This window comes from Oryctolagus cuniculus, chromosome X (genome assembly GCF_964237555.1).
Source record: "Oryctolagus cuniculus chromosome X, mOryCun1.1, whole genome shotgun sequence".
Taxonomy (NCBI): domain Eukaryota; kingdom Metazoa; phylum Chordata; class Mammalia; order Lagomorpha; family Leporidae; genus Oryctolagus; species Oryctolagus cuniculus.
In genome coordinates, this window is record NC_091453.1 from 103,526,297 (window position 1) to 103,598,385 (window position 72,089).

The window sequence follows — 72,089 nt, forward strand, 5'->3', positions numbered from 1 at the left end:
TAGGCTCAGTAACAATGTGTGCGTTTATTTCCATGTTAATCCCTTTTCTGTCAAAATCACAGTTAACAGAATATCTGATTTGTCTTTTATTATGTAATTTACTAATTTCTTTCATTAAAGACCTTTTCATATATAACAGACTTTTTTAAAATTGCAGTTACTGATGATTAGAGTTTTACAGTTTGGTCATTTAACAGGAAGATATGTTTCAGTAGGTAATATTTAGATTATAAAATTTTAATACCACTTGGTATAGAGAATGATTTATTAATATATACTATTTATTAAATTATGCATTGATAGATTTTTACTGTTGTTAGATGACTCCATTCGCCATTACAGTCATAAAACTGAGTCATTTCAAGTAATTTTCATCTAATCATATGGCTGCTTCCTTATGTGTATTCTGCATTTAATGTCAAATTATGGTTCCCCTGTTTATAAATTGAAATATAAAAGGTCATATTTTCTTTGTTCTCAAATAAAACTCAACCCATACTTATTTAAATAAGGTGGCATATTTTTCAATTAACTATTGACTTAGGACTGACCAACACATACTTGTTCATACTCTCCCAATCATAACTAGCCACTTCTTTCTGAACACTATCATAATGGATATTCTTCATACTCTTTCAACATTCATGCTTATTGATTTCTCTCTCAAGACTGTAAACTTCTCAAAAACAGATATATTTGTAATCTATGGTTCATTAATATCTAGAATAGAGTTATCATATTTTGTCTTTAACATTATTTTTCTGAATATGAGTACAATTTCATTCTAGATTCTACATCCCCATATACTTGCCATGTGATCATTACCTCAGAATTCTTACTAGTTCCTCAGTATAACCTAGTACTTCAGGTAGAAAAGAAAATGCTTAGTAAAAAAATACAATTATAACATATGGAAACTAGTCTGAAAGATGAGTGATTAATTTTTAGCAAATGAGTTGGGAATTTATCATGTGTCAAGTTCTATGCTAAATTTTGCAAATACAAAGCATAATTTTATTCATTCCCTATCCTCAAGCAGTTAATTGTCTAGTATGGAAACATATAAGAAGACAGTAATGAAAGCTATAACAGTAGTACCATTTGTATTCTGAAGTACACAAATCTATGAACTAAGATTCATTTCACATAATTTTGAATCATTTAATATATTTTCTTATGAGTTGGCTGTCTGGGAAAAATGTTTCATGGGAGCAAGGAATGATAATACACTGATAGTCTCATAACTACAGTAATGAATTCTAGTATAGAGAGCAATTTGGTTGAGAAACATTGGATTTACTGGAAACTTAGTGGATTTAGAAGTTGAAAGCGTGAGTTCCAGTCCAGTTCTACTCTCTTCAATTAACTGACATCTTATGATTTGATTATTGTTTGTAGCCTTTGTCTATATTCCTGTGGAACAGTGATCTTTCTACTGTGTACTTTTTGAACATTATGATTAATGGTGAATTAAGTCTGTGATTATAAATTTAAAGTATGTTATTGCAAAAATTAAAAAGAAAAAAGAAAGAAAGGAGGGGGTTTCATGGAGGGAGGGAGAAAGTATGGTTATCTTCTTAGAATTGTCTATGAAATCTGTTCTCTTTATAGTAATAAAATTTCCAAATTAAAATAAAAAATTGATTATGTGCTACACTGAGCATATTATGAGTATATTCTCTTATAATGATGAAATGCTTTTCTTTTCATGTCTTCATGAGTGTTAAATAAAATGCATTTGTGAAAGTACATAGTGAGTGCTTACAAACATCCTTCTTTTGAAGATTATTCATTTAATGCAATTAGCTGATAACTTGGCAAAGATTCATGAGACAGCTAAAGATGTTCAAAGAACCATTAGCCCTGAATTTGAATGCCTACAGATAAGGTTTTAGCTTAACAACATCTTCCCTAAATACATATATACTATTCAGTGTTCTGTTTTAGCCACCCAGTGTTAAACTTCTCCTGATTTCAAGGTGAGTACTTTTTGTGGTAGAATTCTGAGATTATCCTTTAGATTCTTGTCTTTAAAATTCCATGTATGACACCCTCCCTCGAGTTTGCAAAAACACAATGAACTTTACTCTTGTGATTAGATCATGTTACTGAAAACAAAGAAGATGAAGATATTTTGCTTATGTAATTAATGCCCAAATCAGTTGATTTTGAGTTAATCGCAAGATTTTTCTGAGCAGACCTAATTTAATGATGTGAAACTATGCAAGGAACTTTGGCCCTTCTTGAAAGTAGAGATTTGAGGGGCCAGTATTGTGGTGCAGACAGCAACATCAGTAATCCCATGTGAGTCCTGGCTGATCCACTTCCAGTCCAACTCTCTGCTAATGCACTTAAGAAAAGGGTGGATGATGGGCCAAGTGCTTGGGCCCCTGCCACTCACATGGAAGCCCCAGATGGAGTTCCTGGCTCCTGATTATGGCCCCAGCAGTTGCAGCCATTTGGGGAATAAACCAATGAATGAAAGATCATTGTCTCTCCCTTTCCCTCTATCACTCTGCCTTTCAAATAAACAAATACATCTTTTGAAAAAAGTAAAGATTATGTCTAGTGAAATAAGCCAATCCCCAAAAGACAAATATTATATGTTTTCCCTGATATGTTTTAACTAATATAAAGAGTGCAAAAAATGTAATGTATATGAGTGAAATAGACATTTTGGGATTTGATTATTGTTTATAGATCTTGTCTATACTCAAGGAACAGTAGTTTTTCTTTTTTTAATTTCATTTATTTTTTAAGGAATACAAATTTCATAAGTACAACTTTAAGAATATAGTTATTCTTCCCACTATATCAGCCCTCCCACTGACACGCCCACCTTTCCCCCTCCTTCCTCTCCCATTCCCAGTCCCATTCTCCATCAAGAGTCATTTTCAATTAACTTCGCATACAGAAGACCAACTCTATATTAAGTAAAGATTTCAACAATTTACACACACAAACAAACAAAAAAAACTGTTTGAGAACTGGTTTTATAGTTAAGTCTCACTATAACTCATTGAGGACATAGGTCCTGCATGTGGTTTTAGTGCACAGTGACTCTTGTTAACAATGAGCTGCCTATGCTATAGAAGCCTTTTGAGTCCACAAACTCCGTCAGTATTTGCACAAGGCCATAGGCAAAGTGAAAGTTCTCTCCTCCCTTTAGGGAAAAGTGCATCCTTCTTTGACAGCCACTTCTTTCCCCTGGGGACTCACTCCTAGAAATCCTTCATGTAGAACTTTTTTTTTTTTTTTTTTTGGCCACAGTGTCTTGGATTTCCACGCCTGAAATGCTCTCACGGGCCTTGGTTTTTCTACTTACTACTTGTTGAATTCTTTATTTAGTGGAGGGTTAAGCTAGTGATTTGAAGGTAAATTTAAGGTATGTCCTTGCAAAAAAAAAATGAAAGAAAAATAAGGAAGGAGGAGGGAGGCTGGGAGTTAGGGAAGGTGAGAAGTATCATTATGCTCTTAGAATTGTATATATTAAATACCAGACATTGATTCTCTTTATATAAATCTCAAAAAAAGTTAAAAAAAAAACTCTTCTTCTGGCTTGAAAGAAACAAACTGCCATGTTGTGAAGAGATGCATACGGCAGAGAATGGTGCCTAAAGAAAATTAGAAAAACACTTAGCTGACAGTCAACAAGAAAGTGTTATTTTTAGCCCAACAATGTTAAGGAATTGAATTCTGACAAAAGCCATGTAAGATTTGAAGAGGACCTCAAGCTTAAGATGGAATTGTAGCCCCTTTCCAAAACCTCGATTTCAGCCTAGTTTTGGCAGGGTTAATCTAGCTAATCCAGAATCCTGATTTACAGTATTTATAAAATAAACTTGTGCTGTTTTAAGCCAATATGTGTGTGATACTGTATTATACAGCAATAGAGAATGATACATTTACCTAATATGATGAGATACGTTGATCCAGGTTGTTAACTGATAACAAGAGTTTCCTGTTACTCCTTCTAAATAATATACCTTAAGCCAAGATGGATCAATTCGTGGGAATTACAGTTCTAAAGGAAGGTATAAAAGGATGAAGGAGAAAACCTCTGTGCTAATCATTATTTGGGAAATTTATACACAAAATACTAAGTGAATCCTTGAATTGCAAATAGTTCTTGTTTCATTGTTGAATGTTTTATATAATATAAGCATCAAAAGTAGAAAGGAGACTTACAAATATGTAAAGATACAGGAAAATAGAAAGGCAGTATGACATGGCAGACTGAGAAGTATGAGATTCAGGTTTGAGATAGGATACTGGCTTTACGTAGCTAGTAATTTTAAAAGATCTATGAAATTTAGCATCTTTACTGATAAACCCAATGAATGGAGCTATGTGATACATATATCTCTTTGTAGTGGAAAATGCAGTGACTCTTATGAATGTTGATACCTGTAGCAGGATAGATTTGATTGAATAACAAGAAAAGCTTTGCAGGGGATAGGAACTTGGAAGAATATGAGGGATGTTACATAGGTATAAATTGCAGTGAAAATAGTTTTATTTTATTTAGAAAATATATTTTATTTTATTTAGAAAATATGTTTGAGATATATAATGTATAACATATGTATGAATGCATGTGTAATATAACATCAATAATAATATCAAAAAGATGTTATACACTGAAGAATTTAAAAGCAGCAGTACTTATAACCACCTCCAAGAGTCCCTTGCCTATGTGTTTTAACTATCATAAGTATATATGTTCTGAGATTCTGTAATGTATAATTTTTTAATTGAAACAAGATTGTCTGATTCGGCAAGAGAAATTGAGAGCAGTAAAAATCCTGTATATTCTCCAAAATGCCTTATAACCTGACCACCGCTATGAGATGATGGTCTTTTTCCACGCAGTTACTATTTGCTAGTCTCCTGGTATTTAAAGAGTTAAATCAAAAGTATGGTGGCAGTTTTTGCAGGGACATAATCTAGTTCTTATTAGAGCAAAATGAGAACAAAACGATGCTTTTCAGCAGAAACAGGAAAGTACAATAAGACCTGAAACTGGAAACAATATTCAGTTTACTAAATAAGGTCTCATTACTGAGGTTTCAATGACTGATTTATAAATATGCTTGAGATAACCATGCATCATTTTTTTTATTTCACACTGCTCTAATTTTCAACATCTAGTCAGTTATCTTAATGATAATTAACGTACTAAAAGCACATTTTTTTTTATTTTTATTTTTTGACAGGCAGAGTGGACAGTGAGAGAGAGAGAGACAGAGAGAAAGGTCTTCCTTTGCCGCTGGTTCACCCTCCAATGGCCGCCATGGCCGGCGCGCTGCGGCCGGCGCACCGCGCTGATCCGATGGCAGGAGCCAGGAACCAGGTGCTTTTCCTGGTCTCCCATGGGGTGCAGGGCCCAAGCACCTGGGCCATCCTCCACTGCACTCCCTGGCCACAGCAGAGGGCTGGCCTGGAAGAGGGGCAACCGGGACAGAATCCGGCGCCCCAACCGGGACTAGAACCCGGTGTGCCGGCGCCGCTAGGCGGAGGATTAGCCTACTGAGCCGTGGCGCCGGCCTAAAAGCACATTTAACATGACATTATAATAGTAACAAATCAGTGAAAGCAAAGAAATTCAAAAATAAAGCTAATACTTCATTCTTTAACTGTGTTAGTTGAAATTTAACTCGTGCAGGGATTAGAACTTTAGAACTGGAAACTTCCAATTAGGTCAAAAAGGCCTTTTCTTCAAACAGAAAAAGTAGTAAATGGTGGAATACCATCTGCTATACTAATATATAAGAGGAAACAAATTAATTTTTCAAGGTTACTTCAAAATATTGTATTCTAAAGCATGCTCTGGGTTTTGGTTAAGGTTCTGAAGATTGAAAACCAAACACAATTTAAAAGATTTTATAGCCTAAAAATATTGCCAGCTGTACCTCATCTCTAAAGCACGGTTTCAAGAAAAATTATGAAATAACCTGAACTGTCCACTCTACCAGCTTTTGCCTTCCTTCTTTCAGTAGTCTACCTAAGGTCCCTAACTGCCAAGCAGTTTTTCCAGGTATGCTCAATTGTCCAAGTTTTGAGAACAGAGAAAAATACTTATTTTTGTGTCTGTGTATAAGAAAGGCATTGCACACACCTTGGTGTATGGCACCTTTACTTTAACTAGTTTGAATGGATTCCTGGACAGAGGATATGCAAATCTGGAAAACCGAGTAATTTAGATAGTTTCATTGGTTTCTCAGACTATCTTCAAGAACAGCACGAGGCATGGGCTAAGAATGTGCTTCTGACTAATCAAAACTGACAATAGTGATTTGCTAGAAGTTTGCTAATTGTAACTTAAATGTTTTCATCTTGAGGGAAAAGGATGTATATATGAGACATAGTTTTAAAAGAAAGAAATACTTTGAAAATAATATTCTTGAATTTTGTAATTTTAGAAGCATAATTTTATGTTCATAATAATATCACCCAATAGGATCATTTCATATATTTACTTTATTAACAAAAATATGCATAAGAGTAAGTAAACTTAGATCTGGAGAGGAAACAGTGTACAACAGAATGGGCATTCAATTTTGAGTAAAAAGAAAATCACTTAGAATGCATACAGAATATTGTTTCACTCAACAAAAGATTCCATTGAGTTTAGATTTTTATATGAATATATTTGAAATGTAATATGATGCAATCTGGGTAACGTTGGTTCCTTGTTTTTTATTATTAAATTTTCAAAATATTATTTTTTAAATGGAGCTAAAAATCCAATGTCATTATAAATAGACAGTAGCTTCAAAGTGGAGAGGGAGAAAGCTACTGAATAATGTACCAGTTACAGAAATTTTCAATGGGCTGTTCACTACCCATAAGGAATACAGACCGATGATAAATAAATGACTCCTGGATGCAACTGCTGTCTTTACTTAGTGGTGCAAAAAGTAAATTTACCCTGACTCTCTCCAATGAAGGGGACTGAAAGCACTGTTATATGCCTTATATTATTAGAAAAATGCACCTGGTCAGTGCAAATATTCCAGAGAGGGGAGGCTGTTTTGATTAGTTTTTATCATGCTTGTCAAAGAATATTATTAGAAAAGATGTATTGGTGGCATAGCTATTAGCAGGATATAAGTTAAAAAGGGTAAATATCATCTGCTTTCTAATTTTATTTATGGTTTGAGGTAATTGACCCAATAAACGTGACTCATTTAGGGAAATTTTCTCATATCAGGTATACAGCATGTTTACTCCATTGCTTTTAAGATGATTGTGTATGTATATTTACTATTACTTGCTCTCTGGAGCATTATTAGCCACCACCAGTACCCTGCAGTTCCAATGAGAGAAATCTCCTTCAAGTTTCGCAATAATAACAATTAGCATTGTGAAAGAAAGATGATGATAGATAGGGCCAATCTCTAAAGTAAGTTAAGAATTTTAATGACCACATTCAGTTTTCATTCTTCCTGATCCATACACCTGTTATGGAAGAGCATGTGGAAGTTGGCAAAAATATGGGTTCCTGGAAAGCAAAGAATGTATGGAACTATTGGGTCACTAAAGACAAAGTTTTTATTGTTTGTATTTTTACTTTGATTTGTTTCCAGTCTTTCTTTCTTGTGGAGTGGAAAACGCTTTTTGGGAAAAATCAATTTTCTAATTTGAAGAAACTCTTAGGGAGAAGTGTCAGAAAATTTCTGACCTAACATTTCCAGCTGGTCTTGGGGTGCTGTGGAAGGAAGTTATAAGGCAAACTGTTCTCAGCCTGTTGTTTGGTAAGGCTTCCAACAACCTATTCCTCTTGTGATCTTGGGCCTGTGGCTATAACTTTTATTCAGAACCAGCAGAATACCTGCTTTCAGATTGACTTCAGTTTACAAAACAGTCTCCAAGTGTCCCGAGGACATCCAAAATTGCAATCTGAGCAGAGATACAAAGACATGGGATATAACAATGGTAAAGTTATTTTCTGAATTATGTATAAGTTGGAAGCAAAGTCTGGCAAAAATCCCAGGACTATTTTTATTATCGCTTTGTTCAGGAAAAGAAAAATCTGTCAAAAGATATGAGCAAGGAAGCATGAAGCTCAACAACCCACCGAGCCACATATATAGATCTGGAAGACATCATTAAAATCAAAAGATAAGGAGGTATAGTAACTAGTAGCTGGTTTGAAGAGTCCAATATCATGTTGCAAATCCTATTTGGGTCTTCTGATGGAAGAACTGTCTGAGTCAGGGGTTAAATGAGGGACAACCTCCCAGAAGATGACATTAAATAAAATACAGAATAACTTTTCATGTAGGGTATTACATAATTATGGACATAGGGGCGTACTCTGGTTTTTAATGCATACTTGTGCAGGCGCCGCGGCTCACTAGGCTAATCCTCCGCCTGTGGCTCTGGCACCCTGGGTTCTAGTCCCAGTCGGGGCGCCTAATTCTGTCCCGGTTGCTCCTCTTCCAGTCCAGCTCTCTGCTGTGGCCCAGGAGCGCAGTGGAGGATGGCCCAGATCTTTGGGCCCTGCACCCGCATGGGAGACCAGGAGGAAGCACCTGGCTCTTAGCTTCGGATCGGCGCAGCACGCTGGCCGCAACACGCCAAGTCGTAAAGGCCACTTGGGGGGTGAACCAACAGAAAAGGAAGACCTTTCTCTCTGTCTCTCTCTTTCACTGTCCACTCTGCCTGTCAGAAAAAAATAGATTTATTTTATTTATTTGAAAAATAGAAAGAGATCTTTCACTCATTGGTTCACTTCTCAAATGGCTGCAAAAACGGGCTGGGCAAGGCCAAAGCCAGGAGCCCAAAATTCCATCAGGGTTTCCCACATGGTTGGCAGGGACCAAGTACTTGGAGTAGTCTTTTGCTGCTTTTTCTGGCACAACAGCAGGGAGCTGGATGGGAATCAGAGTTAGCAAGTCTTGAAATAGCGCTCTGTTATGGGGTGCCAGTGTCATAGTAGTAGCTTAACCCATAGTGAAATTATCAGTAATATTTACCTTTTTGATATTTCCAATTTTATATATGTTGAATATATCTCACATCACTAAAAGAAAAATAAAAATGGTTTTGAAATAAATTTGTAATAAAGTTGTGTTTCAAAAATGCCATATTTTGAGGAAGAAGGAAGAGAAGTGAGTTGAGGGAAATAAAAAAAAAAAAAAGGTAAATCAGGAACAATAAGAAAGGATGATCCTGTGGAAGAAGAGAGAAGACAAAAAACTCATGCAAAATGGAGGAAATTAAAAAAAGATAAGGGTTACCAAATGCTAAGTTCTCTACTAATCTTTCCAGGGCAAAAGTATTAAGGATCATTACCAAAACTATAGTGATGTTATGTGAAATACAATGATTCTTCCTCTTTAAGGACTTCTATTCAGTTTATGACATACAGTTTAGACTGCACAGTCATAACTAAAGACTTATAAAACAACTTATCACTTTTTGCCCAGAAGAATACAGTATAGAGTAGACGGAAATTGAGAGGATTGACAGAGAAGGTGTAAAGAATGACTACAGGACTAGAATAGACAGATTTTTAAGGGAGGAACACATACAGATTAGTAGAGATAAAGAGTGGTGGAAATTCAACTGGATAATAGAACAAATGTACAAAGTTAGGAATAATTCCATATTGGACAATTGAAGATTCTGTGCATGTTAATGGTAAAGACACAGACCCTACGATTTCAATGGTAGTGATTTCAATCAAAGATGTTCCGCATTTCTTCACACATTAATTCATTTAGAAGCATTCATTGTCAATTGTTTTATGAAAAACAGTATTGTATTCACTGAGGTTGTAAGAATTAATAAAACAGAAAAAGAAATCTCAGCCCTATTTTGCTCATTTTCTAATGAATGGAAATAAGCTAATATATGATCGAACTACAGAGTACATCAAATGTTTTCAGCATCTTGGAAAATAGACACATTATCATTCTATGGAACATTATATAATACACTAGGTATTGACCCTGTTGTTTAATATCCATCAAAAGAGATTTTAGTAAATGATGCTATGTGTGGCATTGCCTTAGAATATTGAGTCTTAGTGGCATGAATTATTATAAAACAAGAAACACTCTGCTACCAAAATGATCTGTTGCTAATTGGGATAATGAGCTCTACAAATATCTATTTTTGTTTGTCAAAACAAAGACAGCAATATGATGTCAGAGATGTCACAACAGCCAGACAGTATTTATTCTTATTTGCTTCACATCCTTGGCTTGTGGAAATTAAGCTTTATGAAATTATAGAAATGAATACAATTAATCTATAGACTTGCACCCCTCCCAGGAACATGGTTAAAGTGCTTGATAGCAGGTGTGGAGGAGGGCAACATAGTGACACAGGGAAGTATGAAGTTAGTCTGCTAGCATTAGCATTTCCACATAATTCTATGCACACATCTAGATAGGAATCTCTCTCTGAGGCTATACTTAGAAATGACTTACTATATGCTGGGAAGTACATGACTCTCCTATGTAACTTACAAAATAAATCAATTTTCATTAACAACAGGCCTGGTGTGCAATAGGGAATGTGAAATTACTATGTGGAAAGATTTTTTTAAAACTTATTTCTATATTTTTAAGATAGAACAAGAAGAAGCATCACTAGTATGATGGAAAGGAGAGGTACAAAAACTAAGACAAAAATGTCAACCTAATTTTTTTTTATTTTTCAAAAAAAAAAGCATAAAAACACTGAAGCAGCCCTTAGGCAGATTATCCAAGCAGATCTTGACAGTGAAAAAAAAAATGGGGATTTATATTGACAAAGAATGGACTGGTTTTGAACAATTCTCCCTATGTTCTGAATTAGGATCAAGAGTATATTTTCTTAAATATTGCCTACCATATTATCTTTTTTTTCTAGCTTATTAATTTTGGAAATAGAGAGATATCCTCAGATACCAAAGCAAAGAATGCTTCTGTGTTTTGAAAGTACTTGGGGGTACTCACTAGGCTGCTGAAGGAGAATTTAACTGAACAACTCAATGACACATTTTGTTTACTCCATCAACTCCCCAGACAGCACATTTGCATTTAGAAAAGTTTTTATCTGTTCACTCTTTCCCCAAAATTTTGATTACCCTCCATTTTTTGTTTTTAAAGATTTGTTTTATTTGTTTGAAAGGCAGAGTGACAGTGAAAAGAGGGAGGAAGGGAGAGAGGAAGAGAGAAAGAGGAGAGAGAGAGGGAGAGAGGGAGAGAGGAAGAGGAGAGAGAGGGAGAGGGAGAGAGAGAGAGAATCTTCCATTTACTGGTTCGCTCCCCAAATGGCCTCAATGGTCAGGGCTGGGGCAGGCTAAACCAGGAATCAGAAACTCCATCCAAGTCTCCCATGTGGGTGGCAGGCTCTCAATTACTTGGGCCATCTTCCAGTGTTTTCCCAAGCTCATCAGCTGGTGAGCTGAATTGGAAGTGAAGCAGCGGGGACTTGAATCAGCACCCTAATACAGAATGTTATCTTCCCAAGAAGCAGTTTAACACACTGCGCTCAAATGCTGGCCTACTATCCTTCATTTTTAAAAAAGATTATTTGAAAGGCAGAGTCTCTCTCTCTCTCTCTCTCTCTCTCTCTCTCTCTCTCTTTCTGTGTGTGTGTGTGTGAGAGAGAGAGAGAGAGAATGTTGAGAGATTCTATCGAGATTCTATATGCTAATTCATTCCCCAAATTCCTGCAAGAGTGCGACCTGACCTGGGCCAGGCCAAAGTCAGTAGCCTGGAATTCCAACTGGTTCTCCTACATGGTTGACAAGAACACAAGTACTTGGGCCATTATCTGTTACCACCCAGGCACATGAACAGTAAGCTGGATGGAAGGTAGAAGTAGCAAAGGCTCCAACCAGGCTGAAACTTTAAAAATATCTCGTACTTGAATCTGTTTTAGTGTTCCAGTTCAGGATACATTCTATGTCTTCATTGCACATTGTACAGGTCATAAGCTAGTTGCAAACTATATTTAATGCTAAAAATTTGCTGGTCTATTTCAATAAAAATTAACAATGCATGGATGTGACTGATTGGTACACCCTATGCATTCAAATTATATATGTTAAAGAAAGTGCAAATTCATGAAAATAAATTCAAAATATTATTACTAAACAATAGCTATTTGAAATCACTATTCATGCAGCAGATATTTCTAAGCACAGTTGCTAAGGAAAGTTTCTCTGCTTATTATGCAATGTGTTATAGTGTAATTACAAGATGAAACAAATTTATAGTAGAGAAAATGCCAGTTTCTTATTTGTGACTTTTATGTAGAAGGCTTTTTTTCTTCAATGTATTTTCATTCTACATCATGATTTACTTAAGAGACTAATAATTTTATTCACTGGAATAAGCAATATTTGATTTCCCATTCATTGGTTTATTAATTTTATTAGGCAGCTACTATGAACAGGGTCTTTCATGGGTGCTGAGGATGCAATATGAATGAAACAGTTTGTGTGCTCATGATACATTCCAGCTGAGGTGACAGATACGAAAATGAAGATAATAAAAAACGTGATAATTGATAGGATTGAGGTATATGTCCTACTTCTCCCTCTCTCAATAAATAGGTCATGGTATGCAAAGGCTTCATTCTCTTTAGATGGAGGGAAGTTGAGAAAGTTTTTCAGAAGTCAAATTTATATAAACTTTACCTTCAAGAATAAATACACTTGTGAGTTGGAAAAGAATTTGAAGTGATATGGAAAATATTGCAAGTAGAGGGATAAAAATAGAAATATGAAAATGAATAGAGCATTCAAACAATGGAGAGGAATGTGAGAGAAATTGTGTGATATAATAGCCTGACAGCTGCAGAAGAGACCAGAAAGAAATCTTTTTCTTTGAGAATGCACAAGAATATATTTGAATCTTTGCATGTGTGTCTACATGAATGTTGCAGTTGTGGGTCTTCATGGATAAGCAGAGGATGAGACATATATAACGTGTACCTATTTCATATGTTTTGTATCACAGAACTGTCCAGGTTTTTCTGTTGTGTACTGAAGTTATGCTCAGATGGAAGACAGGAAATGCTAGCAATTATAATTTTATTTTTATATGAAATGAAGCAGTTAATAAAGGCACTGTTGGGTATTCTAGAAATAGAACAATGATGGTTATTTTATGCAGGGATTCAATGGAAAACTATTCATGCTGTTTATCTTTTACTTTTAAAAATGATCTACCAAACAATATTTTCTAAAGTGCTTTGGAAAAGTGAAAGTTAATTCATTTATTCTTACAAAATTCTGATACTTGGTTAGGCAATACAAATTTAAACATGATTTCTGATGAGGACAATGAGGGTGAATATCATTGATTTGAAGAATGATCCTCCTCCTACTGTTTTCACGTCACCTCTGAAATGTACTTCAGTCCTCAAACAGAAAGGCAGCATTTTACACTTAATAAGCTGTATACTGAAAAATTCAGGCTGTGACACTTGTAATGATGTCACTAATGTCCCAGAATGATATCCTGGATTCCTTTCACCCATGATCCCAACTGTTTGCAAGAATTGGGCCTAAATAATGTTTCCTCCTAAGTCAATTATTTGAAAATAGAACCCATAATGTGAGATTTACTATGATACTCTTAACTTTGTAGTGAATTGAAGTGTTTGTAGCATCTGTAAAATTGACTGATAGTTTCTCATACCGCCAGCAGTTCTACAGAGAATAAGACTTTTATGTTCGGAAAAGCTGCAAGGTCAAACAACTACAAAAGGTGGGCTGGAAATGTTGCTTCTGATTTTGTAGAAATACTGAAAGTAGCTTATACAAATGCTTTGCTTCAAGGAAGCAAATATGTGGGGAGAAGCAAAATGTTTACAGAAGAGAAGAAGATAAGGAAAGCAGATCCATGGGGCCTTGGTTTGAAAAATAAATAGATGCAAATTGGTTCAGATAATCTTGTTAATGCATTTTAATATTTTATTTGGGGGATGAGTGCATTGCTTTATATGCTCCATTTTGGCAGGTGCAAAAATATACTACCATATATTAAAAAGCAATCTTACAAGCCCATACTAGTCTGGGGGGGGGGTGTGTGGATAATTTAATATTCTTTGCATCTGATTAGTATGTTCCTTCATTCTAAAGAACTGAAACTAAGTTGTCAAATTTGCATAAGGAAGTACTTCATGTGAGGATTGGAAAGTAAGTTTTTCTTCCACCACCACATATAAATGACTTAGTAAAGTTCATCATTCCTGCCTGGAAGAATCAAATACTAAACTCTGTTATGCGTTTCTTTCTCCCCACACAAATATATTTGCTACGGTATTAACCCAGTATTAATATGCAGCACAATTATTTCATATGAACCTACTACTTCTTTGAAAATATTGGAATTCATTACCGGCAGCATGTTCTTTTATAAATCATTTCCCTCTTCCTCTCTGTAGTTTTCAAGAGACCTGAGGTTAAGCAGTAACTGCTTACTAATATCCTCACTCAATCTTATCAAGTAGTCACCAGCTATATGGTATGCTATAATTTCTGACAGACAAATTTGTCCATTTGCTTGGTTCTGATTCTCACGATACTCCAATAATTGCATTGCACATTAGTAGGATTCTAGCCAGGCCTGTGGGGCTCCTCTACAGAGTGTCTTAATTAAACTTGTTCTAAATTAAAACAACCTTTGCTGAGACACTTGTCAGACCATCTTTACAGGCTTGCTTGGGACACAGGAGGCAGTGCCATGATCAGCAAAAGCGTGACAGGGATCAGGGCTTAAGTAGTAAACTGGATGATTCACCAAGAGGTAATATATTATACCCACTAGACCCACAATGTATTGGACAAGCAGGGAGGCAAGAGGATTAGGGAAGATATAATATTGGCTCAGAAAATAAAAGTGATGTAATCTCATAATGCTGTTTAACCACATATTCAGAAGTCTGAAGGTATCAGGCCTAGTTTCTCATTTTCTCATGTATTAAGCTACTTAAAAGGTTTATAGAAAGCATACCAAAAAGATGTTTATTTTGTTGCAAATATTTTTTGAAATCTGTGCATCGACAGTGTCCCAACCCATGAACTCTATGAAGACCTCTCATACACATAAATTTCAAAATTTGTTGCACAAAAATAAACATGCTTTAAGTTATTTTTTGTGAATTTGTTGAATTGTCCTCACATAGAGGTTCTATGGACTGAATTATTTCTACCTCAGCTCCATATATTGCCCTAACCCTCTGATGTGAACGCATTTGAAGACAGCATCCTTAGGAGGTAATTAAAATTAAGGAATGCCATAAGGATATGGGCTCTATGCAATAGTTCTAGTGGCCTTATGAAAAGAAAAAAATAAATCTCTGCTCCCCTCCCCCACTTATCCACTCACTCCATATCCTCAGTGTACAGAAGAAAAGCTATATGAGGACAAAGGAAGAAGAAAGTTGTCTAGAAGCCAGGGAGAGAGCCTTCACGAGGAATTGAATTGATCAGTACCTTGATCTTGGATTTTGTAGCCTCTGAAAGTGAGAAAATAAACTTCCATTGCTTAAAATTGACCAGTATATAACACTTTCTTGTGGCAGCCTGAGCTGAACAAGATAGTGGGGTAGGCTGCAAGTCTTTAAAAAATGCCACACACAGAGCCAGCGCTGCTGTACAGTGAGCTAAGCTGCCACATGCAACACCTGCATCCCATATCGGGGTGCCAGTTCAAGTATCAGTTGCTCTATTTTGCATGCTGCTCCCTGCTAATGCGCCTGAGAAAGAAGTAAAAGAGGCTAAATGCTTGGGCCACTGCCACCAACATAGGACACTCAGATGAAGTTCCAGGTTCCTGGCTTCAGCCTGGCCCACCTTTGGCGCCTGCAGCCATTTGAGGAGTAAAACAGAAGATAGAAGATAATTATCTCTCTCTCATAAATAAATACATAAATAAATAAATAAATTTTAAAATCTTTTTTAATAATCCACACAGAATAGTTTACAACATGGTAAGAGATAAATATCTCTTGGTGATTTCTTGGTGCATCATTAGTAGATTCTTTTTTAAAAATATTTATTTATTTTATTTTAAAGTCAGATTTACAGAGAGAGAAGGAGAGGCAGAGAGAGAGAGAGAGAGAGATAGAGAGAGAGAGAGAGAGAGAGAGAGAGAGAAGTGTTCCATTTGCTGGTTCACTCCCCAGTTGGCCACAACATCCGGAGCTGTGCCGATCCGAAGCCAGGTGCCAGGAGCTTATTCCGGGTCTCCCATGAGGGTGCCGGGGCCCAAGGTGTTGGACCATCTTCTACTGCTTTCCCATGTCTTAGCAGAGAGCTGGATGGGAAGTAGAGCAGTCGGGACTCAAACCTGTGCCCATATGGGATGCCGGCACTGCAGGCGGCGGCTTTATCTGCTATACCACAGCACCGGCCCCCATTAGTAGATTCTAAATATATACTTGAGCCTGAAGCAATTACCCAATCTCTTCCCTCCCCCATTCCTCCATCCTTCCCAGATTCTGGTGATCAATATTTCAAATTTTGATCACGTCTGTGTATCTATCCATATCTATACAGATATAGATATACCTATGTATAGATATAACAACTCTATTTAGGTATAAATATGAATAGATATTAACATATACATATAACAGAAAATGTAACATTTTTATTTTAGTGTCTGGATTATTTCACTTAATTCTCTGGTATCCAGTTCCATCTTTTTTGCTACTAATGTCAGAGTCTCATTCTTTTTTATGAAAGAATAATAATCAATCATAGACATATATTGCATTTTCATTCTTATTTCATCCATGGATGGATACCTAGGTCAATTCCCTTTCTTGCTATTGTGAATAGTGCTACAGTGAACATGGGAGTGTGAGTGTCTCATGTGCTGAATTAGTTTCCTTCAGATTTATGCTCTGAAGAGGAATAGCTGGGTTATATGGTAGATCTATTTTTAGATTCTTGAGGAAACTCCACACTGTACTCCATAATAGTTGTACTAATTTGCAACTAGTGTATAAGGTTTCCTTTTGCTCCACATCCTAACCAGAATTTGTTTTTGTCTTTTAACGATAGACTTTCAAACTAGAAGTGAGATGATACCTCATTGTGGTTTTGATTTGCAGTTCTATGATGGCTAGTGATACTGTTTTTTCATGTACTGGTTCCCCAAATGGACAACCAGTACATGTAAAAAACACTCCCATGTTCACTGTAGCACTATTCACAATAGTAAAATAGGGAATCAACCTAGGTAGCCATCTGTGGATGAAATAATAAAGAAAATATAATATATGTCTATGATTGATTATTATTCTTTCATAAAAAAGAATGAGACTCTGACATTGGTAGCAAAAAAGATGGAACTGGATACCAGAGAATTAAGTGAAATAATGGAACTAGAGACCAGTGAATTAAGTGAAATAATATATATATGTGTGTGTGTGTATATATATATATATGTATAACTTGAGTGGTAGAATCAGTTTCAGTCTTAATTTTTCAGCCTAGAAAACAATTTACCAATTTTATTTTTGTTAACTATTTCTGACCAATGTCTCACAGCCTGTACGAAAGATTAGATTGCTAATTTCAATGTAATCCAAGTTACATTGGGTTTGCATATCTTGAGATAACATTAATAAATTTTCCAGTAACAATATACTTTTCTTTCTTGAGATTATGTTACTCCTGTGGTGCACAAGAGGTTTCCTATAGAGGATCACTTCTATGTAATTGTAATCTGCTTCTTGAAGTATTGGGCTAAAACAGATCATGAGGCTTCATCTTAACTCAGAGGAAATAAACACTGATTGATGACAGTTGTTTACAATGGAATAAGGTAGGGTAACAACAGTATACTTGCTATTTATTGACAGTGGGTTATACTAATGTCAGGAAGAGAGTCTCCATATAGAAAAATATTCAGACCAACACATGACATTTAGTTAAGCTTCTGTAAATTTCCTAGATATGAAGGAAGCATTGCATATTCTTCTGTCTTCCAGAAGAATAAACTAATTTGTCATGAATGGTTCTGTTATTCATGAAAATCACTTGATGGAACTTTATGGTCATCCTGGATTGTTGAAGGAAGTTTTTCCCTCACAGTTCTATTTGAATCAGATAATCAGGGTCTTTATTCAAACAGAGACAAAATTCTCCATGATAGATGCTCAAAATTTGCTTACTTTCTCTATTTTCACTGCTGCTGCATTTTGCTTCTTTTCATGCAACTTATTTATTTCATATATCATCTAATCAGATAAAAAAGAATCCATTCCAAGAGCCCCAAGGGATTCTCACAAGTAGCAAGTCTTTATCAGAGGTCTTTGATATTGTCTGATCAATTAATGACTCTTAGTGGGAATTGTATTCACTGGAAGACGGTGACTAAAAAGATAGCTATTTGGGGCAAATCAATCATACTTGATGTATTTATAGAGACAGCTGTGCCTGCCTGACTGATTTCTTGAAGGATTCTTAGGAAATAGTTCTATATTTATCTTCTTAATATCATAATCAGTTGCCATACTGGTAACTTGTTCATAAATTGCTTAGAGATCTCATATAGTGCTATAATTTCTGTGATTATTATTTATAAATCCGACTCAACCAGGGACTTGTGTTGTAGTGCAGTGTGTTGCCACTTCCTGCAAAACAGGCACCAGTTCCTGTCCTGGGTGTTGCACTTCCAATCCTGCTCCCTGCCAATGTGACTGGGAAAGCAACAAAATATGGCCCAAGTATTTGGGTCCCTGCCACCCACATGGGAGACCTGGATGGGTTTTCAGGTTCTGACTTATACCTGGCTCAGCCTCAACCATTGTGGCCATTTGAAGAGTAAACCATCAGATGGAAGATCTCTTTCTCTCTGTCTCTGCCTCTCTCCCTCTCTCTCTAATGCTGCCTTTCAAATAAATAAAATAAGCCCCCCCTTTAAAAATATTTATTTGAAAGGCAGCATTACAGAGAGGGAAGGAGGGAGGGAGAGAAGGAAGGAGAGAGAGAGAGACAGAGGACACAGAGAAGAGAGAGAGAGAGGAGAGAAAACTTCCATCCGCTGGTTCACTACTCAAATAACTGCAATGGCCAAAGCTGGGCCAGGGCGAAGCTGGGAGCTTGGAATTTATCTGGGTCTCCCAGGTGGGTGCAGACGGCCAAGCACTTGGGCCATCCTCTGCTGCTTTTCCCAGGCATATTAGCAAGGAGCTGGATTAGAAGTGAAGTGGCTGGGACTAGAACCGGTGTCCATATGGGATGCTGGCACTGCAGGAAGCGGTTCAACCCACTGCACTGCACCATAGCATTGGCCACCAATACCTCCATCACCATTTTTTAAGGCCTAACAAAAGTTATGAAATAGAATGTTTACTCGGCTAGCAATTATTATTGTTACTTAAATCAATAGTTTTAAAACTATTCTCTACATCAAGAGTAATGTATACAAAATAGAGAATGTGGAGCAAGGAAGGAAAACAAAGATTTGAATAACACAGAGGGATAAAAAGTGCAGGAAAATCAAATAATTGTCTAGCTTTTTTACTTTTCTGTTTTTTTCAAAGTCACATTTTTAGATAAAAGTAAATAAACTGCCTAATTAATTTGCACATAGTAGGCACTCAGTGCATTTAAAACATTCCCAGAAAACACTACAATTTATATAAAACAGTGTCATTTTGTTTGACAATCTGACACTGAAAATGAGTCTCACTGACATTTAAACTAAAACAACAACATATAACCAGGCCTTTATAACACTCTACTATCAAGCATATCATTACATTACAATTATTACTGCATGTATCTTTCTACCCTACAGACTATGATGTCTTTGTGGGTGAAGGTTATGTTTTCATGATATCTTTGTGACAAACTGCTTCTTGTACAGAGTAGGAACTCAGCAAATACGTGCTGAATAAAAGGTTGGTAATGACAACCTTCCATTTTTATGAAGGTGAAGGTTGAAACTTACAATCATCCATCCTTCAGCAACCACAAAAGATGAAAATAGAGCTGCCATCCTTTATTAACCTGATTATATATACATCAAGCAGCACAATATTTTTATTTTGTCATTAAAATGCATATAATTAGTTTCAAGATTGCACATGTCTAATAAGATGATTGTGCTATTTAGGGGACTTTTAACTCTGCCCGAATGTCATGAAATATATGCATGCATGTTCTTTCCAGATCATTTCAATAACAAACTATAATTAATGCTTCCCTCATAATTGGAAAAAGCATCTAAGTATAGTGCCTATTAAGTTTAATATTCAAATTTACAAATGTTTCAATTTTTATTGTAAATGAGACTTTAAAAATCATATAAAATAAAGCCACAAAAAGAAATTTGTAATCATGTTACAAGGTGCATACACGGTAGAAAATCAAACTGACATTCTATCACCTATGTATGATAATTATTAGGCCTAAAATCCAAATTACATTATTCTGTTTGCCTTTTTTTCTAAAATTTCTAGTTTATATAAGCATTTGTGTTTGTTCACATCATAGCACATAATTTAAGTGCTCCACTTACTTTGATAAATAAACTTCTGTATTTATTTTTGCAAGCATGAATAATTACATTGAGAGTCACAATGATTGTACAACTGAGCACTAGAAGGACTAATACACATAAATTATAATCACTTTAGAACTGGCCTTTGGCATAATTGTAGCATCAAAATTGGTGAGAGTAAGCTATGATAGGCCTCCAATATAATTTATATGAACAAGTGCTGCATGTAAAAATGGTAATATCTTTTAGCCTATTTTCAATGATTGTACTACTTTCCAAGAAACCCTTGCACAATTGCTAATATTATTTCTTAGGAGTGAATGGGCAATACTGAAAATGCTCAATAATGTCAACAAATATATAGTTTTGACTGAAGAATCAAAGCGTATACTGGAAATGAGAGTATTATTTAAAAGCATGGAATATTTCACATTCAAGTTGTTACAATAAAAACTGTCCAAACTACTCATTTTCTTCTCAAACTTGAGAGGGACTCATGCAATAATAATTGTGAACATTTTATAGAATATAATACTGTAATGTAGTAAAATAACTTAAAGAAATAATGTCATATTATTTGTTCTACACTGAAAATAAATAAAGGGGCAGGAGTTTGGCATAGCTGATACCACTTGAGATGCCAACACCCCATGTCAGAGTGCCTGCGTTTGAGTCCCACTTTCACTTTTCATTCCAGATTCCTGAAATTGTGCACCCTAGGAAGCAGCAGATGATAGCTTTAGCATTTGGGTTCTGCCACCCGCAAGGGAGACCCAGATTGAATTTTGGCTCCTGGCTTCTGCTTGGTCCGGGCCTGACTGTTGCAGGAAATTGGGGAGTGAACCAACAATGTGATATTTCAATTGTTATGTCTAGCTGTATCTCAGTCTGTTACTCTGTTCAAATAAATAAATAAAATGTAAATAATATACATAGGAATAGATAGGTAGATATATTGAATAATTGTAAGTATTACTATCTAATTTAGATAACCTTTATATACATACATATATATATTTAATCTGGCAAATATTTATACATACAGAAAAAGAAAACACCAAAATGGGAATTCATCCATATGATCAACATAGACATGTATAATTTGAATTTTATCTTCCTGTAGTTGCAGTTCAAAATTGCAGCTAGCTGACTTCTTTCATATTGGCTAATTAACCCTATTTTTGACATTTTTCTTTATTTAATGAAGGTCAGTGTACAAGAATTTCCTTTACTTCATATTTCGTAGCAATTATTCATAATTTATTCATGCACTATTTGCTCATAACTTAGAAATTCTTTTAATTCCAATTGCATTCCACAGGCACTTTATAAAAGCCCTGTGAGCAGGAAATGTCTGGTATGATTTGCTTGCATAAACAGTGACTTGTTGAACACTTAATAAATAAACATCTTATTAATAGCCATTAAAAACAAGTGGCTGTTGTAATTTTCCATTTATGAAAAGCTAAATGTTAACTTGCAAAGAAATCCATATATTCTTAATTTCAATGTAAACAAAATATAAATATACTAGAAATCAAGTCATTTTTATCATTGGAAGAATGATGATTTCACTGAAATTGGGTTTACTATTTTTATTAGCTAACATATTTAGTTTAGCTGTTTGAATCATAATATCAAAGTCAAGTCCAATAATAAAATAAATAGTTCCTTGATTAAAATATATTTTAAACTTAAATGACATTTAATAATTTTAATAAATATATTGCAAAATTTTTCTTCGATCACCCTCCACAGTTTATGACATCCTTTCTATAGTACATACAAAGGGTATCTTTTTTGAATGCACAATATTTTTTCATAAATACAACTTTAGGAATAAAGTAATCCTTCTCACCGTTATCTGCTCTCCCACCCACACTCCCACCCTTCTTCCTCCTCCCTTTCCTATTATCATTCTTATTTTTTACTAAGCTCTTATTTTCAATTAACTTTATAGACATATGATTAACTTATACTAAGTAAAGAGTTCCACAAATTTTATGGAAAAAAAAAAAAAACTGTCCCTCACCATTTGAGACAAGGGTTGTTCAAAGTCATTGCATCTTGATGTGTTAATTTCACTTCTATAGATTACCTTTTAGGTGTTCTATTAGTTATTACAGATCAGGGAGAATAAATGGTATTTGTCCTTTTTAGGACTGGCTTATTTCACTGAGTATTGAAAAGTTCATGGAAACTGTGTATTTAAATTATGAAATTCGTGAAGTTTGTATACCTTAAATAAAAAGTTTCTGGGGGAAAATTATGCATATCATGAATGAAGTTAACTTTATAATGCAATCAACCATCTTTTAAAATGCTTTTTAAAAGAATTTATTAATACATTAGGTTCTCATGGTCATATAAATGCATATGAGAACATATATGTGAGGTGATACATTTATAAAAAGTTTATGAAGTTGCTGCCAAAATCAAGTTATAAGTCAAAATGTGTGTGTATAATGATAGATGCTCACTTATCACTATAAAATCTTTTTGTCGCTGTGTTTTAAGAATGATGTTGTGGGCCAGTGCTGCGGCTCACTTGGCTAATCCTCTGCCTGTGGCGCTGGCACCTCGGGTTCTAGTCCCGGTTGGGGAGCCAGATTCTGTCCCGGTTGCTCCTCTTCCAGGCCAGCTCTCTGCTGTGGCCCAGGAGTGCAGTAGAGAATGGCCCAAGTCCTTGGGCCCTTCACCCACATGGGAGACCAGGAGGAAGCACCTGGCTCCTGGCTTCAGATCAGCGCAGTGCGCTGGCCGTGGCAGCCATTTGGGGAGTGAACCAATGGAAAAAGGAAGACCTTTCTGTCTCTCTGTCTCTCTCTCTCTCTCACTGTCTAACTCTGCCTGTCAAAAAAAAAAAAAAAAGGAATGATGGTGTGTTTTTAATTTTTTTTCTTTTTTGGATTTGGTTTGCATTTTTTCAAACAAAAGGCTCTTTTTTGAATAGAAGTTTGCTTTTAGTGTATGAATGTACTAGCATAAATAATTTGAGATGAATGCCTGATAGCTGACCATAAAGTGTATGGTTTGGAGAGCTTAGTAGGCCACAGACTTTGTTAGAGAAATTGCAGTTGTGGAGAAAGGGTTAGGGTCTTAGAAGTAAGTGTGTCGTTTCTATTTAGAAATGGTGTGTCCAGTGTGATAATGACAGACCATTGTAAGAACTGAACACTTGAAATGTGACTAGTCCAAACTAAGCTATGCTAACAGAGTAAAATACACACCATACTGCAAATACTTAGCATGAAAAAATAATGTAAATGTCTAATGCTTGGCACATAATAGACCATAGTAGAGACTGTACATTGTTCACTCTAGCCATTATCCCCTTTCTGTTAGAATATTTGTAAAAGCTTAGCTGAACACTTTAATACACTGCTACAGATTACACTTACCAGCTTCCTTTACAGCTAAATGGTACTATGCAGCCTGCTTCTGACCAATGAGATGTAAGTGAAAGTGACATACATAACCCCTTTTAAAAGATGTAAAATATCATCTCCTCTTCTTCCCCCTCTTCATGCTAGTTGGGATTTAGACAGGTGGTGAGAGTAGGGTAGCCATCTTAAGCTACAAAATAAAAGCTATATTTTCAGGGTGTCAGAGCAAAACGATGGAATGGTTTGAGTCAAGAAAACCATAGGATAATCATGTCGACTTCAGAAAACTTATCTTGTCTACTTAAAAATACTGCATGATTCTCCATGGTAAATATAGAATTGCCTTAGTGTATGTATCCACTTTGGGAGTAATGGGCACTCAGGTTGCATCATATCTATTTCAATAAGATGAAGTTCCCATATGGATCTGTGTGAAGATTTCTTTGGTATATTAGCCAGGAGAAATATTCCTTGTTAATGGAGTATAAATACATAACATTGTCCATGTAGTGTCAGATTTTTCTCTAGAATACTTCCTCAATTTACACTCCCTTTTGCATGCACTTTGGGGTTAGAGCAGGTGGTTAGATGCCATTTCAATCAATAGTAATGTCCTCAATTTGCATTATCAGAACTGAAGAAGGGAAAATCATCCTCACAAGAGTTCCTTGGGGAGGGAATGGTACCTACTTTTGCTCTCCATTGTAGACCCAGTGACTGACACATAGTAGTATCTCTATAAATGTTTGTTAAAGAAAAAAACATGAGTGAAAATTCACAATTTACAAAAATGAAGTTTTAGATTCACCAAAAATATCATGCCATGTGTACTTGAATCACATTTGTTAGGGAAAGCATGGTGGAATATACATTTCTGCTTGAAACACATACCTCATATACCTCTCACGTTGTTGCCTTGCTTACTTCTTCAGATCCATACACAAACATTACCTTCTCATGGAAGACATTCATGGTCATCCTATCTGAAAGACCAGTCCCTGCAATGATCATACTAAATCACATTTCTTTTTATTTCCCAAATACTGAAATTTGAGTATACATAAATGTGTGTGTATTTGTGTGTGTGTATGAGGACACTTCAAAATATTTGTGGAAATGGAATAAAAAGGTTTAGGGATGGATGTTTGACATAGTGGTTAACATGCCACTTGAGACACCTGCAGCCCATATTAGAGTGCCTGAGTTCAATTTCTAACTCCACTTCAGATTTCAACTTCCTGCTAATGTGTACCCTGGGAGGCACCAGGTGAATTATCAAGTATTTGTGTTTATGCCACCAATGTGGACTACTTAGATGGAGGTCTTGGATGCTGGCCCCAGCATGGCTTAATTGTGGCTATAATATACATTTGGGGAGTGAACAAGCAGATGGAAGGTCTCTCTTTGTCTGCCTTTCTGCTCTCACCCTTTCAAATTTAAAAAATATTTTAAAAACTTAGATAAGATTATTTGGATACAAAAATGTTTGGAATTCATCAATAAGTTTTTAAGAGATTTAGATATTAATTTGATAGGCAGAATGAAAGACAGGAAGGGAGAGACAGAGATCTTTCATCTGCTGGTTCACTCCCTGAATGACCACAAGCCAGGGCTGGGCAGGCCAAAGCCAGGAGCCAGGAACCTCAGCTGGATCTCTTACATGGGTGGCAGTGGCCCAAGTACTTGGGCTATTTCCATTGCTTTCCCAGGCGCATTAGCAAGGAACCAGATAGGAAGTGGAGCAGCCAGGACTTGAATCAGGCACTGCAAGATGGGACACCAGCATCACAGGCAGTGGCTTAACCCGCTGCTCCACGATGCTGGTGTCTCATGTATACTTTTCTAAAATAATATGATTTCCCATTAACTTTTGACAATCCCTAGTATTTGTGTGTGTGTGTGTGTGTGTGTGGGTGAGAGAGAGAGAGAGACAGAGCGAGAGAGAGAGAGAGAGACAGAGCGAGAGCGAGAGTGAGCGAGTGAGAGAGAGAGAGAGAAACTATCTCAGGAAATTTCAGTATAAATTTCAGGATATATGTATGCATTCTCTGTCCTTCCCAATTAGATGTAAATTCCAAAATCAGACAGTTATCCCCTCATTCCCTAGATTGGGATTGTAACTGACAAATAGTAAGTTCTCAATATATTTGCCAAATGAATAAACTGTCCTATAATTAATCAATCATGGTTAATATGTATGAAATGAATCTATGTAAACTAACCATGCTAGGCACCACAAACAACTAAGAAATATCGAACAAATGCATGCTTTCAGACTCCATTATAGTCTGGTGAAATGGAAAAGACAATACATACACAAAGCTAATAATGCTAGTCAATTAGAGAAAACTACCTTTAAGTGATTATTGGACCTCATATGCTGGGAAAACTATATATCAGATTCACTGAGAAAATGGGATTTAAACTTGAACTAGAACAGAAGTAGGAATAGTGAGAAATGGTGGCTCTCTAGAGGAAATAAACTGCATGAACAATTCAAAGACAAAATATTTCATCAAATCTGCACACAGTCTTCCAGTTTCCAAAAGCATTTTAATAAATATTTTATCATTTCATCCTCACAATTATTGAGGTTGGCACAGAGGATATGAATGTCCAAATTTTACTTCTCAGGAAACTGAAGATTGACATCAATTTGCCTAAGGATACTTTGCCAGAGTTGGATGAAGAATTCAAGGTTTCTGATTCTTAATCCAGGGCCCTGTCCTCACAATAATAAATCAAGCATTACACATATAGGACCTTGTTTCTAAATATAATTAGGAAGTGTTTCTCCTTGATGTGTTTGGATAACTGTTGCTGATTGTGTTTCCATTACCTGTGTTTATTTGTGTTTGTCTAATCTCCTCATTATACTAAACACCTTCATAAGGGTTGGGTTATAACCTCTATTTTCTTTGTAATTTCCACAGAATATAGGACAATTGAGAGGCACTTATTATTGTAAAGCAACATCATAAAAAATGAAAACAAAATAAGTTCTAAAAATGCACTAGAAATTAAATTATGTGTAGATTAAACTACAGCGATATGTACACACAGAAACACATAGGCTACATAATGGCATCAAGGACAGATGGTTTTTCTACTGCCAGAGTCTACTCAGGGATTTTAAAGACATCAGTTTATTTTTCTTATCACAGACTAAGGTCAGAAAAATTAATATTTCTGTTGCAGATTTTCATAAACAAAAGATAATCTATTTTGTTTTTATCAATCAGATGTTAAAATATTTAATTACTACTCTACACTTTAGGGCTAGTACACTAGAAAAGCAGGAACAGAACTTTTTTTTCAAAATAGATTTTATTTATAAAAAGGGAACAAATTTAAATAGTTATATATTTTCATTATACTTGAAAGACATACACACATGTACACACATACACACACACAGAGAGAGAAAGAGAGAGAGAGAGAGAGAGAGAATCTTTCATCTGCTATTTAATTTCTTAAATGCCCACAAGAGCCTGGCTGGGCCAAGCCAAAGCCAGGAACCTGTAATTCAAACTGAGTTTCCTGCATAGGTGGTAGGGACTCAACTACTTGAGCTGGAAACCAGAGTGGAGCTGGGATCAAACTCAGGCATTCTGATGAGGCATGCAGGAATCTGAAGCTACATCTTAAGCACCGTGCCAAATCCCAACTTCATGTTTTGTTTTTATATAAAAATTTTCATGAGATGTCACTGAACTAAATAACTTGGTCCTAATTTTCACACTTAAGTTGAAAATAAGGAAAAAAAATGACTCCTGATAGACTCTATATCTAGGATGTTTCTCCTATTTCTCCATTTCTTTTTATTCTTTCAGATTAGTGACATAAATTATTCTTATATCTTAGAAATTGTTGCAAGGTTAGGGTCATATTATGTAATATTTTAAAGTAATAGTAATGAATAAAATATAATTGATATACAATTTAAAAGTAATATAAAAATAATAAGCAGCATAGCTAAAGTTGCGACATTAATATTTGACTACATATTTTCAACCACTACACTAAAATAGCTTTCAAAGCTTGCATTGGGAAAAAGTATGTCTATAGTTATTGTTGAAGAATTGGAAATCACTTCCACATTAGCCTTTTAAATATATTTTTCTTTTTCTTTTTCTTTTCCTGGAACTCTATGGGCACAGTGTTGAGGTATTCATGGCATACTTTCATCGTGGCATATTCTCATCATCAATCTATACAGGGCAACTCACTTCTTAATTTTACCTATTTATTCTTGTTCTCCATTCTCATTACTCCTATTGGCTCTCATTCAAATATGTTTAATATAAACCCTTCAAAATGTGTGTAATTTTCAAAAATATCAGCATTTTGTATATGTTTTTATATGGATTAGTGTGTTATAGAGGTAATTTTACTTACTGATCATTTAATTCAAAAATTTTTAAGCAAAAGCTATTTTCTTATTTTTCAACCTTTTATTGGAATTTTGATATTATTTTCCACATTTTATTATTGTTGCTATTTAATTATCTTATAAATAATAGAAAATGCATTTATAGTTTTCAAACATATTGCAAACTTGAATGAATTTTAGAGTGAGCCTTCAGATACCCACCACCCTAATTCCAGAAGAAAGATTTTGCAATACTTGATTTATCACATATCTATCCATCTTTTTAATCTTCAAACATCTATTACAATCTATTACTCATCTATTTTTTTCTGTTGGAAGATTTTAAAATCATTTGCAGACATTTGTACTCTATAACCTAAATATTTCAGAATATATATTGATTAAGACTCAATATCTGTTAATAGTGATTTCTATTTAAAATTTACATAGATGGGGTGCATGTTGTGGTCTAGCAGGTTACACTGATGCTTGAATCTAGCCCTGGATATTTCACTTCTGATTAAGTTTCTTGCTGATGTGCCTGAGGAGGCAGTAGATGATGGCCCATATACTTGGGTCCCTGAAACTCACATGGGAGATCCGGGCGGAGTTGTGAGTTCTGGCTTTGATTTGGTTAGGCTAGGAATTTGCAGGTATTTGGGGAGCGAACCAGTGAATGGAAGATTCTTTCTCTCTTCCCCTGCTCCCATCGCTCTGCTTTTCAAATCAATCAGTCAGTCAATGTACATAGATGAAATGCACAATTCTTTCTATGTATATTTGTTGATCCAGCCACACTCAAAATACAGGAAATTACTAGTACCTCTAATTTTCCCTCATATCCCTATGACATAAATCTTCTGTTCTCATTCTTAAGATTATCATTATTATTATTTTTAAGTACGAATTAATTTTGCCTGTTCTATAAGATCATATAAATGGAATCATATAGTACATAATGTTCCATAAAGCTTATTTCTGTTAGAATTGTGTGTCTTTTATTACAGAGTAGTATTCAACAGTATAAGCAACCCATCACTGAAGCACACCTTTGAAGTTTCTATCATTTGGCTATTATGAACAAATCTGTCATGAAAAATCCTTGTACAATTGTTTATGAGAACATATACTTGCATTTCTACAGGGAAACACCTAAAAGCAAAATGAATGTGCCATACTGTAGACATAAGTGTAGAAGAAACTCCCAGACTCATTTTCAATCTGACAAAACCATTTTATATTTCTACTAACATTGCAAGAGAATTCAAGTTTTTCCACATCATAAACAATTGGTGATATCAGTCATTGTAACCAAAGCTAGTAGTAACTTGTGTCTTTAATCTGCATTTCCCCAATGACTAATGATGTGATCATTGACCATTCATATAATGTATAATTTCAAGTGTATATTTGAACATTTTGTTCATTTTATTTTCTGGATTTCTTTAAAATTATTTAAATATTGAATTCTAGAATTTATTTATATATCCTGTATACTATTCCTTTATCAGGTACATAGTTTGTGAATGCTTTTTCCTATGTTGTGACTTGCCTATTAATATATTTAATTGTGTCTTTTTGATAAGCAGAAATTTTATATTTTAAAGAATCTTCATTTGTTACCTTTTTCCTTTATAGTTATTCTTCTCTGTGATCTGTCTAAAAATATTTGCTTACCTCCAAATCACAGAAAGAATTTTTATGCAGCTTTCTTCTAAAAATTATATCTTTTCACTTTTTAATATTAAGTCTTAGACTCATATAATAATTATTATTTTTGAAATGAGGTAAAAGTTAATCATTTTTATGTTAATGTTAAGTTATTTTAGCTTCCTTTGCTGAAAAGCTTTTCTTTGTCCCATTGGATCCCTTTGGTGTCTTTGGTGAAAATAAAGGGTTATAAAAGTGTGGATTTATTTCCTTTACAAGCTTTCTATTCTATTGCAGTGATCTATTTTTGTTTCTAATGGAGAAACCACATATTTTTGAGTACGGACTAAATCTTGAATAAGAATTAAAGTTTTCAACTTTATTCTCTTTTCTAAAGATTACTATAGATTCTCATTTCCATGTGAACTTGGGATCAACTTGTTACTTCCTATAAATAAACTTCTGGGGTTTTACTTGAGATTTTTGTTGAATCTATACATTAATTTAGAGAGAATTGACAACACCATTGATTCAGAGCCATGAGTATGTGGTATAACTTCACATATTAATGCCTTCCTTATTTTATCTCAACTATATTTTATTAATTTTTGTCGAAGTCTTTCACAAAGTTTTTGTCAAAGTATTTTTCCAAACATTTATATATGCCAATGTTTTTGTAAATGGAATTGCTATGTTTTCAATATCATTTTCTATGTTTCTTACTAATATGTAAAATATTATTGTTTTTTGAATATTAACCTGTCATTCCAAAACTTTGCTAAATTTACTAATTACTTTTAGTATTTGTATTATAGATCTCTTACATAAATAATCTATAAATGGATAACTTTACACTTCCTTTGTCAATTTTATGCTTTAATGTTTTTTCCCTTTTTTTGTATTGGCTAAGACATGCAATCTGACCAGCATTGTGGTTCAGCTGATTAAGCCTCTGCTTGTATCACAGACATCCTATTTTGTAATACCAGTTCAAGTCTCAGCTGCTCCACTTCCAATCCAGCTCCCTGCTAACGCACCAGGGAAAGCAGCAGATGATGGCTCAATTACTTGGGCCTGTGACACTCATGTGGGAGACCTAGATGAAGTTCCTGGCATGGATTCTGCCTTGCCCAGCCCTGGCTGTTGCATCAGGCATTTGGCGAGTAAAGCAGTCGATGGAAGATCTCTCTCCCCTCTCTCTCCTCTCTCCTCTGTTCTGCCACTTTCTTTCAAATTAATAATAAATGAATAGCAAATGAATAAATCACTTTTATAAAAGGAATTCTGGCTGATGTTGAATAAAATCAGTGAAAGGAGGCATCCTTGCCCTGTCTTAGTCTTAGCGGAGGGGAATGCTCAAATTTGTACCACTTAGTAGGGCGCAAGCTGTAGATTTTACATAGTTGCCTCTTGTCAAGTTGAAGAAGTTACTTCCTATTTCAAGTTTGTTAAGAAATTTTATCCTGAAGGAATGTTGACTTCTGTCAATGGTTTATCTGCTCTAGCGACAGTCATTTTTTTCTCTTCTATCCTATTAACTGGAAAGATATATTAGTTTTTTCTAATGTTAAACAAAACTTCATATTCCAAGAACAGAAGCTCCTTATCTTTTTATGTATTGTTAGACTTAATTTATTAATATTTTCAATATTTTCTTCTATGCTCACAAGGAATATTTGTTATTACTCTGTCCAGACTTTATCAAAATTTGGCTGCAATGAGTCTGGTTCCCTTCACTTTCTGAATTATAAAAAGTTCAATTTCATTAATAGATATATAACTATTAAGATATTCAGTTTCATCTGTGTCCACTTTGATGCACTGTATAATTCATCTAGCATATTCATTTTACCTATATTGTCAAATTTCTCAGCAAAAACTTGATAATAATATTATCCCATTATCTTTTAATATCTCTAAATCTTCAGTGATGTTGCCTTCTGCTTTCCTGATATTGGTAATTTGGCTTCTTTGTTCATGAGCAGTCCATCCATAGGTTATTGTAAAAAAAATGGTTTTGCTATTGTCTATTGTTTAAAATTTCTATGTCCTTAACATCTGCTTTCACTTCTATTACTCCTTGCTTTTACTTAATTTAATTCATTGTTCTTTTTCTAGTATCTGATGGTGGATTCTTATGTCAAATATTTCAAAAATTTCTTTTATTTCTAACACATGTATGTATAGCTATATATTTATTTCTAAGCACTGATTCAACTAAAATTTTATATCATTTTGATAATAGCCATTCTATGAGGTGTAAGTGCTGTCTCATAACAGTTTGATTTACTTTTCCCTGCTCATTTAGTTGTTGGTCACTGGTATTTCTTCTGTTGAGAACTCTCTATTCAGGTCCTTTGCCTATTTCTTAACTGGACTGGCTTCTTTGTTGTTGTTTTCTGTTTTTGTTGCTGATTTTTTGAGTTGCTAATATATTCTGTATATCAATCTTTTGTCAAAAAAGTAGCTTGAAAACATTTCTCCTGTTCTGTCAGATGTGTTTTTACTCTATTAGTAATTTATTGTTTCCTTTGCTATACAGAAGTGTCTGGGTTTCACATGTCCCATCTTGTTTTTGTTGCCTAAGAAACCATTAAATCAGGGTTTCCCCTATGTTTTCTTCAACAACTTCAGTTTCAGGTCTTACATTTGGGTCTGGCTCCTGGCTCTGGATCTGCCCAGTGATGGCCAGGGCAGCTATTTGGGCAGTGAACCAATGGAGGGAAGACCTTTCTCTCTGTCTCTCTCTCTCACTACAACACTACCTTTCAAATAAAAAAAAAGAAAAAAAAAGAAAAGACTATCTTTTCTACAGTGTATGCTGTTGGTAGATTGGTACAAAAAAAGGCAAAAAAAATCACATACAACCTCTTGTTTTTGCATGGACTATTTTATGAGTTTTTAAAATTCCATTCCATTTGTCAATATGTCAGTTTTTATGTTAGTATTGTGTTGTTTTGATTTTTATAGCTTTGTAGTGTGTTTGGAAATCGGGTATTGTTATGATTTCAGCTTTCTTTCTTTCTTTCTTTCTTTCTTCATTCATTCATTCATTCATTCTTTTTTTTCCCTTAGGATCACTCTGGTTACTCTGGATTCTGGGCCTTTTGGTATTCCATATGAATTTTAGGATATTTTTCTAATTCTGTAATTAATATCATTTGTATTTTGACTAAAATTGCATTGGATCTGTAGATTAATTTGGTAGTATAGATATCTTAATAAAATAATTCTTTCAATCCATGAATGGGGTAGATTTTTCTATTTGTTGGGTCTTTAATTTTTTTTCACGGTTTTATCATTTTCATTGTGGAGATCTTTCACTTCTGTGGCTAATGTATTCAAAATATTTGATTTTTGGAAGCTGTCATGAATGAAATTTCATTTTTTTTATACATTTTTTTTGTTTTTTAGTTTCTTTAATACAAATCAAAATGCATTTTTGTTACATATCATTTTAGCAAGCTTAACATTCTTTTCAATATAGGATGACTGAATATAAGTAACTTCAACGCTTCATTTTCAAAAACAATGTTTTGTTTTAGAGAGGAAGCAAGTCATCAGTAAGATACATGGTCCACAGGCTATTACTTTCCATTACTTCAGAGCATGTCCTCCAGCTTAAAATTTGGTCCACTCATATATATATTCCTCCTATAACAAAAATAAATTAAACCTTATAATTGAAAGAAAAATCCAGCAATCAGAAACATTTGGCATAGGCCTCTGAGTGAACTTGAGAAACAAGTTAGGATGTGTTTCAAGTGTATGGAGGAACATAGAGAATCTACCTAGAACCATATGGCAGGACGATGGGCCTGCTGCTACTGGGATTCTTCTGCTTCCCAGGGGGATGGAAAGTGCATGGGAGAGTGCTGAAGACTCGCAGCAGACACAGAATCACTTATTCCAAATAAACCAATATTCAATACAGACTAATATACAACAACAGTAGAACAATCTTGACAGCTATGCCTAGAAAGCCAAGTTGTAAATTTAGAACAGGTACCTCAGCAGGAATATTAGCAACATGTTTGTAAGACTTTGAAGGTGAAAAAAGTCACGATTCATAGTGGGTACCTGTTGCACAAGTATATCAGCTTCCAGGACATTGGGGGACAACAGAGAAAACATAAAGTAAGGATAAACTCAAGCTGTTTAATCTTCCACCATTCTCTTGAGGATTAAACCCAGGCCACCCTTGGCCACTTGCAGGGGTGTCTTTTCTTCTTTATTTTCTATGTAAATACTTGCTCCTTGGGACACCAGCAGTTTTGCCTCTTCCACTCTCTCCTCATCACAGGCTAAGTGTAGAGGAGTGTTGCCCTCAGTGTCTTGCATGTTTGTGGATGCTTTGTAGTGCAGAAGGGTATGAATCATCTTCAAGTTACCCTTGGCTGCTGCTCGGTGCATTGATGTAGCCTCGTAATGGTCCTTAGCGTCTGGATTAGCACCGCCTTCCAGTAGCAGGACAGCAATCTCGTGCGTATTTTTGGAAGCTGCGTAATGTAGGGGAGTGCAGCCATTTTGATTGACAGCGTTCACTTGAGCACCCTTCCCCAGAAGCGCTTTTACAATCTCATCCCGGCCGGCAGAAGCAGCGATGTGAAGAGGAGACCAACCTGCATCGTCTTTATCATTCACTGGCACTCCAAGTTGCAGCAAGAATTCAACAATTTCTGTATGTCCAGCTGAGCATGCCCAATGCAATGCGGTTCTGCTGTCCTGGTCAGTTCTGGTAGCCAGGGATTTATCGGCCAGGATGCTCTCCCTCAGCTCCTCCAGCTTCCCGCTGTAGGCCAGGTTGCAGACCATTAGGTTAGACACATACCCCTCCATTTCGCTTGCCCAGGATCGCCCCTTTTATACATTTTTGACATAACATATTTTTAATTTACATTACTAACAAAAGCTCGTAGCTCTACTAAATAAAAGATTTAACAAATAAAAAGTAAAAAGACCATAGTATGCCAGAAAAATAGACAAGAACTATAAGCTAATCAAATGAGAAATTGTTCAACTTCACTAATAAATTTTCAAGTAATCACAACTCATTAATACTACAGCAGTATATGCTTCCTATAAGTTTGCTTAACAAAAATTTAAACCAAAGTTTCACAGATTGCAGTGTAGAATGTTACAGATACTTGTATGTTGATTTTTTTAGCTTGTGACTCTCCTGAGCTGGTTTATCAGTTTGTTTTTTAACTTTTATTTAGTAAATATAAATTTCCAAATTACAGTTTATGGATTACAATGGCTCCCCACCCCCATAAATTCCCTCCCACTCACAACTCTCCCATCTCCTGCTCCCCCTCCCATTCCATTAAAATCAAGATTCATTTTCAATTATCTTTATATACAGGAGATCAATTTAGTATATATTTTGTAAAGATTTCATCAGTTTGCACCCACACAGAACATAAAGTGTAAAATGCTATTTGAGTACTAGTTATAGCATTAATTCACATTGAACAACACATGAAGGACAGAGATCCTACATGAGGTGTAAGTACACAGTGACTCCTGGTGTTGACCTAACAAATTGTCACTCTTGTTTATGGTGTCAGTAATCACCCTAGGCTCTTGTCATGGGTTGCCAAGGCTATGAAAGCTGTTTGAGTTCGCCGGCTTTGATCTTATTTCGACGAGGTCATAGTCAAATAGTCAAAGTGGAAGTTCTCTCCTCCCTTCAGAGAAAGGTACCTCCTTCTTTGATAGCCTGTTCTTTCTATTGGGATCTCACTCGCAGAGATCTTTCATTTAGTTTTTTTTTTTTTTTTTTTTTTTTTTTTTTTTTTTTTTTTTAGCCAGAGTGTCTTGGCTTTCCATGATTGAAATATTCTGATGGGGTTTTAAGCCAGATCTGAATGCCTTAAGGGCTGATTCTGAGGCCAGAGTGCTGTTTAGGACATCTGCCATTCTATGAGTCTGCTGTGTATCCCACTTCTCATGTTGGATCATTCTCTACCATTTTTATTCTATCAGATAGTATTAGCAGAACTAGTCTTGATTATGTGATCCCTTTGACGCTTAGACCTACCAGTGTGATCAATTGTGAACTGAAATTGATCACTTGGACTAGTGAGATGGCATTGGTACATGCCACCTTGATGGGATTGTATTGGAATCCCCTGGCACATTTCTAACTCCACCATTTGGGGCAAGTCCGATTGAGCATGTCCCAAATTGTACATCTCCTCCCTCTATTATTCCCACTCTTATATTTAACAGAGATCACTTTTCAGTGAAATTTAAACACCTAAGAATAATTGTGTGTTGATTACAGAGTTCAACCAATAGTATTAAGTAGAACAAAAAATACTAAAAGGGATAAAGTATTAAATTGTACATCAACAGCACAAGGGCTGATCATGTCAGTGTTTCTCATAGTGTCCATTTCACTTCAACAGGTACCCTTTCTGGTACTGAGTTAGTTGTCACCGATCAGGGAGAACATATGATATTTTTCCCTTTGGGATGGCTCATGTAACTCAGCATGATGTGTTCCAGATTCCTCCATTTTGTTGCAAATGACCAGATTTCATTGTTTTTGACTGCTGTATAGTATTCTATAGAGTACATGTCCCATAATTTCTTTATCCAGTCTACTGTTGATGGGAATTTGGGTTGGTTCCAGGTCTTAGCTATTGTGATTTGAGCTGCAATAAACATTAACATGCAGACAGCTTGTTTGTTTGCCAATTTAATTTCCTTTGGGTAAATTCCAAGGAGTGGGATGGCTGGGTTGTATGTTAGGGTTATATTCAGGTTTCTGAGGACTCTCCAGACTGACTTCCATAGTGGCTTAACCAGTTTGCATTCCCACCAACAATGGATTAGTGTCCCTTTTTCCCCACATCCCCGCCAGCATCTGTTGTTGGTAGATTTCTGTATGTGAGCCATTCTAACTGGGGTGAGGTGAAACCTCATTGTGGTTTTGATTTGCATTTCCCTGATTGCTTGTGATCCTCAACATTTTTTTTGCCTGTGTCTGTTGGCACTTTGGATTTCCTCTTTTGAAAAATGTCTATTGAGGTCGTTGTCCCATCTCTTGAGTGGGTTGTTTGTTTTGATATTGTGGAGTTTCTTGATTTCTTTGTAGATGCTGTTTATTATTCCTTTATCAGTTGCATAGGTTGGAAATATTTTTCCCATTCTGTTGGTTGCCTCTTCACTTTTCTGACTGTACCTTTTGAAGTACAGAAACTTCTCAATTTGATGCAATCCCAATTATTAATTTTGGTTTTGACTGCCTGTGATTCCAGGGTCTTTTCCAAGAAGTGTTTGCCGGTACCTATATCTTGCAGGGTTTCTCCAATGCTCTCTAATAATTTGATGGTGTCGGGTCGTAGATTTAGGACTTTAATCCATGTTGAGTGGATTTTTGTGTAAGGTGAAAGGTAGGGGTCTTGCTTCATGCTACTGCGTGCTGAAATCCAATTTTTCCAGCACCATTTAATGAATAGACTGTCGTTACTCCAGGGAAATGGTTTTGGATCTTTGATCAATTATAAGTTGACTGTAGATGTATGGATTGATTTCTGGTGTTTCTATTCTGTTCCAGTGGTCTATCCATCTGTTTCTGTACCAGTACCATGCTGTTTTGATTACAACTGCCCTGTATGTCCTGAAATCTGGTATTGTGATGCCTCTGGCTTTGTTTTTGTGGTACAAGATTGCTTTAGCTATTCGAGGTCCCCTGTGTCTCCATATGAATTTCAGCATCATTTTTTCCAGAGCTGAGAAGAATGTTTTTGGTATTTTGATTGGTATCAAATTGAATCTACAAATTGCTTTTGGGAGAATGGACATTTTGATGATATTGATTCTTCCAATCCATGACCATGGAAGATTTTTCCATTTTTTTGGTAGCCTCTTCTATTTCTTTGTTTTAAGATTTTGTAATTCTCATCATAGAGATCTTTAACATCCTTGGTTAAGTTTATTGCAAGATATTTGATTGTTTTTGTGGCTATTGTGAATGGGATTGATCTTAGAAGTTCTTTCTCAGCCGTGGAATTTCCTGTGTATACAAAGGCTGTTGATTTTTGTGCATTGATTTTATATCCTGCTTCTTTGTGAAACTCTTCTATGAGTTCCAATAGTCTTTTAGTAGAGTTCTTTGGGTCCCCTAAGTAAAGAATCATGTCATCTTCAAAGAGGGATAGTTTGAGTTCTTCCTTCCCAATTTGTATCCCTTTAATTTCTTTTTCTTGCCTAGTAGCCCTGGCTAAAACTTCCAGAACTATATCGAATAGCAGTGGTAGAGTGGGCATCCCTGTATGGTGCCAGATCTCAGTGGAAATGCTTCCAACTTTTCCTCATTCAATAGGATGCTGGCAGTGGGTTTTTCATTAATTTCCTTAATTTTATTGAGGAATGTTCCTTCTATACACAATTTGCTTATAGTTTTCATCATGAAAAGGTGTTATGTTTTATCAAATGCTTTCTTTGCATCTATTGAGATAATCATATGTTTTTTCTTCTGCAGTCTGTTATTGTGGTATATCACATTGATTGATTTGCAAACATTGAACCATCCCTGCATACCAGGGATAAATCCCACTTGGTCTGGGTGGATGATCTTTCTGATGTGTTGTTGCATTCTATTGGCCAGAATTTTATTGAGGATTTTTGCATCTATGTTCATCAGGGATATCGGTCTGTAATTCTCTTTCAATGCTGCATCTTTTTCAGGCTTAGGAATTAAGGTGATGCTGGCTTCATAGAAAGAATTGGGAGAATTCACTCTTTTTCGATTGTTCTGAATAGTTTGAGAAGAATTGGAGTCAGTTCTTCTTTAAATGTCTGGTAGAATTCAGCAGTGAATGCATCTGGTCCTGGGCTTTTCTTTGTTGGGAGGGCCTTTAATACTGTTTCAATTTCTGTCTCAGTTATGGGTCTGTTTAGGTTTTCTATGTCTTCCTGGTTCAATTTAGGTAGGTTGCATGTGTCCAGGAATCTATCCATTTCTGATATATTTCCCTGTTTGCTGACACACAAGTCCTTGTTGTAATTTCTGATGATTCTTTTTATTTCTGTGGTGTCTGTTGTTAAGTTTCCTTTTTCATCCCTGATTTTATTGATTTGGGTCTTTTCTCTTCTTTTTTTAGTTAGTTGGGCCAATGGGGTGTCAATGTTGTTTATTTTTTTTGTTTCACAAAAACCAGCTCCTCGTTTAGCTGATTTTTTGTAATTTTTTTTTTTTTGGATTCAATCCTGTTGATTTCTTCTCTGATTTTAATTATTTCTCTTCTCCTACTAGGTTTGGGTCTGGTATGCTGCATTTTTCTAGATCCTTGAGATGCATTGAAAGCTCATTTATTTGGTGCCTTTCCAATTTCTTGATGTAGGCACCTATTGATATAAACTTTCCTTTTAACACTGCTTTTTCTGTATCCCATAAGTTTTGATATGTCGTGCTGTTATCCTCATGTACTTCCAGGAAGTTTTTGATTTCTCTTTTGATTTCTTCTATGACCAGTGTTCATTCAGGAGCATGTTGTTCAATCTCCATGTGTTTGCATTTACTCTAGGGATTCCAGAGTTTCTAATTTTCAACTTCATTCCACTATGGATCTGCGAAGCTGCATCGTATGATTTTAATTCTTTTGAATTTGCTGAGACTTGCTTTATGGCCTAGGACGTAGTCAATCCTAGAGAAGGTTTCATGTTCTGCTGAGAAGCATGTAAATTCTTTAAGTGTAGGATGAACAGTTCTGTAGATATCTGTTAGATCCATTTGGGCTATAGTGTCATTTAAATATGCTGTATCCTTGTTGATCTTCTGTCCGGTTGATCTGTCTATTTCTGAGAGTGGGGTATTGAAGTCCCCCAGTACTATTGTATTGGGGTCTAAGTCTCCCTTTAAATCCCTTAACAAATCTGTTAAATAAACCAGTGCCCTGTAAATAGGTGCATATACTTTGATAATTGTAATATCTTCCTGTTGAATTGATCCCTTAATCATTATATAGTGCCCCTCTTTGTCTCTCTTAACAGTTTTTGTGTTAATGTTTATTTTGTCTGATGTTAAGATGCCTACACCCACTCTTTTTTCATTTCTGTTGGCATGGTATATCTTTTTCCAGCCTTTCACTTTCAGTCTGCATGCATCTTTGTTGGAAAGATATGTCTTGTAAGCAGCAAATGGATGGGTTTTGTTCCATACCCCATTCAGCCAATCTGTGTCTTTTAACTGGAGAGTTGAGGCCATTAACATTCAATGTGACTGTTGATAAGTAATAACTTTGCCCTGCCATTTTCCCAAAGATATTTTTCTAATATATGCTTTGAACTTCCTGTGATCTTTTGTTGTGATGTTTCCTTCCTCTACCTTCTTTCATATTGATGACTGTGTTTCTGTGTTTCTGTGTGTAACAGATCTGTAAGCATCTTTTCCAGGGCTGGATGAGTGGTGACAAATTCTTTCAATTTCTGTTTGCTGTGAAAGGTCTTTATTTCACCTTCATTCATAAATGAGAGCTTTGCAGGATATAATATTATTTTTCTCTTAGTTCTTGGGCTGTATTTCGCCATTCCCTCCTAGCTTGTAGGGTTTCTGATGAGAAATCAGCTGTGAGTCTGATTGGAGATCCTCTGAGAGTAATCTGACATTTCTCTCTTGCACATTTTAGGATTTTTTTCTTTATTTTTTGCGGTGGTGAGTTTAATTACAACGTGTCGTGGTGAGGATCTCTTTTGGTCATGTTTACTAGGGGTTCTATGAGCTTCCTGTACTAGGATGTCTCTGTCCTCCAAACCTGGGAAGTTCTCTGCTAGTATCTCACTAAAAATGCCTTCTAATCCTTTCTCCCTCTCCATGCCTTCAGGAACTCCTAGAACCCGAATGCTGGGTTTTTCAATAGTATCCTGTAGATTCCCAACAATATTTTTTAGATTTCTAATTTCCTCTTCTTTTCTTTGGTTTGACTGTATACTTTCCTGTTCTCTGTCTTCTAAGTCCGATATTCTCTCTTCTGCTTCACTGACTCTGTTTTTAAGGCTCTCTAATGTGTGTGTCATTTGATCTATTGAATTCTTCATTTCATTTTGATTTCTGTTCACTATCACACTTTCCTGTTATACTAGTTTCTGCATTTCATTTTGATTCCTCCTTAAGATTTCATTTTCACAAGAGAGATTTTCTATCCTGTCCAGTAATGATTTCTTTAGTTCAATAATTTGTTTTTGAAAACTTCTAAATGTTCTTATCATAAATTTTTTGAGATCCACTTCTTGCATTCCTTCTTATCTCATCATCTTCATAATCTTGGCTTGGGGTGTCTTGTTCATTTGGGGGCGTCATAGTGTCTTCCTTTTTCATGTTTCCTCAGTTTCTGCATTTGTTATTTGGCATTGTGGAGATATTCTTTGGATTCTTCTTCCCTCGATATAGTGTTTTTTTTTTGTTGTTGTTGTTGTTGTTGTTGTTATACTATGACTGTATTAAGTGGACTGTCTGCTTTTGATGGAGATTTAGAGGCTTGAGATGGGTGTGGCCAGAGAGCTCTGTTTGGTTCTTGATGGTTAAGGGTGTGCCAAAGTTAACACACCCCAGTTAGGCGTGGTAAATCTCTCTCTCTCTCTCTCTCTCTCTCTCTCTCTCTCTCTCTCTCTTTGATTCAGAAGGGAAGTAATTCCGCACAGCTGAGTGGAATTGAAGGTAGTCACTTCCATTCTCTGGCTCCTGTGTGCATAACGTTCATCTGCTCTTTCCCAAGGCCCACACAATGAATCTGTCCTGCCCTCAGTGTGGGCTCAAATTCCCCTGTAGTCTCCCACCGGGTTGCCAAGGTTACCGAATTGTAGCATCTCTGGAGAGTACTCACATGAACTCCGTGAGTTCTCTCACCCACCATCTCTTTTTTCAGTCTCAGTTCATTAGCTCCACACATTCACCATGTCCTAACCTCCTGTTATCTCACGCCCCCCCACCACGAGTCAGGTTTTTCTGCTTGGCTGATGGTGGGCATCACTTTATGTATGTCCAAAATGGTACCTGCTCTTTGTCTTGCTTACCTTTGAGAGGTGAGCGGAGAGAGAGACTCGTGTTCATACCGGCCACTTTTTTTTGTTTGTTTTTCTTTTTTTTCCCTCTCTCCTCTAGTTAGTCTGGTGATCTTTCCCCCATGGGGCTTCAAGCCTTGTTTCCTCTGGGGTCCTCCTTCTGCTTTCCCGCCAATGTCTCAGGCTACTGAGGTTTTGGCTCACCTTCTGTTCCAGTGCTGGTGCGTATATTCCGCGGCTGGTGTCCCAAGCCATGGGCGCCTGAGCCCTCCAAGCAGGACCACTGTGAATCACTAGTTCCAGAAGAGTTTCCTCTGCTGTTTCTTCCCCAACTCTTCCTTGAACCAGCAGTATCTCCACTTTTATTAAACTGTCTCTTCCCAGACTATCAGTGTGCTCCCTTCCTATTCCGCCATCTTGCCAGACTTCAGTTTATCAGTTCTAAGAACATTTTGGTGGAGTGAAGTTTTTCCTTGTACAGCATCATGTCATCTGCAAACATGGATATTTTGACTTCCTTCTTTCCAACTTTAATGCCCTTTACCTCTTTATCCTCCCTGATTGTTCTTGCTAATACTTCCAGTAATATATTGAATAAGAGTGCTGAAAGTGAACAGCCTTATCTTATGCACATCTCAGGGGAAATCCATTCAAATTTTTTGTATTCAGTATGATATCAGCTGTTATTTTGTCATATACGTCCTTTTTGATTTGTTCCTTCCATACCTAATTTGTTGAGCACTTTTCCATGAAGTGATTTTAAATCATATCAAATACCTTTGTTGCATCCATTGAGATTACTGTATGGTTTTTGTTCTTCATTCTAGTGATGTGATTTATGATGTTTACTGATTTGCTGAACCACCCACGCATCTCAGGGATACATCCACCTCACCATGATGTATGATGTTTTTGATGTTATGTTGGATTCAGTTTGCCAGTATTTTGTTGGCAATTTTTGCATCTGTATTCATCAGAGTATTGGTCTGTAGTTTTCTTTCTGTGTTGTGTCTTTGGCTTTGGTTTCAGGGTAATTTTGTCCTCAGGTGACCTTATAATGAATTTGGCAGAGTTCCATTCTTTCAACATTTTGTAAGAGTTTGAAGAGCATTGAAGTTAGTTCTTATTTAAATATCTTACAGAATTCAGGTGTAAAATCATTATGTACTAAAATTTTCTTTAGTGGGAGATTTTTAATTACTGCTTGAAACTTGCTATGAGTCTGTTTACATTTTCTGTATTTTCTTGTTTTCTTCTTGATAGGTTATGCATCCAGGAATTTGTCCATCTCTTTAAAATTTTCTAATTTGGGGGCCAGCACTCCACCTGCAGCACCGACATCCCATATGGGTGCCAGGTTCTAGTTCTGGTTGCTCCTCTTCAACCAGGAGGGCAGTGGAGGATGGCCCAAGTGCTTGGGCACCTGCACCCGCGTTGGAGACCAGGAGGAACCACCTGGCTCCTGGCTTCGGATCAGCATAGATCCAGCCATAGCGGCCATTTGGAGGGTGAACCAAAGGAAGGAAGACCTTTCTCTCTGTCTCTCTCTCTCTCTCGCTGTCTATAACTCTACCTGTCAAATAAAAAAAAATTAAAAAATACATAAAATTTTCAAATTTGTTAACATACAGTTGCCTATAGTAGTTTCTTATGATTCCTTTATATTTATGTGATATCACTTTTAATATCTTATTTTTCAGCTCAAATCTTATTTGAGCTATTTCTCTTTTTTCTTTGCTCGCCTATTTTGTTTCCAAAAATCAGCTTCTTATTTTTTGATTCTTTGTATTTTTTAGGCTCAGTTTTATTCATTTTTGCTCTGATTCGTTTTTTATTTATTTTTATAGAAATCCTATTTAATACATATAAATTTTGAAAGTACAACTTTTGGATTATAGCGGTTCTTTTCCCCGTAACCAACCTCCCACCTGCAAACCATCCCATCTCCTACTCTCTCTCACATCCCATTCTTCATTAAGGTTCATTTTTAATTATCTTTTTATACAGAGATAAGTTGGCAGGTACCAATGCCATCCTACTAGTTAAAGTGATAACTGTTCATGAAGATAGGATTAAGTGTCAAGGGATCACATAAATCAGACCGGTGTCTGCTAATAATAATTGATAGAATTAAAAAGGAGAGAACAATCCAACATGGGAAGCGGGATACACAGCAAACTCACAGAATGACAAATGCCCTAAACAGCACTATGGCCTCAGAATCAGCCCTTAAGGCATTTGGATTTGGAGAACATTTCTAGCATGGAAAGCCATTTTTGCTCTGATTATTATTATTTCTTATCTCCTGATTAACTGGGGACTAGTTTGTTCTTATTTTTCTCTGTCCTTGAAATGAATTACAGTGTTGTTTATTTGAGATCTTTCCTTTTTTAATGTAAGCACTTATTAATACTGCTTAAGTTTTATCCCAAATTTCATTTTCATTTGTTTCAAGACAGTTTTTGGTTTCCTTTTCAATGTATTCAACAACTTATTCATCATTCAGAGCATGTTGTTCAGTTTCCACATATTTGTAAATTTTCTGTTGTTCTTTTGTTATTCTGGTTTTATTCTGTTGTGGTCTGAGAATATATATGGTATGACTTAAAAATTGCAAAATTTACTGAGACTTGATTTATGGCCTAATATATGATCTATCCTAGAAAATGTGCCATGTACTGATGAGAACGTATATTTTCTAGCTGTTGTTGAAATGTTCTGTAAATGTCTGTTAGGTACATTTGTTCTATACTATGGATCAATTCTGATGTATCTTTGTTGACTTTCTGTCTGGACAACCAATCCAGTAATGACAGTGGAGTGTTTAAGCCCCCCACTATTATTGTATTGGAGTCTATCTTTTCCTTTAGGTCTAATAATATTTATTTTATATATCTGGGCGGTCTTGTGATGGGTGCATGTGTATTTTTAATTGTTTCTGTATCTTCTTGCTGAATTGATCTTTCTAATCAAGATACATCGTCCTTCTTTTTCTTTTTTATGGTTTTTGATTTAAAATCTGTTTTAACTGATATTAGTATAGGTATTCCATCTAACTTCTTTGTCTCTATTTGCATGGCAGAATTTTCCCAGCCCTTCACTTTCAGTCTAGGTGTGTCTTTACCTGTGAATTCAGTTTCTTATATACAGTATATAATCAATTCCTTTTAAAAAGTCCATTCAGCCAACCTCTATCTTTTGACTGGGGAATTTATTTTGAATCCTTTTTCAGGCATTTTATAGATTTTTTTCCATATCAGGACCATTTTCTGGAGAACTATTGTGTAATTTCAGAAGTGTTATGCTTCCTTGTCTCTTCATATTTCCTGTGTCCCTATGTTGCCCTTGGTGCATAGTTCCTTTCTTTAAATGGAATAGGTTTCATTGGCAAGACATCTTTGTTTAGATAAAATACGGGGTATCACTTGGATTATTGTTTTGTTCTGGCTCTAGTTCTAGGTGAGCCCACAAATGTAAACTTTGAGTGATTTATTCTGTAATCAATATCAGCATTGTCTATGAGCGCCACAGTTGTTGAGTCTGCAGAAATCTGTGGAGATAGTAGTGTGACTTTTAGATGGATATGGGCTTCCTATGGTGCTTATCTTAATTCCTTAGACAGTAAGATATCAATCACACTAAGATTTTTGATTGTTGTGGCCTTGTTCCTGGTGTTCTGGGCCACTGATTGAGCTGTCCTCTTGTCCCACCAGGCAAGTTCGAGTCATTCTGGGGCTTGTGGCACCAATAGGTGTGACTCTGGGACTGTGTGAATTGTGTGGGAACTTTCCCAGGTCCTTCCTGGGGAACATGAATGAGGATAGGGCTTATATACCAAAAGTCCCAGTCGTACAACTGAGGGGTGGGAAGGGGACCTTGTCCTAGCCCTACATTGTGAATACAAGCTATGATGGGGATTGCACACTGGTACATGTGAGTCTGAAGCAGTAGAATGCAGTTATGTTCTTCTTTAGGTCCCTCCAGGTAGAAGCCAGTGTGTCTGGGGAATCAAGTACTAATAGTTACAGTTTTGGAGCTGTAGGATGCAGTGGGGTCCTTACTCAGGCTCACAGGATGAGAGCCAGATATTCTGTAGCTTAGTGACAGGCAGCTAACAATCTGAAGCAGTAGAATGCAGATACCCAGATAGCACACGCCAGAGCAAGTTACTCCTGGGGTTATAGCACCTACACCAATAGTCCCAGAGCTGCAAGGCACAAAGAGAATTGTGACTTCCGGATTCCACAAGGCATGCAAAGAGTGACACTGGGGCTTGTGCTTTGGTCACCCAGCATCATGTACTAAGATATCCAGAGGTGGACTTCCTCAATTCTGGCCCTCTGGGATTTTTTATGGGCTACTGTTCATACTAAGCCTCTGGAAGTAACCGAGTGAGCAAGCATAGGTCCGAGGCTTGTGCCCAGTAACCCTGAAGTTGTGGGGTACATGGGGCCATTGCAACCAGAGCCCCCATTTCTGGAGACAGGGAATTTTCAGTGCAAAGGCTCCCTGCTATTCACATCTCTAATTCTGGAACCAGTCTGAGATGGAGGTAGAATTTATGAACTGAATATGAGACCTGTCCTATTCTGTTTATCTCCCTTATAGGTTTCCCTCACAACTTTCTAGCTGGCTGTGGTTTATCCAAACTCTGTCCTCTGGGTTATAAGCAAAGGAAATTGTCAGAATTTCCAGTGAATTTTAACCACTCAGAGTGTAATGATAAATATTTAAATAACTGGATATCTAAAAATAAAAGTTAAAACAAAAGACTGACATTAGCATTTTATGACTACCATAGTGCATATACTCCCACAATAACATTTTCAAACTCTAAGAGTGTACTTCAAAAGGTTTATAGCAGGCAGGCATTTGGTGCAGTGGTTAACTCTACTCTGGAAGCCAACAATCCATATTGTAGTGTTGGTATTACAGTCCCACCTTTAATCCTGATTCTAGTTAATGCATACTCTGAATGGCAACAAGAGGTGGATCAAGTAATTGGGTCTCTGCCACCCACATGGGAAACTCAAAATGAGTTCCTGGCTCCATACTTTGGCCTAGCCCATTCCTGGCTATTGGTGGCAAATAAAGAATGAACCAGCAGATGGTGACTCTCTCTGTCTCATTCTGTCTCTATGCCTTTAAAATAAAATAAAATAAATAAACAGTTAGATAAGTAAATAAAATTTTAAAGGTTTGTGGAAACAGCAAGTAAAAGTTACATCAGTTTGGTATAAAATATTTTGAAATACATACATAGTTTTTTTCACAATAGACAATTTCTTTGAGCTTTTGAATGACCAATTATGTACGTCACTAAAAATTGACTTCAAAAGCGATGCTCACAATCAGCTTCCTGACTCAGTGTAAATTGACTCCAGTACTTCATTATAAACACTGCACAGGATGTTTGCACCTTTCTACAGCCTAATCTACTCTAAAGACAAAATCCACAACAACAAACTGCTGATCCTCATTGTATCCTGCTTCCAAGTGTCAACTCATTTTGAAATTTCAGACTCTGTCTATATTTTTACTTTTAAGTACATGCCACTTAAGAGTTTATGTTGTGTTGTTTATTTGTTTTCCCTTTTTTCATATTTTCTCTATAATTAGTAATCTATTCTCATAGTAGATTACAAGATAACCTCACGCAATCATACTGAAAGTGGAAATCTAACAACATGCTTTTTTAGATCCAATTATATTAACCTGTACCAGGTTCATTGCTATAACAAATGCCTAGTAGTACGAAGTATTTTATTTGAGGCAAAGACTTCTTGGAAAAGACCCCAGAGGCACGGGAAGCTAAAGCCAAAATTAACAACTGGGATTACATCAAATTAACAAGATTCTGTACAACAAAAGAAACAGTCAGGAAAGTGAAGAGGCAACCAACAGAAAGGGAGAAATTATTTGCAAGCTATGCAACTGATAAAGGAATAATAACCAGAATCTACAAAGAGATCAAGAAACTCCACAACAACAAAACAAACAACCCACTTAAGAGATGGGCCAAGGACCTAAACAGGCATTTTTCAAAAGAGGAAATCCAAATGGCCAACAGACACAGGCAAAAAAAAATGTTCAGGATCACTAGCAATCAGGGAAATGCAAATCAAAACCACCATGAGGTTTCACCTCACCCCAGATAGAATGGCTTACATACAGAAATCAACAAACAACAAATGCTGGTGAGGATGTGGGGAAAAAGGGACACTAATCCACTGTTGGTGGGAATGAAAATTGGTAAAACCACTATGGAAGTGTCATTCTGGAGATTCCTCAGAAACCTAAATATAGCCCTACCGTATAACCCAGCCATACCACTCCTTGGAATTTACCCAAAGGAAATTAAATTGGCAAACAAAAAAGCTGTCTGCACCTTAATGTTTATTGCAGCTCAATTCACAATAGCTAAGACATGGAATCAACCTAAATGCCCATCAACAGAAGACTGGATAAAGAAATTATGGGATATGTACTCTATGGAATACTAAACAGTGATAAAAAGAAATGAAACCCGGTCATTTGCAACAAAATGGAGGAATCTGTAAATAAGCCAGTCCCAAAGGGACAAATATCATATGTTCTCCCTGATCAGTGACATCTAAATGAGCACCTAAAATGAAACCTGTAGAAGTGAAACTGACAGTATGAGAAGCAATGACTTGATTAGCCCTTGTCCTGGCTTTTGAGGAACAGCTTACTATTTTATTCTTTTTAGTATTTTCTTTTTCTACTTAATTCCATTGGTTGTGCTGTTTATGTAACACAGAATTATTCTTAGGTGTTTAGCTCCAATTGAAAACTGATCCCTGTAATAAATAAGAGTTGGAATAAGGGAGGGAGGAGATGTACAGTTCGGCATACATTCCCACGGACTTACGCCTAAGGGTAAAGGTAAAAATTTGCCATAGGACTCCAAATTCCATTAAGTTGGCAAGTACTAATGTCATCTTACATGTTAGAGTGATCATATTAAGTGTGTACCTGATCATATAGATGGGATTAAGTGTCAAAGGGATCACATAAATAAGATCAAGTGTCTGGTAATAACAATAAATAGAATTTAAAAAGATAGAATGATCCAACATAGGAAGCAGGCCACATAGCAGACTCATAGAATGACAAATACTCTAAATAGCACTCTAACCTCAGAATCAGCCCTTAAGGAATTTGGATCTGGCTGAAAAGCCCAGGAGAGCATTTCAGGCAAGACACTGTGGCAAAAAATAACCTACATGAAGGATCTCTGTGAGTGAGACCCCAGTGGAAAGAAGGATGTACTTTTCTCTGAAGGGAGGAGAGAACTTCCACTTTGACTATGGCCCTGTCTAAATATCAATGGATTTTGTAGACTCAAAAGGCTTCCATAGCCTTGGAAGCTCATGTCAAGAGCATCAGGTGGTCACTGATGTCATAAATAAGAGTGCCAATTGTTAAATGAACAACAAGATTCACTGTGCACTTGTTCCCCATGTTGGACCTCTGTCCTTAATGAGTTATACTATGAGAGTTAACGGTAAAACTTGTCTTCAAACTGTACTTTATACTTAGTCTGTCTGTGTGGGTGCAAATAGTTGAAATCTCTACTTAGTGTAGAGTTGGTCTTCTGTATATAAAGTCAATTAAAAATGAATCTTAATTGAAAATGGAATGGGAGAGCGAGTGGGACGTGAGATGGGAGTGGAGGTGGAAGGGTGGAAATGGGGGGAAGAAACACTATATTCCTAAAAGCTGTACATAAGAAATTTGTATTCATTAAATAAAAACCTTAAAAAGTAAAAAAAACCTAGTATATATTTGACATATTTTATAATCTCTTCATCTTGTAATTATTCCAGGGCTGCATCTAAAGTCCCACCTCTACAAATAATGTTGCAAATATCTCCTGATATATGCCCTTATATATTTATTATTATGAACTTATTTGTATATTCCTCTAGGATACACACAAAAATGTTAGCTATATGGGAAACGTAGTACTAATTTCATGAAGTTTTAACCAATTATTCTATGGAATAGTTGTCCTCTTTTCCATTTCAGAGCAGCATATTAAGTATGGCATTTTTAAAAAAAGATTTACTTATTTGAAATGCAGAGAGAGAGAGAGAGAGAGAGAGAGGGAGAGGGAGAGGGAGAGAAGGAGAGAATCTTCTGAATTCTTCTAAATACTGGTTCTCTTCACAAATGCCACAATGACCAGAGCTGGTCTGGTCTGATGGCAGGAGTCAGGAGCTTATTCTGGGTCTCCCATATGGGTTGCAGGGGCCCAAGGACTTAGGACATCTTCTGCTGCCGTCGCAGACACATTAGTATGGAGTGGATCAGAAATGGAGCAACCAGAACTCTAACCGGCACCCATATGGGATGTTGGTACTGTAAGCGGGAGCATAACTTTTTAGGCCACAGTGCCAGCCCTTAGGTATGCCAATTGAAACATCTTCATCACATTTCTCTAACAATAAGAAATAGCCTCTTTGCATATATTTTCAAGAAATAAGTCTCCGAAAAGTAGATCTAACTATTCCTTGGTCAGTTTGCTATTATATATAATTTTTCACTTATTGATAAAAATTCCTAATATATAATAGATAACTCTTTATCCATTTTAGAAATTGCACATTTTCTTAATACCTGAATTCTGATGTTCACTTTTGAATTCAAATACTTAAGCCTACTCCAGGTAAATCCATCAATTGTTAAAAAAGATTTATTTTTGTGGGCTGGCTCTGTGGTGTTAACAGGTAAAGCTGCCGCCTTCAGTGCCAGCATCCCATATGGGTGCCTGTTCTAGTCCTGGCTACTCCACTTCTGATCCAGCTCTTGGCTATGGGCTGGGAAAGCAGCAGAAGATGGCCCACGTCCCTGGGCCCCTGCACCTGCCTGGGAGACCTGGAAGAAGCTCCTGGCTCCTGGCTTAGGATCAGTACACCTCTGGCTGATACTGCAGTGGATGTATGATCTCTCTCTCTCTCTCTGCCTCTGCCTCTGCCACTGCCTCTTTGTAACTCTGCCTTTCAAATAAACAAAAAATTTTTTAAAAAATTATTTTTTAAGGTCAAAGAGAGACAGAGAAAGAGAGAGAGAGAGAGAGAGAGAGAGAGAGAGAGATGTTCCATCTGCTGGTTCACTCCCCAGAAGGCTGGAACAGCCAGGGCTGGGACAGGCCAAAGCCAGGAGCCAAGAGCTTCATCTATTCTCCCACCTGGGTGGTAGGAACCCAAGAACTTGAACCATATTCCACCGATTTTCCCAGGACATTATGAGGGAGTTGGGTTGGAAATGGAGCACCCATATGGGATCCTGGCTTTGCAACCAGCTGCTTTATCTGCTGTACCACAATGCCAGCCCCTGAATCCAATAATTTTGGTATCTTGTTATTTATGCATTTTGAGTCTTGTTGAACACCTATTTCAACTCCAACCCTTAAGATTTTTCTGTAAAAATTTCTTCTTTAGATTTATAAGTTTACCCCTTGTCCCAAAATGTGATAAATAAGACAAATAAGAAAAAATAATATTAAATAACTAAAAAGCTCAAGAATTCCTAGACCTCATCCTAGACTTAATTAATTATAATGCTGAATAGTTTTTCATTGTGTATATATACCACACTTTAAATCCATATTCTGACAATTGTGAACAATGATGCAATGAAAATGGAAACATAGACATCTCTGACATACTGATTTTAATTCATCTGAGTATATACCCATAAGTAAGATCTAGAAGATCACATGGTAATTCCATTTTTTGTTGTTGATGGACAAATCTTGATAACTAATTTTCTTTTTTCTTTTTTTTTTTTTTTGGACAGGCAGAGTGGACAGTGAGAGAGACAGACAGAGAGAAAGGTCTTCCTTTTTTGCCGTTGGTTCACCCTCCAATGGCCGCCGCGGCCAGTGCGCTGCGGCCGGAGTACCACGCCTATCCGAAGGCAGGAGCCAGGTGCTTATCCTGGTCTCCCATGGGGTGCAGGGCCCAAGCACTTGAGCCATCCTCCACTGCCTTCCCTGGCCATAGCAGAGAGCTGGCCTGGAAGAGGGGCAACCGGGAGGGAATCCAGTGCCCCAACTGGGACTAGAACCTGGTGTGCCGGCGCTGCAAGGTGGAGGATTAGCCTATTAAGCCACGGCACTGGCTGATAACTAATTTTCAAGAGCATTGTATTAACTTACATTTCCAACAACAGTGTACAAGGGCTGCCTTTTCACCACATCATCACCAATACTTGGTATCTTTTCTGTTTTTGGTATTAGAAAATGTATCAGGCTTGAGGTGATATCACATTGTGGTTTTGATTTGCATTTCTCTTATGATTAGACATGCTGAGTAATTTTTTTATATTTGATGGCTATTTGTATGCTTTCTTTGGAGAAATGCTTAAGGTTGTTTTGCCCATTTTGTTATAATGGTTACTTATTTTGATGTTATTGAGTAGTTTGACTTCCTTTAATATTTTGGATATTACCATTTATCCAATGTATGATTTGCAAATATTTTCTCCCAATCTGTTGTTTCTTTTCACCATATAATTACTTCTTTTTTATGTTGCTGCAATTCCATTTTCATTTGCCTGTTTTTGCTTTTGTTTCCTGCACTTTTGTGGTCATAACCCAAGAAATCACTGCCCATATCTATATTATGAAGCTTTTTCTCTGTGTTTTCTTCTAGTAGTTCTTAAAGTTTCAGATCTTATGTTTAAATCTTTTAACCATTTTCAGCTGATTCTTGTATGAGAGATGAGGTAAGGACGAGAATATTTTAGTTCTTTTGTATATGGATATCCTTTTTTCCCAATAGCAAAACCATTACAAACATTGTTATTTCCCCAATGTGTTTTCAGGTACCTTTTTGAAAAATCTATAGACCACAGTTATAATAATTTATTTATAAGTTCTCTACCCTATTTCAAGGGTAAATGTCTGTTTTATATCATCTTCTTTTGATAACTGTAATATTTTAGTATAATTTCAAATCCAGTTGTGTGAAGTCTCCCTATTTGTTATTTTTGCTCAATGTTGTCATGGCTATTTAAAGTAGTTTTTGTCAAGCTTTCCATTATTTTTCTATGTCTGTGAAGAATAACTTTGGAATTTTGATAGGGATTGCACTGAATCTGTGGTTTGCTTAAATTATGGGCATATCAACAATATTAATTATTCCAATCCATTAACAGAGAACTCTTTTTATTAGTTTAGGTCATCAATAATTTATTTCCTGTATACAGATATTTCACTCTCTTAAATTTACTCATGCAAATGTTTTAATTTTGATACTATTGTAAATCAGACTGCTTTCTTAATTTCTTTTTCTGGTAATTTATTGTTACTGTATAGGAATACTACTGATTTTGGCATGTTGATGCCTGATGTCACCACTACTTTTCAATATCATATTTGAAATACCCAGGTAGAGCAATTGGAAAAGAGAAAGAAATTAAAGGTATATTAATAGGAAAGGAGGAAGTGAAATTTTCAGTTTGCTGATGACATGATCTTATAATTTAGAAATACTTAAAGACTCGAACAAAACTATTAGTACTGATAAATGAAACTATTGTATTGCAGGATATAAAAATCAATATTCAGTTTAAAAAGCTAAGGATCTACGTGCAGAACCATGAAGCAAGACCCCTACCTTTCACCTTACACAAAAATTCACTCAACATGCATTAAAGACTTAAATCTACAACCTGACACCATCAAATTATTAGAGAGCATTGGAGAAACCCTGCAAGATATAGGTACTGGCAAAGACTTCTTGGAAAAGACCCCAGAAGCACAGGCAGTCAAAGCCAAAATTAACATTTGGGATGGCATCAAATTGAGAAGTTTCTGTACTTCAAAAGATACAGTCAGGAAAGTGAAGAGGCAACCAACAGAATGGGAAAAATATTTGCAAACTATGCAACAGATAAAGGTTTGATAGCCAGAATCTACAAAGAAATCAAGAAACTCCACAACATCAAAACAAACAACCCACTTAAGAGATGGGCCAAGGATCTCAATAGACATTTTTCAAAAGAGGAAATCCAAATGGCCAATAGACACATGAAAAAATGTTCAAGATCACTAGCAATCAGGGAAATGCAAATCAAAACCACCATGAGGTTCCACCTCACCCCAGTTAGAATGGTTCACATTCAGAAATCTACCAACAATAGATGCTGGCGAGGATGTGGGGAAAAAGGGACACTAACCCACTGTTGGTGGGAATGCAAATTGGTTAGCCACTATGGCAGTATCAGTCTGGAGATTCCTCAGAAACCTGAATGTAACCCTACCATACAACCCAGCCATACCACTACTTGGAATTTACCCAAAGGAAATTAAATTGGCAAACAAAAAAGCTGTCTGCACCTTAATGTTTATTGCAGCTCAATTCACAATAGCTAAGACCTGGAACCAACCCAAATGCCCAACAACAGTAGACTGGATAAAGAAATTATGGGACATGTACTCTATACTCTACAGCAGTCAAAAACAATGAAACCCGGTCATTTGCAACAAGATGGAGGAATCTGGAAAACATTATGCTGAGTGAATTAAGCCTGTCCCAAAGAGATAAATATATATTCTCCCTGATCACCGAGAACTAACTGAGCACCAAAGGGGAAACCTGTTGAAGTGAAATGGACACTTGAGAAACAGTGACTTGATCATCCCTTGTCCTGACGGTTGATGTACAATGTAATACTTTATCTATTTTAGTATTTTTTTGTTCTAATACTATTGGTTGAACTCTGTAATTAACACACAATTATTCTTAGGTGTTTAAATTTTAACTGAAAAGTGATCCCTGTTAGGAATCTGGAAAACATTATGCTGAGTGAAATAGGCCAGTCCCAAAGGGACAAATATCATATGTTCTCCCTGATCAGTGACAACTAACGAGCACCAAAAAGGAAACCTGTTAAAGTGAAATGGACACTGTGAGAAACGGTGACTTGATCAGCCCTTGCCCTGAGTGTTGATGAACAACTTAATACATTATCCCTCCTAGTTTTTTTTTTTTTTGGTTTGTTCTTCTTAATATTTTTGGTTGAATTCTGTAATCAATACACAGTTATTCTTAAGTGTTGAAACTTAACTGAAAAGTGATTGCTGGTAAATGTAAGAGTGGGAATAAGAGAGGGAAGAGATGTACAATTTGGGACATGCTCAAGCTGACTTGCCCCAAACGGTAGAGTTAGAAACATACCAGGGGATTCCAATTCAATCCCATCAAGGTGGCATGTACTAATGCCATCTCACTAGTACAAGTGATCAATTTCAATTCACAATTGATCATAATGATAGGACTAAGAGCCAAAGGGATCACATAAACAAGACTAGTGTCTGCAAATACTAACCGATAGAATAAAAAAAGGGAGAGAACGATCCAACATGGGAAGCAATATACACAGCAGACTCATAGAATGGCGGATGTCCTAAACAGCACTCTGGCCTCAGAATCAGCCCTTAAGGCATGCGGATCCGGCTGAAAAACCCATGAGAGTATTTCAGGCATGGAAAGCCAAGACACTCTGGCAAAAAAAAAAAAAATGACCTAAATGAAAGATCTCTGTGAGTGAGATCCCAATGGAAAGAACAGGTCATCAAAGAAGGAGGTCCCTTTCTCTGAAGGGAGGAGAGAACTTCCACTTTGACTATGACCTTGCCTAAATATGATCAGAGTCGGTGAACTCAAAAGGCTTCCCTAGCCTTGGCGACTCATGACAAGAGCCTAGGGTGGTTACTGATACCATAAACAAGAGTGTCAACTTGTTAAGTCAACAACAGGAGTCACTGTGCACTTATTCCTCATGTAGGATCTCTGTCCTTAATGTGCTGTACATTGTGATTTAATACTGTAACTAGTACTCAAACAGTATTTTTCACTTTATGTTCTGTGTGGGTGCAACCTGTTGAAACCTTTACTCAATATATGCTAAACTGATCTTCTGTATATAAAGAGAATTGAAAATGAATCTTGATGTGAATGGAAGGGGAGAAGGAGCGGGAAAGGGGAGGGTTGCAGGTTGGAGGGAAGTTATTGGGGGGGGAAGCCACTGTAATCCATAAGCTGTGCTTTGGAAATTTATATTCATTAAATAAAAGTAAAAAAAAGCTAAGGATCTCTAATGGAGAAGATTTACTGTTCTGCAAGACCATGCATCTTGGTTTTCTTGTTTTAACCACAGAAGATTCAAAACTTTAGGGAAAAAATATTCTCCTTCAATCTAAATCTAATTTTTATTCAATTTATTAAACAAACATTTACAGCATGTATACTGGGTGCCACAGAGCTAGACTATAATGGACCTCATGCATCATCTCTGTCTAGTAATTTCTTTTTTTAAAGATGTATTTATTTATTTGAAAGAGAGAGATAAATCTTCCATCCACTAGTTCACTCACCAGATGGCTGTAATGGCAAGGGCTGGGCCAGGCCAAAGCCGGAAGCCAGAAGCTTCTTCTGGATCTCCCACATGGGTGCAGAGGCCCAAGGACCTTGGCCATTTTCTGGGGGCTTTCCCATGCCATTAACAGGCGACTGGACTAGAAGAGGAGAAGCCAAGACTTGAACCAGCACCCATATGGGATGCCAGCACTGCAGAGGCAGCTTAATCATCTGCGACATGCGCTGGCACTTGTCTAGTAGTTTCATACAGGGAACGTGTTCCTGTAACTGGTAGTCTTGGTAATAAGAGATCTTTTTGTCCCTTGAAGAGTGAGCCAACAAAACTTCATGAGAAACATGCTGCATAGCCCCCTGGTATCCAGCCATTTATTTGCATACTTGATTGCATCTCACATAGTGGGGTAAATGCCCAAATACAATGCATGTTATAGCATATTAATGTGCGTTGCCACTCAAAGTAGTCTGAATCATGAAATTAGAGGATTTAATAATTTTTATTAGTCTGGAAATTTATTTTTTGAAAGTAATTTTACAATCATGCAATTAAGAGAGAAATGCAGTGTAGAGATTCTTCTAAGTCTATTCAGATTTGGCCTCCTTTCAATCATGAACATAGTGAAGAACTAAGAATAGAATGCAATCACCATTCCTTCATCAAGTTTGATATCGTATAGAAAGCTTTATAAAGAAACCCGTGTGTGATGTTATCCAAGGAAAAGCGGGTCAAAATGACACTCTGAAATGTCTTCAAAGTAAAGAACTTGACTTGTCTTAGTTTTTTTTTTCTCCCTCTGTGCTCATCATCATTACTTCTAATGAATTCTCTAGTGAAGTATACAGATGTCTGATTTTTCTGATGTAGATTAAGCCATATCAAACCATCAAGGATTTCTTGTCGTGAAGTTTAACTTAAATATTTTCTTCCTTAAACTGCTAGCTTCCTTAGCTTACTTCAAAATATAGTGTTTGTTCTATCCTCTGATGAACCTATAATAGATGGATACATGCTTAAATCTTGCCACAAGCACTATACTTCATAATAGCTCTTCTGCTTTGAATTGAATCTGTCGCTCATTACAAAATTTGTTATTGAATGCTGTTGTATTTAGGAAAGTTTGTTGATTGTTGAATTTTTTTAATAATGCAATTCTTTTCTCATTACCTTCACTGTAATGTAAAATTCAGTTAAAATTTTGTTAAGTATTTTACGATCTCTAATCATGTGAGCTGCAGTCATATAAGTTTATTTCTCAGAGACTAACACTACTTTTCACCTCCCATAGTGATACATACCTATGCACATATACATGTTATTTGCACATGTATATAATCTATGCGCATTATATGTACATGGAAGTTAAGTGTGAAAATATGGTTTTATACTCTCAATGTGAGCTTTCCTTAGCACAAGTTTGGATAAAACGTAGGTCAAATCTTCCATTCTCATGTTTTCTACTGTCGGTCAGAAAAAATGTTTTTCCTTTCTCTGCAAATAAAGTATCTTGGATATGTGACATTTCTTCTGTTTGATTTACTCTAAATGGATGGCCCAGGTGCTTGGGCCCTGCACCCCATGGGAGACCAGGAAAAGCACCTGGCTCCTGGCTCCTGCCATCGGATCAGTGCGGTGCGCCAGCCGCAGCGCGCTGGCAGCGGCCATTGGAGGGTGAACCAACGGCAAAGGAAGACCTTTCTCTCTGTCTCTTTCTCTCTCACTGTCCACTCTGCCTGTCAAAAAAAAAATTTACTACACTTCAAAATTTTCCATGACACACATTGTTTCTATATTGGTGGGAAAATATTTACTTATAGATTGTAACTTGATCAAACAAGAAAAAATTGAGATATTCAAAATTAGATATTTTTACTTCAAAAAGTCATCAGATGAATAATGCAGCCTAAAGTAATGATTTCTTGAGCAGCCTAACTCCAGAGTAACTGGCTACTGCAGAACATGGCTTAGGTTTGTCTCAGGACCACAATATGTGTGTAACAAATATAATTTCTATATTACTCTCTAAGAAACCCAAACATATGAACATATTTGATGTCTTCATATGAGGCTGTGACTCAAAATCCAAATTTAATAATCAATTCTTAGTAAAAGGGAGTAGGGATAAATAGAAAACTCTGATTCTATACTTCAGTAATTGCTACTTTTCATATCACATTTCATTACACACTTTTCTGATAATTTCAGTATTCCTAAAAGGACAAAATAGTATGGAAAAGGGATTACAACTTACCAATGAGTACAAATTTATGAAGATACATCCAAGGGATTTTCAAAAAGTTGATGGAAAACACATATTATGGAAAAACTATGCACAGATTTTAATAATGTTTTTTACCAAAACAAACTTACTGTTTAATTCCATTTTTCCACCAATATTTTGAAGTGCCCTCATATATACACCATCCTAATGACTTGAAAATCCCCTGCTGAACCTACTCTAGTATTTAAAATTACCTATTCCTCTGACTGGATCCTATTTCTTTCTCATAAAGATGATGAATAGTATCTAGATTTTAAATAAAACCTTGTATTTTCAAAAATGCAAGACAATGTATCAGAGAGTTTCTCTTGAAATTGTCTCTTGGAAGCAGTATGACAGGTTGATAAAGGTGTTATGAGCATGATGGAATAGGGTTTGAGGCTTGATTCTGCCACGTAATAGCTGTGACCTTGGGCAAGTCACATAACCTCTTTGATTCCCAGTCTCTTCATGTATAAGGCTGATAGTAATACCTCACAAGCATTGTAAGAATAAAATGGAATATCATGCATATAAGATGTATGTTCTTTGCATATAATAAGCACTTAATAAACCATTGCTATTCTTATTAGGTAGTGTAAGAGGAATTCTCTATGACAGATGCATTATCATTCCATTCAGCTCAGTCCTACTGTCTGATAGTCAATAAGATAGAAGCATTTTAGGTGGGTGGTTCTGGCTCATGGTCTTTCATTAAATTATAATCAGATTTTTGGCTGGTCTATTGTCCTTTCAAGGCTGGAGAATCTACATCCAAGCTCCTCAAGTGGTTGCTGACTGTGGTCTGTTCTTTGGTAGCTATCAGTCAGAGTTTAATTAATTACTTTCCCATTGGGCTACAACAAAGATCCAAGAGAGGGTGTAAGGAAGGGAGGGACAGCAACAGGAGGTTAGGATTATTAAGATAATCTTGAAAAAAATAGAAGATAATTTTGAAAGCTCACTATCATACTATGTCTCAGTAATTACAGGACTCATAGACTATTAAGTTTACAAAAAGTTTTCAGAAAACATTTCATAGGTACCCTTGCCTTAATGTAGGTATTTATACATTGTAGAACATAGGGTTACTTATACTTTCTTCTTGAATTCTCTGTAAATGTACTTACACAGCTATCCTTATTTACTATTCTAGCTATATTTATGCCATAATAGTCAAAAATTCATCTTTCATCAAATGTCAACTTCACCTGCATTAATTCAAAAGCATTTACTATTCAGGAGTAGTTAATGTTAACTAATAAAGTATGCTCAACTATAACTTCTACTTTGATTCAACCTTATTATGTTTTATTGTTATGAGTTTTTTATGAAATTAGAAAACCAAACCACCGACTGAAGGGATGCAAATATCATAAAGACTTTTTTGATAGTGTTTTTGAGGCTATCATATTTCCAATTTAGTGGTATAGTTGGAGAATATTTTAAGATTTTGCTATCTAGTAGAGACACCTCAGATTTAACTGTGCCGATGTTATCACTCAACAGTGATTTGTATACAAAACATGCTTAGATAAAGAATTTTCATATGATGTTCATTGTAACCACAGTTTGACTTGAAGATAGATAATTCAGTTCATCAACACAACTAGTACACTGAAGTGTCACTGAAGCACTTTTTCATTTCAGGTCTGGGTTGGATTGCTGCTAATAGCATGTGGGCAATTTATGGCAAAGAAATGAAAATCAATGATAAATTTAAATCATAGCCATTAGCTATTAACATTTTCTGTTGAAGATGAATATCACTGGGCTTAACATGGTTTGTTTATTTCTAGCACTTTCTGTCCTCTTATCATGAGGTCTGTTTCATGTTGTTCTGTTTTCTTAGTCCTCAAACACAGAATTGTCCTTAAATTGAGATTGTGGCAGAAAAAAAATTATTTAAATTATTCACTTTTTAAAGCAATCAAATGACAGATCTAGAGTCAAATATATATTTGATGTGGTGTAGTTTACTTACTCTTTGTTTTAGAGCACTACATTATCCCAAATGTTCAGGTATACTACAAGTCATTGTATTGGTTGTGTGCACATTTTGATATGTTAGAACATATTTTCTGGGGCTGGCGCTGTGGTTCAGCGGGTTAAAGCACTGGCCTAAAGCGCCAGTATCCCATGTGGGTGCCGGTTCTAGTCCCAGCTGCTCCTCTGCCAATCCAGCTCTCAGCTATGACCTGGGATAGCAGTAGAAGATGGCTCAAATCCTTGGGCCCTTGCACCCATGTGGGAGACCCAGAAGAAGCTCCTGGCTCCTGGCTTAGGATCGGCGGAGCTGCGGCCGTTGCGGCCATTTGGGGAGTGAACCAGCAGATGAAAGACCTCTCTTTCTGTCTCTACCTCTCTCGGTAATTCTGTCTTTCAAATAAATAAAATAAAAAATAAAAACATATTTTCTTTATTTTGAAAACATGTACCTGCTGCCAGGCATTATAATAGGACTTACACTTTGAAATTTACCCCCGTGAGAAGGAAATTGAGTAATGAATGTATATGTTTAGAGGAGAATTAAATAAGTCTCTTAATCCTTGTTGAAAAAATAGTATTCTTGGGGTGCCGGATTCTGTCCCGGTTGCCCCTCTTCCAGGCCAGCTCTCTGCTGTGGCCCGGGAAGGCAGTGGAGGATGGCCCAAGTACTAGGGCCCTGCACCCTATGGGAGACCAGGAGAAGCACCTGGCTCCTGCCTTTGGATCAGCGCGGTGCGCTGGCCGCAGTGCGCCAGCCGTGGCAGCCATTGGATGGTGAACCAACGGCAAAGGAAGACCTTTCTCTCTGTCTCTCTCTCTCACTGTCCACTCTGCCTGTCAAAAAAAAAGAGAGAGAGACAAAGAAAAAATAGTATTCTTTTGAAGTCAAACAACCATAATGAGACTGTAGATTTAGAAACTCAAGAAGATTCAGTGGTCATTATTATTTTTAAGAATTATCACATATACAACAATAAAGCTAGATATATAAAAATGGAGAGATTAGATGACTTGTAAATGAATTAGATTTTATGTGTATAGCTCCTTATATGGAATGTAAGCTACACACACATACACCCCACACAGATTTTCATTGCTCTTATTTTTTTTACAAAATAATTAAATGTAAGATTCAAGTCAACAGAGTACACATATAGATATGTGAAATTCATGTGAATTTTCATCTTTAAGGAATGTTCCCTTGAATAAAATAAACCAGTTTTAAACACTGTCATTTAGTTGAAGCTTTCAGACTATAATCTCCATTTTAATAACTAGATAATATGAGGCCTGCGAGACAGTATCATGTAGGTTCTAACATTTTGCTTTACTTATTAAGAAAAAAATGATTTGTGGAAAACTACATGAGAGTTTGACAAATTAATGACCCAATAGAGAACAATTAGGACCTAATTCATAGCAACATAACTCCCTACAGAATAAATCATAACAAGTCTTTTAAAATATAAGCAAGAAAAGGGCATACAGTGATTTAGGTAAATAAAAACTATAATTGGATACATTTTTAAAGCCTAAGAATGACACATTAATACCAAATGCCATGAATATCGTGGAAAGTAACATTCTTGAGAAAATCAGGTGATATCTTAAGGGGCAAATAGAAATCTCACAAGGAATAAAATCTGACTTTTCTTCTCCTTGCTGTAAGGTAAAAGTAGAAGATACTTCATGCACCCATGGAAGAATAGTGTTGTCTATTTTATTTTCGCCCTTAAATTTAAGAATACTCAAAATGTAAGCTTTATTCTCAGCACCTCCCCCCCCAGGAATCTTTTATTTAAGGAATACAAAATTCATACATTTCATAATTACAACTTTAGGAACATGGTAATTCTTTCCAGCATTCCTGCCCTCCCACCCACTTTTCCACTCCCTTCCTCCTTTCTCTCCTATTCCCATTCTTATTTTTTACAAAGGTCTATTTTCAATTAACTTTATACACATATGATTAAGTTTATGTGAAGTAAAGAGTTCAACAAATAGTATGAAAAAAAAAAAAAAACACTGTTCTTCAACAGTTTAGAAAAGGGCTGTTCAAAGTCATTGCTTCTCAAAGTGTCAATTTCACTTCTATAGATTACCTTTTAGGAGCTCCATTAGTTATCACAGATCAGAGAGAACATATGTTATTTTTCCTTTTGGGACTGGCTTATTTCACTAAGTATGATGTTTTACAATTTCATCCATTTTGTTGCAAATGACCGGATTTCGCTTTATTATTCAGGAAACATAGGACAACCTGATCAACATCTTAGTTGATTTTAGCTCCTATCCACACCTTCAGGGAATTACATGTATTTCAATATATTCTGAAATGAACTATTCATTCATGTGACAAAATTGTTTTTTTTCCATGTAATAGGAAATCATTCCAATATGCCTTCGTCTTCCAAACAATGACTATATGATAGAGACTTCTGAGGAATCATTGAGTTATCCATCTTCCTTATGCATCCCTTCTCCTAATAATAGCAATTGGCAGCCGGCGCCACGGATCACTAGGCTAATCCTCTGCCTTGCGGCGCCGGCACACTGGGTTCTAGTCCCGGTAGGGGCACCGGATTCTGTCCCGGTTGCCCCCCTTCCAGGCCAGCTCTCTGCTGTGGCCAGGGAGTGCAGTGGAGGATGGCCCAAGTGCTTGGGCCCTGCACCCCATGGGAGACCAGGAGAAGTACCTGGCTCTTGCCATTGGATCAGCGCGGTGCGCAGGCTGCAGCGCGCCGGCCGCGGCGGCCATTGGAGCGTGAACCAACGGCAAAGGAAGAAGACCTTTTCCTCTGTCTCTCTCTCTCACTGTCCACTCTGCCTGTCAAAAAAAGAAAAAGAAAAAAAAAAAGAAAAAAAATAGCAATTGGCTATTGACATACCTTTCTGGCTACCCCAATAGGCTTTTGTTGTGTGTAAGCATATATTTTTTATTCATTTTGTGTTTATTCAGTTTACTTTTATAGATTTCTTCTTTTCCTGACACTCTTTCTAACCATAGGCAACCTGAACCAAAAACTGAAGATAATTTCATACAAAATTTCTTCAGGTATGTTATAGTAAAGAATACGTTATGAGATGCATGCTTTAAAATACAGTATTTTCATTCATATTCAATAGTCTGCCTCCAAGGATCACCTAAGAATGAATGATGGATGACTATAATGATGGTCACTGCACACAAGAATGCAGAAACAACCTTTTTTCTGACCTTCATATTAATACATCTGTCTCTCTTATGGAGGTTCATCTATGCTATATATTTTCACATCATCCTCTCAACATATGTTTATAATTTAAAAATGTTTATGGCCGCGCCCCGGCTCACTAGGCTAATCCTCCGCCTTGTGGCGCCAGCACCCCTGGTTCTAGTCCTGGTCGGGGCGCCGGATTCTGTCCCGGTTGCCCCTCTTCCAGTCTAGCTCTCTGCTGTGGCCCGGGAAGGCAGTGGAGGATGGCCCAAGTCCTTGGGCCCTGCATCCCATGGGAGACCAGGAGGAAGCACCTGGCTCCTGACTTCTGATCTGCGCAGCGCGCCAGCTGCAAAGGCCACTTGGGAGGTGAACCAAAGGAAAAACGAAAACCTTTCTGTCTCTCTCTCTCTCACTGTCTAACTCTGCCTGTCAAAAAATATTAAAAAAAAAAAAATTTACTGGCCGGCGCCGCGGCTCACTAGGCTAATCCTCCACCTTGCAGCACTGGCACACCGGGTTCTAGTCCCGGTCGGGGCGCCGGATTCTGTCCCGGTTGCCCCTCTTCCAGGCCAGCTCTCTGCTGTGGCCCGGGAGTGCAGTGGAGGATGGCCCAGGTGCTTGGGCCCTGCACCCCATGGGAGACCAGGAAAAGCACCTGGCTCCTGGCTCCTGCCATCGGATCAGTGCGGTGCGCCAGCCGCAGCGCGCTGGCAGCGGCCATTGGAGGGTGAACCAACGGCAAAGGAAGACCTTTCTCTCTGTCTCTTTCTCTCTCACTGTCCACTCTGCCTGTCAAAAAAAAAATTTACTACACTTCAAAATTTTCCATGACACACATTGTTTCTATATTGGTGGGAAAATATTTACTTATAGATTGTAACTTGATCAAACAAGAAAAAATTGAGATATTCAAAATTAGATATTTTTACTTCAAAAAGTCATCAGATGAATAATGCAGCCTAAAGTAATGATTTCTTGAGCAGCCTAACTCCAGAGTAACTGGCTACTGCAGAACATGGCTTAGGTTTGTCTCAGGACCACAATATGTGTGTAACAAATATAATTTCTATATTACTCTCTAAGAAACCCAAACATATGAACATATTTGATGTCTTCATATGAGGCTGTGACTCAAAATCCAAATTTAATAATCAATTCTTAGTAAAAGGGAGTAGGGATAAATAGAAAACTCTGATTCTATACTTCAGTAATTGCTACTTTTCATATCACATTTCATTACAATACATAAGATAAAAAATATTTTGACCGTTATCTCCATTGTATTTTCATTGTGAATGTAATATTGCGGTATACATAATCTTAAAAAATTATTACGAGTTGTATTTTCATCATTTCCTAAACAAACTTCTTTGAGGTTATCTTTTCTTACTTGCGAACAACCTATTTTAGTTCACTACTTCCTTGGTATTCTGTCAGTGCGTTACTCTTTATGAAGTGTTCCCTTGTTGAATGGTTTAAAATTTTTCCATTTTATTTGAAATGTAGATAAACAGTTCATTCTCCAAATATCCACACCAACCAACATTTGGCCAGGCAGAAGCCAGGAGCCCAGTTCTTAATCTGGGTTTCCCATATGCACAGCATGTATGAGAGTACTAAAGCCATCATGTGTTGCCTCCCAGGGTGTGCATGAATAAGAAGCTGGAACTGGAATCAGAGCTGGGACTCAAACCCGGGCACATTGATATGGGCTGAGAGTGTCTGAATTGTTGTCTCAATAATATCAAATGACCACTCCCTTTAGAAGTGTTCTTTCAAAAACGAATTTAAAGACATGTTGTTCTAGAATGATTTTTCTACAATACAAAATGACTTTCATATTTGAAAAAAAAATTATGTTGTTCCTGTTGCCCTCGGGGTAAATTCTCATCTGGCTACCTCTGAATCCTCATATTCTGTCATCCCCCTTTGGTGACCCAGTAGAGCTAACCAGAAATTAATATTTTCTGGAAAGTCTCATACAATTTTTAATTATATAATCCAATAGCTTCTCTCTTCTTGTTTTGGTGTACAACTGAGTGTTTTTACACTATTCACAGAATTATGCAAACATCATGACTCTGTAATCTCAATATATTTTAATCATGCCATTAAGAAACTCTGTAGGTGCTGGTACTGTGACGTAGCGAGCTAAGCCTCCGCCTGTGGCGCCAGCATCCATTTTAGGCTCTGGTTCTATTCTTGGCTGCTCCTCTTCTTATCGATCTCTCTGCTATGGCCTGGGAAAGCAGTAGAAGATGGCCCAAGTCCTTGGGCCCCTGCACCCACATGGGAGACCCAGAAGAAGCTCCTGGCTCCTGGCTTTGGATCGGCTCCAGACCGTCCTCGGATAGGCGCAGTTCCAGCCATTGCGGCCATTTGGGGAGTGAACCAGTGGATGGAAGACCTTTCTTTTTGTCTCTCCTTCTGTCTGTCTGTAACTCTACCTCTCAAATAAATAAATACTTTTTTAAAAAAGAAACTGTACTCATTAGTAGTCATTCCAGAGTAGCTCCTGCCTTGTCTCATGAAAACAGCACTTTCTGACATTTAAATCAGGTAGTAAAAAGAACTTCCGACAAACACTTTCATTTACACCTCTTTTTAAAATCAGCTGTGCAGTTAAATTGGTGTTCTTTGTTTTTACATATGGAATCAACTTTTTATCTGGTTAATTTCAGTCTGAAGGGCTTTGTTCTGTAAGACATATCTGCCAATGATGGAATCTCTTAATTTTTAAAATTGAAAAGCGTTGATTGCTCATTACTTTTGAAGGGAGTTGTACCAGATACAAAATTCTTTGTTAGTTGTTATTTTATTCCTTTCATTGCTTTCAATATGTCATCCCACTGTTTTCTGAAGCATACGTTTTCTAATATTTCAGTTGTTAATTTTATTGGGGACATTACATTTTGTATGTAATGTTTTGCATGCTTCTCCACTGCTGCTTTCAAGATTGTCTTTGTCTTTTGACAGTTGATCATGATGTATCTAGGAGGAACTCTGAATTTTCCTAAACTTAGATTTAGTTTAACTTCTTTGATGTGTAGATTAGCAATTTTCATCAAATTTGGGGAGATGGTTTTGTAATTCAGTAGGTTAAGCCACTTGCACCCATGTTGGAGACCTGGATTAGGATCCTGGCTTCAACCTGGTCCAGTCATTGGTTGTTGTAGCCATTTGTGGAATTTACCAGCAGGTGGAAGATTCTCTCCCTCTCTTGTTCTCGCTCTTGCTCTCTATCTCTCTGTAATTCTTCCTTTCAAATAAAATAACAAGTCTTTTAAAAAAAGTCGTTGGGGACAACATTATCAAAAATAGTGGACTAAACAACTTGGAAAATTCTTCCAGCCAGTAAAGCAATAAAAACTAGCAAAATTGGCAAAAGTGGCAGAATCAACTTCTTGAGAACCCTGTAATTTAATGAAGGGTTTGTGAAAATCCAGGAACATTCAATTTTTAAAAGATTTATTTATTTATTTGAAAGGCAGAGTGAGAGAGAGAGTGAGGGAGAGAGAGGTTTTCCATCTACAAGTTCACTCCCCAAAGGGCTGCAATGTCCAGAGTTGAGCTGATCTGAAACCAGGAGCCAGGAGCCCCCTTAGGGTCTCCCACATGGGTACAGGGTCCCAGGACTTAGGCCATCCTCTACTTCTTCCCCAAGGTATAGCAGAGAGCTGGATTGGAAGGGGAATAGCCGGGACTCAAATCAGCACCCATGTGGGATGCCGGCACTGTAGGTGGAGGCTTTACCTGCTATGCCACAGCACAGGCTCCTGAACATTCATTTTTAACTGCTCAACAATGGTAAAGTATTATTATCATTGTCTGATTTATATAAATTTCCAATTGTTTTTATGACTGTATTATCATGAACTGTGTTCCAAATATTGTAAATATAGGAACAATATCTGATATTTTGGTAGATTCCCACATTGCGTTACAATAATGTAGTTCTGAAGTCATATGGAGCACTCAATAGACACTTGTTAGTTAACTGAACATTGCATAGAGAATAAAAATGATAGTGACTACGAAGTATCAGACAATAAAAATTGGTAAAAAGAGGCAAACTGGAGGCAGTATGTTGAGCCATAGTTTGCAGTGCAGCTGCTCCACTTCTAATCAAGCTCCTTGCTTATGTGTCTGAGAAAGCAGCAGATGATGGTGTAAAGTTAGTATGTGTTAGCATTGTTCTAAGAACTTTAGAGATATTAACTTACTTAATCATCACAATTGTCACATAAAACATCACAATTGTCTATTATTATCTCTGGAACCTGAGGCATAGAGAGATTAAATAACTCTTACCCACGCAGCTAGTCAATGCTAGAATTCTGATTTGGACAAAATGTTTTAACTACAGAATCTGTGTTCTTAGTCAATATGTCCAAACCATTTCTGCTTTGATACAAGCATATATTTAAGCATGAACTCTCAAGAAGAAAGAATTTGCTATGTTCTGATTCTACAGTTGTATGTTCTTGGGGAAGTTTCTTAACATTTTTGAGCATCAATTTCCTCATGTGTAAAATGGAAATCATAATACTAAGGAGATGGACAGAATCACCTAGCAAAACAGTATCCAGACGGAAGATAATTAAGCTAAATACCTAGATCTTTGATATTCATACATTTGATATGGGAGGAAAAATACATTAAAAGAGTCTGAAAAGAAATATGAGGTAAATGAGAGGGAAGAAAATTCACATTTGGTTTGGAACCATGGAAGTGGTTGAAGATTTTGATAGGATCATTTCAGTGGAAAGACAAGACAGAATCCAGAAAAGAGGGCGTAAGAAGACTGCATGAAAACAGGATACAAAATTTGTGATATGTCTTTTAAGAAGTCAAGTTGTGAAGTAAAGCAGAGAAAGGCGACATGAAGTAGATGTGTGGTCAAGGAGAGAGCTTGGATATTTGATTCCAGAACATACAGAAGTTAAGAGGTTAATGATGCATGACAGAAATGCTAATTGATGGCACAATTTCTTTGAGAAAGTCCGAGGAAATCTAACCTAAAGACAAAATGAAGAAACTGATTTTTCAAAGCATTTATTTATTTATTTAAGAAGCAGAGTGACAAAGAGAAGGATAGGCAAAAACAGAAATTTTCCATCTTCAAGAGGCAGGTCTGGGCCAGGTTTAAGCCAGGAGCCAGGAAATCCATCCAGGTCTCCCACAAGGGTGGCAGGAACCCAGGTACTTGATCCATAGTCCACTGCCTTCCCTGGTACATTAGTAGACAGCCAGACTCAAAGCAGAGTAACCAGGGCTTGAACTGGCACTCAAAAATGGGATGCCAGCATCAGAAGCACAGTTAATCTGCATCTTGATGCTGACCCAAAGAAACTGAGTTTTGATACATAGACTAATATAAATAGTCAAACAGAGAGAAATCTTAATAAAATAATCCCTCCATGGTAGAAAGACAGATGTCAGATGTGATAGTTGCAGATATAGGTGAGTGCATGTGGAGAAAACAGTGAGAAGATAATGAATTTAGGTACAAAATAGTTTCTCTTATATGAATAAAGTATGATATGGTCAACCGTTGTGAGACTAGTTATGTCACTTAACTCTCAGGATTGTTGCAAGATGGATGCATAAATCCACATGAAGCAGCTCACAGTGTGATGGAGACATAATGATTGCTATTAGGATGTTTGCTGTTATTGTTATTATAATGCCACTGGACGTCAGAGAAGTCCTGTATTTTTGTACATCCTTAATTTTTTGATAATAGAGGACATGGGTATAAGGATATAAAATTCATCTCTAATAAAAAGACTGACTCATTTCTGCTTCCATTTTATAATGCTGTCCCAATGATCCCTGGAGATACGTTGTCAATTAGTAAATAGTGTTTTTAGAAGTGTACTCACAATGCCTCTTCTGTTTCCCTTTATGTAAAGGATATCCAATATCCTCCACCTAGCTATCAGAGGTCAGATCCCTCTACTCTGTCACCCCAACCAGGCTCCATATCTATGGCACTCACTGTTATTCAATACTTTGGGCACATCAAAATCACCTCTAGTAGAATCATCTCAGGCCTCCACCTTATGAGATACTGAGTTAAAATATTTCATGTTGTATCCTAAGCTGATCAGGTGATTGTGATGTGATGACCACATTTGAGGACAAATACTCAAGGATATCTCATCATTCTGGAGATCCATCCTATTCAATCACATGTAAAATATCATACCAATAGTTTGGTAAACTTATTTGGCATGTAGAAGACCATGAGTGTTAACTGTTTATTTTGTCACATTTTAAACTAATGTGTAAGCACATTCAATGATTGAACCCAGTTGAATAGTGGAAATTTGAGACTAATTCGGTTGTTTTTAAGTTTGCCTCATGATTTGTGTCTTCATTTAGGCAATTAATTAAAAAAAAATAAAAAGGCAGAAAATGGACTCCCAGACAGCAGTTTCTGATAATGGACTAAACTTCATCTATTCTTTTCCAGATTCTACACAAGTTTTAGTAGGATTTAGCAAATAAAATGATTAATTTTAGAAATATTTATTTATTTGAAAGGCAGACCAAGAGAGAAAGTGATAGAGAAAGAGAGAGAGATCTTCTATCCATTACTTCACTCTCCAAACGGCCTAAATAGTAAGTGTTAGGCCAGGCCAAAGGCAGGAGCCAGGAAATTAATCCTGTTCTCTCACATGGGTGGTAGAGCCCCAAGTACTTGGTCATCATCTGCTGCCTCCCAGGGACATTAGTAGGAAGCTGGACCAGAGGTGTAGTATTGAATACCTTACAAGTGATAGCTTGACAATGCTGTCCCCTAAACTTATTTGATTTTGAACAATAACTTTTATGGGTTACTATGTTTTTGTTATGTAAACGAAAGGTTTACAGAATATATTATTGTAATGTGTACACTCATGTGTTTTAATTACTCACTATAGGCTGAACTAGAAACGTAAAACTGTAGGAACATCTAAATACATTACTAAATTAAGCAATTCAGAGATAGTGAAGGCTGAGCTTCAGGGTTTTTTTGTCCCAAGGGACATTTTATTTTAGAGATAAGAAATTTCAGATTTTAATAGAAGTCTCTGTGTCACTCAAGTCTAAGATATTCTATAAAATTACAAACTACAAGTCAATATTTATGCCATTTGACTCCTTAGTATAATATAAAATTCATCTTACATAAGTAATTTAAGATTCTGTAGCAAATGAAAGCAACTCTCACATATCTCAAGTAAATTCAGAGTATGTTTCCCTAATTCATTCTCAAATTATTCCATTGAATATCATTAAGGTAAATGTTGCTAAACTCATGCCAGAATATTTTATAGGTAAGGTTAGCCCTAGGTGATATTGAAAATAGACAAAATGATAGACCCTATTATAAGAAAGGGTAACATGGGGACATTTTATATTTAAATATACTTTAAAATTATATAATATATTGTAGAATTATATAATATAGTGTTTAAACATTTTATTCTTTATTTTCATCACACTCAAAATGATTTAAGCAGTCATACAAAATTACATATATTGCAAGATAAAATTAAAAATTTGCAAAGTAAAAGTTAAAAATATCTACAAAGAGAAAATTAAATGTAGAAAAATAATAAAATGGAAAGAAGGAGTAGCTCTACTAAATCACTTAAAGTGCAGTGCAAGGCTAGAAGTTTTAAACAGGGCAAATGGACGTTATATAATGTTAAAAACACACAACCTGGGGCAGGCACTGTGGCATAGCACGTAAGGCTGCCACCTGCAGTGCTGGTATCCCATATGGGCACCCATTTGAGTCCTGGCTGCTTCACTTCTGATCCAGCTCTCTGCTATGGCCTGGGAAAGCTGTAGAAGATCTTTCTCTCTCTGCCTCTGCCTCTCTGTAACTCTGCCTTTCAAATAATAAATAAATAAATAAATAAATCCTTTTTTATAAAAACACACAATCCACAAAGTGAACGTGTATCAGATTCATATGTAACAAACAATATATCATATTCTAGAAGCACATGGATAACTTAAATATAAAAATACGCATATTTTAGTATAATACATCACTGTATCTCTTTCAGATATGACAAATAAAATAGATGATAAACAGAAAAGAATATAGGGAATTAGAATATCCAATGAATAAGTCTAAATTATCTAATATGTATTTAGAATTATATACCCTGTAAACAGAGAACTTTCATGTGCATGAAACATTTACAATACAAAAGATCATCTGTGCACATGATGCACATCTTAATCACCAAAAAGTGAACACATTTATAAATTATATTATGTGATCATAGCCCAAAACCCAGAAGTCCAGAAATTGGCTGGATGAATAAATATAAC

General features: G+C 36.4%; 1 pseudogene; it reads right to left on the bottom strand.

The window, feature by feature from the left end:
- Window positions 1-33,266: 33,266 nt before the first annotated feature.
- Window positions 33,267-34,737, bottom strand: LOC100355234 (26S proteasome non-ATPase regulatory subunit 10 pseudogene; annotated as a pseudogene).
- Window positions 34,738-72,089: the final 37,352 nt, after the last annotated feature.